At 37.8% G+C, this 72,089-nt stretch overlaps 3 protein-coding genes and 1 pseudogene across 4 annotated transcripts; 3 read left to right on the top strand and 1 right to left on the bottom strand.

The window, feature by feature from the left end:
* The first annotated feature begins 44,720 nt into the window (after positions 1–44,720).
* On the top strand, positions 44,721–46,161 carry LOC113353261. Its single transcript, XM_026596919.1, has 2 exons — positions 44,721–45,154; positions 45,744–46,161. Exons 1-2 carry the CDS (start codon positions 44,721–44,723, stop codon positions 46,159–46,161), a joined length of 852 nt encoding a protein of 283 aa, XP_026452704.1.
* Positions 46,162–48,875: 2,714 nt separating this feature from the next.
* Positions 48,876–52,412, top strand: LOC113353251 (annotated as a pseudogene).
* Positions 52,413–55,540: 3,128 nt separating this feature from the next.
* On the top strand, positions 55,541–57,564 carry LOC113306355 (monooxygenase 2-like). Its single transcript, XM_026555305.1, has 6 exons — positions 55,541–55,701; positions 55,947–56,093; positions 56,183–56,254; positions 56,339–56,507; positions 56,597–56,834; positions 56,921–57,564. The coding sequence occupies exons 1-6, from the start codon at positions 55,598–55,600 to the stop codon at positions 57,439–57,441; spliced, it is 1,251 nt and encodes a 416-aa protein (XP_026411090.1). The 5' UTR covers positions 55,541–55,597; the 3' UTR covers positions 57,442–57,564.
* Positions 57,459–59,866, bottom strand: LOC113306364 (probable ribosome biogenesis protein RLP24). Of its 2 annotated transcripts, none has more exons than XM_026555312.1 (5): positions 59,713–59,866; positions 58,827–58,939; positions 58,279–58,392; positions 58,032–58,168; positions 57,459–57,893 (listed from the first exon to the last, which is right to left on the bottom strand). In XM_026555312.1, exons 2-5 carry the CDS (start codon positions 58,905–58,907, stop codon positions 57,737–57,739), a joined length of 489 nt encoding a protein of 162 aa, XP_026411097.1. In that variant the 5' UTR covers positions 58,908–58,939; positions 59,713–59,866; the 3' UTR covers positions 57,459–57,736. The 2 variants fall into 2 exon arrangements, with proteins under 2 accessions (XP_026411097.1, XP_026411101.1); XM_026555316.1 differs by lacking the exon at positions 59,713–59,866 and adding an exon at positions 59,557–59,686.
* Between the last annotated feature and the right edge of the window lie 12,223 nt (positions 59,867–72,089).

The following is a 72,089-nucleotide window of genomic DNA, read 5'->3' as shown; positions in this document are numbered from 1 at the left end:
AGATTTATCAATTGGAAAAAACGGTTATTCAAGTCTAATCGAATGCCTTGACAAGAAAATCTAGTTAACTAACCTAGTGTTTGTATTGTCTAAAGGGAAAGGTCTAAGTTATTGTCTGAATAATTAGACCATGATGAGAAAAATAAAGTTAATTCTGATCTTTCTTTTGGTCTTACCAAAACAAGCGACTGTACTTACACAATCGGTTCAACAATAAAATTAGGTATCTTAGTCGATTTGTTGGACTGTAAGGGAAAATTTCTTCTGGCAATTGTTTCCTTAATAACATATTGAAACTAAATTATTTTTGTAATTTAGGTTTTAATATTGGTTATCTAAAATGGTATGTGAAACCTTCGTGCTTACTCTTATAGGCTGTACAAGTCTTATAGATTTGTAAGATGCTTTCAGTTTGTCCTTTATTTGCTCGAACCTTTGTCATTTTGTGACAAAAAAGAGGGAGAAATATAGGGACTAAACAAGTGGTTTTTAATCATTAGGAAAGGACAATTGTGCTTAAATATTATATCTAGCGAAAGAGTAATGCATTGACTAAGGGGGAGAAACATATCTTACTGTTGTGTAGTATTTCATACTATAAAAGCGGAATAACAAAGATGTTCGGATTGAATATTCACCTAACTTTCCTTTAGGGGGAGTAAAAGCTTTTGTTATTCAAATGTCAACAACCTCATTTATTGATTGAATATATGCATGTTATTCTGCTGTTGAAACTTGGAATCAAGCGCATGAAGAATGAGTTATTTTGTAATTCGTTTAGCTTCATATGTAAATAGAGTTTTGTCACTAAAATTGAAAAAGGGGAAGATTGTTAGATCCTAGCTCGGTTGAACTCGCCAGGCATTGGTATTTCAAGTTTGGTTGCAATATTTTAGTATCAAAACTCATCTAGAGTCGCTTGATTAAATGTTATAGTCAACGTCGTTTAGGTTAGACTAGAAAGTCTAGGAATGTTGAGACATACAAGTATTACGCCAAAGACCTGAAGAATGAGAATAAGTAACGATTACAACGATGACATCATCCTCCCACTTGAGGTTAGTAATATTGACTGGAACTTGTTTCAATTCATGACGTATCTTTCAAGTCGTGCTATATTGAAAACATAACATGCGAACCTGTATATATTGTATATAATACTCTATTGATGAGACATGATCATAATAGTATAGTCATAATATTAATTAAGGAATTATATTACGAAGTATAACGCTTATATTTTGAACTTTGTAGATATGACATCGACATAATCTTGTATATAGTTTTATGATTATGTGTATGGGTTAATGGTGAAGATTTCATCATAGGAAACAATGTTTTATATTTGTTTAAAGGAAGTAAGTTCGTGAACTTGTTTCATGAATTGAAAGGGAGATCAATAGGTATATTGGTCCGGATATTTATTGCATATTCTTTGGATGACGAATATGTGTGAGTTGGTAGAACCGATATTAACTCAGGTTATGTATCTTGGTATAACTGATCACAATACATACACTTATGATTTGGTATGACCAGTTCTGGTAATTGGTGTAACCGATCCTAAGTAATCACCATGAGATGGTATGATCGATCCTTGTAATTAGTGTGACCGATTCTGGAAATTGGTGTGACCGATCATAAGTGGTTGTGTGACCAATCCTTGTAATTGTTATGACCGATCACAAGTAGGTACCATGTTTAGGTAGAACCGATTCATGTGATTGGTATAACCGATCCGAACCCATGTATGTGACTTGGTAGGACCGATCACAACTAACCATTGTGACTTGGTATGACCGATCACATAGTAGTCTTTGAATTCTGGTAGAACCAATTCTAAACTTGTTTGGAAGTGTGGTAGAACCGATTCCAAGATGCAAATCCGGTTTTCCATGAATTACATATTTTCTTCATGAACTTGTGTAGTTTCAGAATTAGGATTTGCTGAGTAAAGATGTCAACATACTTTGAACATGAGCATTAAATCATATCATTTATTGTTCAAAGATATTCCTTGGTACTCAACGCGATCGTGTACCGAAATAAATTAAGAATCTTTTAATAAAGGTTTTGGTTTTATATGCTTTAATTACCAGCTATTAATGCATATCTCTAGTGAATAAAAATTAGTAATGTGCATTTACTAATTGAAGATTTTCTATGAGATATTTCAAAAAATATTGGACTGCATTTATTGGAATTAGGAAAACCGAATTTAAGCATTCATTATCTTAAGAATATTTACAGTTTTGGAAATTCCTTGGTGTCCAAACAATCTTGGTCTATAAATACCTAAGTTTGCATTTCTAGCAAACAATCCTAAGAGCCAGGAAAACTTCATTACTTGTTGTTTCTGGTGGAGCCGTCTATCGGAGAGAAAAATATCTTAATTAGGTGAGATCTCTTACGACCGCTCGTTTAAAGACTTCTGTGGGATCAAGAAGCTCTACGAGTACCGTTGGTGGGAAAGTAGATAATTGTAGTGTTATTAGTTTTCAATTATTGATTTGATTGACTAACGGTTGTTGAAACTTTGATTGCAGTAGTTTATTTATTCTTGAGAATCTTCTCTTCTGATATAAGATTCACTCCGACTAGATCAAAGTATCGACGGGGTCTTTAGAACTGTTGTTAGATCTAAAGATATCTTGTGATAATCCATCGTTAACAGACTCCATTCTGTGTGTGATTGATCACATGAGGATTCAAGTGTTGTTGTGCAGGCATTTGAAGGCAATAGAAGATTTGAAGACGAAGAAGAATTCTTATTAGTTTTTGTATCTTGCGGATTTAGTGCACAAACCTTGATCAGCCGGGATCCAACTAGAATCAGTTTATCTTTGATAGATATGATTGATTAGTTGCGTGAGATCGACATTTTCTATAGTTTCTCTTTGAGATATCGATTGCGTGTGAATCTAAACTTGACTATTTCGGTAGTTATTGGATAGATTGATCTAACCAGACAAAGGAGTTTATTATATTAAACATAAGAGCCTCGACTCACATATCTTCTATCAAGATTGATTAGAGTGGTTACCAAAAAGATTCTTCCTTTGTTGTTTGGAATACGATCCAAAGGACTTGTTATTCACGTGCGTGACTTTAGAAGTGGAAAGTGCATGGATACTGAGGGAACTAAGTAGCTAGGGGGAATCTGCTTGGTCTCAACTATACGAAGTTGGTATTTGATTTTGTATATCGTCTTAATTCTGAGAGTATTCATAACTGGACTAGGTCCCAGGTTTTTCTGCATTTGCGGTTTCCTCGTTAACAAAATCTTGCTGTGTCTTTTACTTTGTTTTACGCATTATAATTGTTATTATTGTTAGAGCATTGCTCGGTCGAACTCGCAAGCGTTGCCATCTCAAGCTTGTTTGTCAAGTTTAGTTTCCAAAACTATAAGTCTTGATTTCTAGTATACTTATAGCTAAGTCTCGGATTAAGATAGTAAGTGTAGTTGAACTTTAGACTCCACGACGTTCATCAATTGAAGACGAAGAACTACTCAAGGAACTTGTGGAACTTCATCGATAAAAGGTATGTGGAGACTTGAACTTATCTATCACTCAAAAGTCTATCTATTTTATCTCCTATCTTGAGACAAAATTCGTAGTGCTATATAGACTTCGATTATACACATTTGCTATTTCGAGCCGAGTTTATCTCGCTTATATGTTTCCCGAAATATGTGTTGGTAAGCTTTCGCTTTGGCCAAGTTCATCTTTACTCGTGACAAAGTAATGTTGATTCGATTCTCTTTTAACCTTAGGTTTTTCACGAAACCCTGTAGGTTAACGACTTAAAGACTTCATTGGGATTGTGAAGCCAGACCCAACTATTTTCTCTGTAGTTGCGTGATCTGATCTTGCTGTTTTTTATCGTGATTGAGTGCAATAGTAAGATTGGCTTGAGATTTATATCTCCGATAGGCAAGATAGGAAAGTAGTCACAAACACCTTCGTCTCATCTTTTGTGATTCCACAATATCTTGTTTCGTTAATCGATTAAGATTATTGTGAGGTGATTGATAATACTAGGCCGTTCTTCGGGAATATAAGTACGGGTTATCAATTGGTTCATGTTCACCTTGATTTATCAAAAGACGGAACAAAAACTCGTAGTTATATTTGTGGGAGACAAATTTATCCATTCAATAGACTTTTCTGTGTGATACAAATTTGTTTATCAAGTCTTCGACTTTGGGTCGTAGCAACTCTTAGTTGTGGGTGAGATAAGCTAAGGGAATCAAGTGCGTAGTATCTTGCTGAGATCAGAGACGTAAGGAGCACGACTGTACCTTGAATCAGTGTGAGATTGATTAGGGTTCAACTACATTCCATACCGAAGTTAGCTTTGTAGCAGGATAGTGTCTGTAGCGGCTTAATACAGTGTGGTGTTCAAATCTGGACTAGGTCCCGGGGTTTTTCTGCATTTGCGGTTTCCTCGTTAACAAAACTTCTGGTGTCTGTGTTATATCTTTTTGTATTATATTTTTTTATATAATTGAAATATCATAGGTTGTGCGTTGAATCGATCAATTGGTATATCTAACCTTTGGTTTTGATTGAAATTGAATGATCCTTGAACATTTTTCTTTGGTACCGTTCAAGTTATTTCTCTTATATTCAATCAGGCTCGCAAATCCTTATTTGTTTGATTGAGGATTGAATTGAGATATAACTCTTTGATATACTTTTTGTTAAGATTGAGTCTAACTGTCTAGTTGATTCTCTTGAAAATATATTGGAGTTAGTCCATACAGATTGCTAAGTGAAATATTGGGTGTGGTTGTTAGACCCCCGCTTTTTCAATTATAATTAAGTAAAATACACAAGTACGTTAACTCCGTAATACTTGATATTGATCTTATAGAGTTTCAGTTATTTTCGAACCTATTATCAAGTACACACTTTGTTGCCGTATCGTCTCGATCTTGTGTCCACAGTCAATCACACAAGTGACCTTGTTGTTGTATTGTCTTGATCTCGTATCCATAGACGATCACACGAAGTGTGAACCAAATTGTCGTATTGTATCGACTCTTTCCATAGACGATCATATTTGGTAGAGGACTTATAGGTGGATAAATAAAATATTGTGGTGTATTTGGGAACCCTTGTCTTTTCAGAAGTTCTGATGGATGAAGCATGTAGTACTTGCTGGAACAATCATGCTTTATGGATCATAGACGTTGAATCACGTCATTGATGACTGTGACATATCATTATGCTAGCTGAATCAGTAATGATAGTTTAATGCCTTGGATTGATAAGCCTAGGTTAATGAGATTGCTGGATCGATCATAAGCCATTATACAGGCGCATTGAGCACTTGACAGGAAGTCGTATGAAAATAATCATTGTTAAATGATCATAGAAGGTTCATGAAAACGCCGGGGTACCAAAATACACCACCACTTTTTTCTTAGGCAATCTGTATGGACAAACTCAGTATACAACTACGATCAAGGAATGATATCTAGAGTTATATCTCTCTCTCTTGTGATGACAACGTTTACAAAAACAAATCCGTGAACCTAATCACAAAGAGATTACTTGGATGGTATCAAAGACCAACGTTTAAGAATCAATCAAGTCGTACCCAATAAACTAGGTCGGATGTATCTACTACGGTTGATCAACGTACAATCTGAGATATTTCAATTATAAATATAAATAGTATAATGCGGAAAAAAAATGACACGGACACCAGAAGTTTTGTTAACAAGGAAACCACAAATTCAGAAAACTCCAGGACCTAGTCCAGATTGAACACGAATCTATATTAAGCCGCTAGAGACACTAGCCTAGCTACTACCAATTAACTTCGGACTGGAATGTAGTCGATCCATAAAAGGTATCCCACCGATTAAGGTACAGTCGCGCTGCTTACGCCTCTTGAATCCCAACAGGATTCCACACAATTGATTCCCTTGGATGACGTCACACCAACTAAGAGTTGCTTCAACTCAATTTAATACTTTGAACCAATTTGCCTCCCACAGATTAATCCTATATATGATTTCCTTTTATAATCAAATAGTTTGATCAAAGGTGATGGAAATCGATATCAATAGACAAAGTCTAGCTAACCTTAAAATCCAGAATTATGCAACCTGAAGTGCAGTCTAGATTATTATTCACCTCACAAGTATAATACTTGTGGAATCAAAAAAATTTGAGACGAAGAGAACTTTGATGATTTTCATCTGTCTTGATCGATGGAGCAAGATCAACAATCAATCAAGATCAGGATACTCGATTTATCAAGGAAAGATAACTAGACATGGCTTCACGAATCCCTATGAAGACTTTATAGTCGCTAAACCCTAAAATGGTTAGGAATATGACGACTCTAGATACAACTAGGACACACCTAAAAGTAGTTTCGGGATTCAAAGATCCCAGTTGCTTGAAGTTCCCTTTTATAGACATTCAAAGCATATATTGCTTTAGGTTTAAGCTAAGATAGCTTCGGAACCAAGCAATCAATATCCACCGTTAGATGAATCTTTAAATTTGATTTACATAAGCAAGATATACACTCTGGTTAGGTGAAACCATAACCGATCCGTGTACAAAGACTATGTTCAAGATGGTTAGCCGAAACTAGCAGATTTGAACTTAAAAGCTTAATACTGATTTTCATGAACGCTGAAGACATTAATCATGTGATCAAATAAGTCTAGTATTTTTAGAGAACTAATCAAATGCTAATTATCTCATAGAAATAATTTAATCGCACTTGAAGATAATCGACATGGTTAGTAAAAGTACAAATACGTAGCCATTCGTGACTTAGGTCCGTCAGAGTACGTGTACCGGTTTGTAAACATTTAATCAAACCAAATTCCGGACTCAACAAAACTATTTTGGTCTGCGAACCAGTTTGGAAACCTTAAGACTACGACCGGTTCTGGAGTCCATATAAATGTTTTGGATTGCGTACTGGTTTGGGTACTTAAACCGAGTTCAGGAACACAAAACTATTTTGGTTCACGTACCAGTTTGTAAACTAACAGGTTTCGTAATCACAGTTCCTAAATGGTTCGCATACGAGTATGCATACCGATCTGGTTCAGGAGTTGAATAGATTTTCACATGATATACATAAGAATTTGTGTACCACAAATCTGCAAGTCGATATATAGCTACTCTGCTACGTGTACGAATACATGTAATACAGGTTCAGACTTATAATATTTTTCCCAGTTTGTAAGACTGATAACAGTGTCTTGTATCCGAATCTATAGTAGTTTTATATCTTTCTCTAAATCGATTCAAAACAATCCTGAATAACATCAATGACACATGTCAATGTTCTAGGATTTTTTCGAACGATAAAACTTAAAAATCATGATTTTGATTCTGAACAATAAATTATCCTTAATCAAAATTCATCAAGTATGAACAAATGTTCATTAGGCTTAGTCATTATACTTCGAGAACTAATTATCAAGATAAACTTGACTTGAAATTCTTGTTTATGCATAATAGTCTAATTAGTTATGCGACATCGTCTCAGTGATAGAAAAGTGAATATAACTTGAGAAATAGGTGGTTCAGTCTTCACTTAACTTTTGTTGATGAAGTTCTCCAAAATATTCGGTTGATCTTCGCCTTCAAATGGTAGAACGCAATGATGACTGCGGTGATCCACTGTTTCTAAACTACATTTCTATCATAGTCCGAGACTTAACTAATTGTAGACTAGAAATCAAGATATAGTTTTGACAATGAGATTGAGATAACAACACTTGTGAGTTTGAACGGGAAATGCTCTAACAATTCATATCGGTCCATGTGTCATGAGTCAGCCGAATGACAGGGGATGATTATAATATTAAAATATTGGTCGACTGACGAACCAAATATTGGTCGATGGACCAATTGAGTATATGTTGATTGAACCAATAAAATACTGATAGCTGAATCAATATAAAATAATGCTTCTCAAATATTGATAGTTTAATCAATATTGGCAGAATTGTCAGGGAAGGATCTGAACCTTGTTGTCCGAGCCAACACATAACTGGCTGAAGCAATTAGCGTATCATAGATGGAGCAATTGATAGTAAAAGTAAATATTGCTAGTCAGAGAAAATATTGCTTGATCAATGAATAATTGGCAATAGGAACAAATAAAATATTAATTAAAAACACTGGTAACTTGACCGAATATTATATAATTAATTAAATATTGATTGCTAGATCAATATTAAAATATTGGTGTTTGAACCTATTCAGAATTATGCCTGACAGAGCATTAGCTTGAAAACCCTAATTTTGATCAATGAATGATCAACTGAGAATCAATCAATAGATGAGAGAGGGACGACTACATGAGCTGATGGACCGACCATGTAGTGTCGAGGTGCTCGATTAAGCATTCACCAAAGCTCTTTGTAGAGCAGTTGGTGTGTAGATGAATTTACTGTTTAATCATTATTAAAATAGTGCTTGACTGAGCATTAAGTAGTAAAACCTAATTATGGAGAGAGGAGGGACCGACCAAGGAGTGTGAAAACGACTCTTGGTGGTCGTGGAACCATCTGATGGTGAAATGGATCATCTTCCTAATTACCGAAAGAGTTTGAACCATTTTAGTCATATTAGGTTTCTAGTTACGAAGTGGCCCCCGCCATATCACGTTTTAATGCTTGTCTGTCTTTTGATTGATCCAACCATTTGTTGTTGCTGCTGCAGTCATTTTCTTATCCGCCTCATAAAAATAGCCTCATCTTCTCATCTCAATATCTCATTTCTTTGATCCTTTCTTTGATTCTCTCTTTCTACCACTCCTGTTAATATATAAGTCACATGGGCCAGCTAATGCAAATGCCGAACAACCTAAGCTTAGGTAATTGTTAGTTCTTTACCATCACGTGCTTTATAAATCCATACCCATTATTGTATGAATTGTGAATGATTAATTAGGTTATTAATCATTGAAGGAGGTGTGAGTGGCTTCTGCAAGCTAAGGGGCCGACCATAACCGACCATGGTGGCATACCCTTATCACCATGCTTTCCGCGGACCTATCCTGAGAATTTTGATATTTTCTGATGGTCCATAGAACATTATTTCATCCTTTTATATGAAGAATTTGAGTTTGACTGAAACTCTTAATTTTGGTTGAAATAACAACTATTAAATATTAAAATACTAATACTTCAATATTTTTTATCGTAAAAAGTCATAGTGGTTGTAGGACTACTTGTTTTGCTAACCATATGATCCATGGAGAAATATTCGGAAAAATATAGAAACTAGGAGTTTTGATCAAATGAGAAAATCCTTGAAAGAGAAAAACGAGTAGCTAACTCAGCTGGTCATCCCCGTTCCTCAAAGGTTTCATATGCCCTAGGAGGTCCCAGGTTCGAGTCTCCGATGGTGCAATATTGCAGAATTTGACATGGAAGGTAGAGTTAGCTTGCCCCCTTTGCGACATAGTCAGCCCCTCTATCCGCTTGGACTCCCTTGGTTGGTTCTTCATGAGGCTCGCTGGTAGGCTAGCACGGCAACCTGTTCAAATAATGTAGTAGTACTCTGTTGGAGATTAGCTTGTTAGGCTTCCAACTAATTTCTTGTAATAATACTCTTTATCCAATAATAAATAAGAATAATAAAATAAAGGAAAATGAGGGGGAGCCGGCTAAAACCGGCGGCCTGGCTGGCCGGATAGCCGTGTGGGCCCACCCGTCACGGTTTTCCTATTTTATTATTATTTTATCTCTCTTCCTTTTCCTTCTTATATCAAACTTTCATATCTTTGTTCTTCCATGTTTTTGGATGCTCCTTTGAGCATTATTACTAAACACGCCTGTGCTTTTTAATTGGGGCTTACTCGGAGGTGCCCCATATGCCCCAAAGGTGAATATCCATTATTATTTCATGGAATTCAACTGAAAAAAGCTATGAATCTGAGTAAGTAAATATTTTTTTTAGGAATTCAACCGATGAATATTGCACTAGATTTAATTAATTAGTCGCTCTATACTAGCATGCAACATGTCTAGGAGCATTTAATTGATTCAGATATGATGTGATCAACATCATATTTGTTCTGAATATTATTTTGGGTAAGTTCAGACGCCAGACATGAATTCTGAATTTGAAAGAGATGCTGAGTCTTTCAGCTTAATCATAAAATATATGGAATATTAAAAACTATGTTTCAAAAACCCTAATATCGCCGACATATATTATTACTTTCATGAGGTTACAGAAGTGCAATTTAGTTCTCCTGCGGAAGGTGAAGATATAAATTTCTTGCGATTCTGATGCTAATCAGAGATACATAATTTCAAATGTAATTTTACGAATATGACATTCGTCAAAAATCCACCATAAATATTAAGTCCCATGCTTAGTGTGTGACAGTCATGTTCCGCAGTATGCATATGTATGGTGATTTTACTTACATAAGAAAGATGAATGAACAAGCTTAGTTGTTAGTATTACTAGGAATTCTGATTCGATAATGCTCCAATGATGTTGAATGATCGTAGAAGGAGCAATAGTTGACGTAGAAGTGCTTGTTGAATGACTGAGCATCGTCTGGAGAGCATAAATTTGTGAGGCTCCGCTGATTTGGATGAAATAAGGACCATGTTGACTCGTATATAGCGCATGCATTGTTCGAAAGAGGAGATCCTAGTACGACCAAGAGGTTGGTCTTTGGAGCATTAATAGTGTATCACCAACCGCTGTGAATTTGCTTCATCGGTTGTTGTTGCTCTAACTCCCCAAATGGTTTATGGATGAACCAAACAAATCATCATCTTGTATCATATTCATAGTAACATGAATTGGTCACTTGATGGTTGCATGGATGAAATCCATGTGAATGAATGAGAAATTTCTTAATGATTTGGATCAAGAAGCTTATATGTGGATATTTGTGAAGATGTTGATTGGTGTAAAATATGTGTCCCAAGAATATGAAAACTTCATTAGTTCATGCCAGAACATTTTAAGTTTAATAATATCAATTGTATGGTTGAAATTTTTCTAAGAGCATACTGAGAATATTAGCTAGTGAAGTAAAAAATCTCACGGATACTATTTTTGTCTCTTTCTTAGGAGTCTAGATAGGCAGGGAGAATTTTACATTGAGAGCAAAAGATTAATTGATTCTCGCATCGAGTCATTACATTTTGGACTCACTGTTTGTGATGTGGTGGCATAAAGTCAGAGACTTATATCTGATGAACAAGGAATAATTTGACATTTCAGTTAATGTGATTGGGTTAATAACCAGTCAAGGTTCGTGACCTCTATCCTGGAATCATCTTAATGAAGAGAGGCTCAACAATTAGATATCAAGGATCATTATTCCCTTTTTAGTAGAAGCTACAACTGACAAATAATGTCATAAAACTAGAGCCAAACATTATTACACAAATTAGACATCAATAAAGATGAAATTTCAAGAAATAATATTCAAGTCACAAACTAGAATAATTTGACCCAAATCCCTTGGCGTGCACAGTTCTTGTCTCTTTGATGGGCACCTGAGACAAGATGCACTTATCAACACAATCAAATTGTATTCGGGTGAACATTAGTAGGGTCACCACTAGATTCTTGTACGGTTTGTTAACATCTATTTTACTTGATATTTTTGAATTATTTTTCTTCTTTCCTTTAGGTTTATCCTTTCCCTTATAATCGCTCAAACTTTAGGAGAAGAAGGTGCAACCTTACATACCTTGTATAGATTTGATTTTTCGAAGAGTTGAAGCACATTTGTCAAGTGACGAGCCCTTCGTTGTTGTTTGTTGACATACCTTACATTTTATTTGTACTTGAAGCACTGTTTGAGATTGTGTTCTTCAGTGGTACAATAAGGACATACAGTGTAGTTGCAGGAAATCCTACACTACACCCCTCATAAGATTTCATTAACATTCAACTCATTTTTGGATTAACAATCTTAATTTTATTGATGAATCTTTGAACAATCTTACAAGAAAAGATAAAGGAATCAAGAATAACCACTGCTCTAGATTTTCTCTCTCCTATTTACTTGCTTCTCACTCAGAAAATATCTCTCTCTTTCCTTTACAACTGAACGACTATTTATAGGGAATTACATAGTGGATGACAGCTAATATGTCCTTTATTTTCGGATATGACTTGCGACATTCTCGCAACCTTATAAATATCAATCTCGCAAACTTCCTTATTTTCGCAGAATCGTCACACTTTTCTCATGATTTGGCTGATGTCGTTTATTATGTCGTTTCTGAAGTTGTTCTGCGACACTGTCGTGTTGTGTTGTTAATAATTTCGCTGAGACATTATTGCTGCGAGATTCTGATCCTACATCTTGCCTCTTCTCATATCTTCTCTGCGAAGCAGATAACGATGTGAGAAATGCCGCAGTTATCCATCACTTCATATTCTGTATTTATCACACGTATCCTTTCTCCCATCTGTTTCTTGACACGTCTTCTGTAACCGCTGCTTTTAAACCGCTCACTTCTTTTCGCATTAATTGTGCTTATCTTCTCGAAAATCTCCTCTACATATACTCTTCTTACTCTCCCTTTTCTTCTTTTTTACTCTCTTTTTCATCTTCTCTGCAACTTCATCAGTTTCTCCGTAAATTCCTCTGCTGTAATTTTTCTTCTATCTTCCTTCTTCAATCTTCTTAATTCTTCATCCATTCCCATACTCTTCCCTCTGTAGATCTTCACTGTTCGTAATTTTCTTCTTTTTTAATTTTTACGAATTAATCTTCCTGCTGGTGTATTCCATGGATTCATCGAGGTTAGTTTTTCTTTTTTCTTTCTTATGGGTTTTGCTGAAATTGATCTTGCTTACTGCCTTATTTGATGCTGTTTATGTGATTCCCATACTGTTGTTATTTCAACAAAAACGCCTCTAACACCAAATTTACGGTTCAGAACCCTAATATTTCCAAATCGCAGCATAAGGTTGTTGTAAACAAAAGAAAGTCTGCGGATCATAAGGTAGTAAGAAACATTATTCTTTTCTAATAACAATATTGTTGCCTCTGTTTCTTATCTGGATTGTGATTCGTAGGGTGATAAGGATGCCAACAAACCTCTCAATAAATCTCGTCACCTCAAAATCGTTGAAACCTCTGTTCCATTTCACTTACTTATCCCTTCAAAATCTCCTGCGATATCTTCACAAGTTAAACCATTATCTCCAATTCGCGAAAAGGTTGCCTCAGATTTCATCCCTTCAACTAACCTTTCAATGATTGAAACCCCCCTTATTAATCCTTCTGTGAATGAAACTTCTTCTCGTCCTATTGATAATGTTTCCCAATCTTCTATTATTGCCAGTTCTCTACCTGAGCCTCTTCCTTTAAATATTGCTTTCAAAGTTTTGTCTGAGGTTCTGGATGATGTTAAGAAGTCTCCCATTGATCCTGTCAAGTCTGGTGTTTGCGAAATTCTGAGTAAGTATTTTGGCTCTGACAGAGCTGCTTCGCAAACAACTTTTGAAAAAGAGGTTGAAACCTTGAATAAGAATCTCCAAATGATGACTTTAGAGTGTAATGCTCTTCGACTCGAAAATCAAAAGCTCCAGAATGTTTCGCTGGATCGCGACAATCTTCGCAAGAAAAATGATGAACTGAGAGGTATGATTTCCTTATCTGTGTCCTTAATTTAACTTTTTAATGATTTTATCCTTTCCATATTTAATTGTCCTTGAAATCCTTTTTTCGCATGTTAAGCCTTAAACCAGAAACGAATAATGGAGAGATATCAATTTGAATTTGCTGTTGAAGAAGCCCGTGTTGATAAAGAGATTTTGACGGATCAATATAACCAATTAGATAACCTCTATTCATATTATGTTGATCATATAAATAATCTTACCAATGAAAATACCCAATTAGTTCAGAGGCAAAATTTATTAAGTAATGAAATATCTCGCCTCTCTTATTCTTTAACTATAGCTAATCTAGGGATGGAAAATTTATCAGATGAGAATAAAATTCTATCTCAAGAGAAGCGAACTTGTTTAAACAAGATGGCGATATCTTCGCAACAACTTAGCATCCTTCAGAAAGTATGTGATGACCAAGAACAATCTCTCCGCTCTTTGAGAAATGAACTTAAAGAAGTAACATAGTCATGTATCACTGAAAGAGATACACTCATTCAAGGTAGAATAGCTTTAACTGTAAAGGCGAACCAACTTAAAGAACAATATTCCAAATTAGAAGAATCTTATTCTTCACTTGCGAAGAAAAATGCCTTTCTTATTTCTAAAGAGAAAAATCTTCAGTCTCGACTTAAAGGTTTAGTTGGAGATAAATTTGATGATGCGATGGACCGTTGGGAGAATAGTTGTCTGACCTTGATTAAACACGGTAGTCATAATAGTTTGACTGCCTTAACTATCCTTTCTTTGTCATACCTTTTTGAGTTCTTCATCTTATTGAAATTTTGTATTCTACTTTTTGCAGAGTCTGAGAAAAATCTTCATTCCTCCATTTCTGTTTTGGGGGCTAAATATGCCAAAATTCGCAAAGAAAATGCACTACTCGTATCTGTCCTTACTGGTTCTCGCGACCGAGCAGAAAAAAGACTTGATTACCTTGCTTACTTTAAGGATATTCAAGATAGGAATCATCAGAGAGCACTTTTTCGTCAAGTTCATCTCCGGCCTGAAGTTCTTGTGAATGATATTTATTGTCCAAATCTCTTCCTCCTACATCAATCGAACCTTTGGAAATAGATGATGATGAAATTCCTCGTCTTGCTGACAGTGATTATGATTATGAAAGTGGTGAAGAAAATAATCTTTTAGAAGATGAAGAAGAGATCCCTTCTAAGGAAGTAACTGCTGGTGCTAATCAAGATGGAAGCGAAAAATAAATCCCTTCTAAAGAAGTAATTGCTGGCGATAATCAAGATGACGGCGAAAAAGAAGCCCCTCTCGAAGAAATTATTGCTGGTGAAGATCAGAATCGAAATGAAGAAAAGGCTGGCGATAATGAGAACATTGGCGAATATTTTCTTATCTAGTTCTATCTTCTTGAACGGTTTCATCCTTATTATTTCTTGCGAATAATATTCTTCAATCAACTTTGGAATTAATTTTCTCTTTTAGTATTTTGCTGGCAAGAAAGATAATGCCTCTTGTTTACTGATTCCCATACTTGCCTCTCATTATCTTTCTTGCGAGAAATGATCTGTTATGAATACTTATAAATATTTTGTTTTGTCATGTGGTCTTATTTTTCCTTCCTAATTAAAGGTCTTATTATGCCACCTCTTATCATTGCGACAAAATCGCAGGACGTCTTTGCATTTTCATGCAAAAACCCATTGATTTTGCCTTAACTTTTTCTTTTGTATTATTGCCTCTTCAGGATTGTTGCAATAATATGACAGGCCTAAATATTCTTGCGAAAATAAAGCCCCATGACATTGTCGTCGTGCGACGAAATCGCAGGACGTCTTCGCACTTTCATGCAAAAACCCATGGATCTCGTCTTATCTTTATCTTTAGTATTATTGCCTCTTCAGGATTGTCGCACAAATATGATAAGCCTTAATACCCTTGCGAGTAAAAAGCCTCATGACATTTGCGTCTTAAGACAGTTATCACCTCCCTAATGGAGGGTGCCGCCCTTATCTCCCCCTGGTTGCCCCTTCAAGGAGGCGTACCTCTACCATACAAGGTTGTCTCCTCCCATCCGGTCTTAACAACAACCAGTTGTTTTCGCAGCCTCTTATACCTTTTACCTATAGGGTTTATGGTTACGAGACTGCACCCTAAGTGGGGTTTTCTTCGGGCCGAGTGCAGTATAAGCCAAGACTTGTCAAGAATGGCAAGGTACGCTCCGGACGCCCCTGGCACTCTTGACTCAACCGTGTACCTCGGCGCCTTGGTCAGAATATGTACTCCTTGGGAGAGTCCTTATTACCTTAGTCGCCCAACCTAAGTCATATGCTTAAGCTGAGAATCCAAGGTGCCTCTACAGGATGGGCTTTATTGACCCCAAATCTCCATGACTCAGGTTCCGGTGGCGGTGTAGCCTTTCCCTGAGCCATGCAACATGTACCCCCTTATATGACGTACTTTAGGTCTTACATTTTCCTCTTGCGAAATTTTATTCACGAACTAGGGTGTATGATGAGTGCTAAAAAGTGCATATTTCTATATATTTTTCTTGGCAATTAACTCATCTTTTATGTTCTAATTCTCCATTTTAACCCATATTCTGTATTTTCATTGTTTTCAAGAATAAATAATTTTCTTAATTAATTCTGCATTTTTAGGTACTAAATAAAGCCTGGTTAACTCACGGGGTGAAAAGAGCAAAGAAACGACAAAGACTCCCGCAGATAGGCAGCGAAGAATGATGTTTGCAAGAGCCGGACCAACTAGAAGTGGGCTTGGAAGGAAGAATTTGTTCTTAAAGAAGAAGCGGGATCATAATTGTCTAAGCCCAAACTCTAACCTAAGTCCAAGCCCAAGCCCAAAGCCTGCCTAAGCTCGTAGCCGTCAGATTGGATCCACATATGCATCCAACGGTCGCTTCATCACAGTGCATCAAATTCTGAAGCTCCTGTCAAACACTTCAGCACCTAACTCCATCTTGAGCCGTCAGTTTCGTTGTATCAGGCATCCGACGGTCGCTCCAAGCTTCCTTCCATCTCGCCGTCAGATTGATCTATCAATTCCCAATCCAACGCTTATCCTCGCTGTTAATCAACATTTGCTACACCCGCCTAACACTACAACACCAACCCCACCCTCACCTAATCGAACCAAACACACCCCTTCTCTTTTCCATCGATTTCTTCTTCCTCCTCCTTCTCTATACAGCGAAACCACCACCACCAACTCTCTGCCCCGTCGCTGCCACCACCATATCTCCCACCAAAAGCCATCATGGGTTCTAACAACCACAACCCATCATCACTATCACTTCCTACATCTTCCTCAACAACTAATTTCATCTATTTTCACACCACTGAACCCTAGGTGTGAAGTTGGTGAGATAGGTTGATGAGCTAGAAGTAATTGGAGCAGGACATGGAGCGGGAAGAGAAATAGAAGCATGGGTCAACGTATTGGAGTGGATATCAGAGATTAGGTAAGGGTCAATTTCACTTTTTGGTGAAACCCTAATTTTCTGATAATTTGGGGATTTTTGGGTTTTTGCTTGCTTGTATAAATAGAAGGTGTTGGGTGTGAAATTGAGGCATGCCTGGATTAGCCAGAGCATCAGTAGAATAGTTTAGTTTTGTTATTGCCATGAACTGTTAGCTTTGAGGGTTTATCAATCTTTTTAATTCCATGATTCTCAATTCAAATGCATTGTTAATATCAGCTGTTCAGAACTCCAACATGTATTGAATTTGAGTGTGTGATTGTTACAATTTACATCAAGCTCATGTTCATGTTTATGTTATGTTATGTTCTTATGTTAGCATCAGTAGGATAGTTTTGTATATTGTTGTCTGACAAACAACATGTTTAAGAACTTCATCATGTTTTAATTCTACTACTAAGGCAGAGATGAAACTCTAGATAAATATAACCCTATTGTATGAGCACTTCTTTTCCATGACAGTTTGATGACAAGCATGTTTTAATTTCCAAAAAGGCTATATGAACTGAATGTAGTATAATCTTAGATTGCTTGTACCTTAGAAAGACAAGTAATGCTAGTGGATTGACATATGATAGCTGAGATTAAGGCATCGCTGTGATATGAGAAGACTAGTATATCATCTTAGAGAATTATATGCAGCTAGGGGTGGAATTGCAGCCTTAGTTCTCACCTTATCCCTTATATTCCATCACTGCCCTTGGCTCACAGCCTTGGTTTGTGGCCTTGGTTTGCATCTGTTTTGTTTATTTTGCAACTATCACTGCCCTGTAAATACCATTGTATATGCCATTGTTGTTCCATTGTAAATTCACTGCCTTGCCTTGCAAATGTCACCATCTTCTTTGTAACACTATCTTTGTATCTCTTTCTTTGTTTCATTGTCTCTCATTCTCTTTGTATGCCCCTGTCACTCTTATTGTTACACTATGCTTTGTAAATATGCACTGTTACTGCCCTGTAAAGCCTATGTCTACCTCTGTTTCATTATCTTTGTTTCCCTCACTGCCTTGGCTTGCTTTGCCTTTGCCACTGCCTAAATACCATTGTATATGCCACTGCCTAAATACCATTGTATATGCCACTGTCACCTTTAACTCACCTTGTATAGGCCCTGTTTTGCTCTCTTTGCGTCATTGTGTCATTGTCACTCATTGCATTTAGATTAACTAGCTTAGGAATGCTTCAATACACCCCAAGTCCCTGTGGAATGACCCTGTCTTGCACACATTACTACAATTTGACCCTGTGCACTTGCAGGTTATCACTGTAGGCATCCATTTATTCTTATTTCTTACATCCTTAAAAGCCTACCAAGTTTTTGGCGCCGCTGCCGGGGACGTGGTTGTGTTGTGTTGAATTTTTCTTGGCTGTTTTTGCATGTTAGTTCATTTGCATCATTGCATACTCTTTTGCATATTGTTTCATTCTAGCATACTCATCATGCATTGCATTCTTGCATTTTAGTGTAACTTGCTGTTTTAGTAGCTGCTGTGTAGTGCAGCTGAACTTCTTAGCTTCTAGAAAGAAACTAATCTTCTCCTTGAGCTGTCCAGGTACCTTGCTGTGCTGCTGTTCAAAGGCTGCTGTGCTGTGCAACTTGCCTTGAGCTGCTACAGCTGCTGTTGTTGAGCTGAGCCTGTGTTGCTGGTCCCCTGCTGCTGCTGCTGTCTTTCCTTCCCTTGCTGTCCTGTTGCCGCTGCTGTGAGCCAGGCCAAGCTTGTTGATGCTGAGAACCAAGCCCAACTGGGCTGTGCAACTGAAATTTCTGAGCAGTTGGGCTGTGCTAAGAGTGTACATGAGGTGTTGCTGATCAAGCTTGTGGTGCTGCTGCCTCTTTCTGCTGTTGTGCTGCTGTGAAGCCCAAATGGTGCTGCTGTTGTTACCTGTGGTGCTGCAGCAGAGCTGCTGTTGCTGAAGCTGTTGCCCCTGCTGTTGTTGCTGTGACCTTGCCACAAACTGACCTGGTGCTGCTGCTGTTTCCTGCCAGGCCAAGCCTATTGCTGTTGCTGAGTTGATCTTGTGTTGTTGTCTGCTGCTGCTGTAACTAGACCAAAACACAACTGGGCTACACAAGCTTAGGATGATCCAAAGCCCAACTGGGCTTTTGCAACCAAACTGAACAGCTGGGCTGTGCTTAAGCAAGTAAGCCTAAACCCATTAAGAGAACCCAGACTGTGGGCTTCCATTTTTCTTGTGGGCTTGTAATATTAAACCCAACATTTGGGCTTATATTTTCTGTTGGGTTTGTAATTAATTTCTTGTGGGCTTGTTTGTTTAATTTCTTGTGGGCTTGTGGTTTTAGATTGATTTGGTCCTGTTGTTTTAATTAAAGAAAACTGAACTTTTGAAAGCCCAGTTGGGCCTCATATTTTAGTTAGTAGCTAGCCAAAGCCCAACTAAATTTCTGGGACTGTGGGCTTAACATCCATTTGAAAACTAAACATTTACACCGTGGGCTTGACCCAAAAACAGAAAACGTTTTCAAAGCCCAGTTGGGCCTCGACCTTTGGCTATTTAAGAGCCCAAATTTCAAATTGTTACCTGGGCTTGTTTCTGAACTGTGGGCCTGAACCAAAGTTCGAGTGGGCCAAAACTTCAAAATTCCAAAAACTAACAGTGAGCTTTACTCACCAGCAGTGGGCCTGTTTTTCAAAAACGTAGCTGGGCTTCGCAAAACCCAACAGTGGGCTTGGTCTCCTTATCCCATTAAAAACCAAATGTTTTTCTCCCATAAAAACCAAAGTTTTCCGAATGTTTCCCTAAAAACCAAAAATTTTCTTTTTCCCATCAAAACCAAATGTCTCCCGATAAAAACCAAATTTTTCCCAAAAAGTCCAATCCCATTAAAAACCAAATTTTCTTGTATAGAGTCTAGTAGATAGTTTCTTAGTTAAATCTTTTGTTTCTTCTGTACATATTTTGCTAATCCAATGTGACTCTTAACTGAAATATGTTGGATTTTTTTTCCTTGAATAACGGAGTTCTAATTTTGCTTTCGCCGTCAATTCGGGTATTCTCTTTCCTTTCTCTCTACTCAGCATAATCCTCTTCGTATGTTACAATTCTTTCATATTTTGGAACATTGAGGACAATGTTTAGTTTAGGTTTGGGGGTATGGTATAGATACCACGATCACATGCTATAATTGAAAACTGAACTCTTTCTTTTTGTTAAAAAAAAAAAAAAAAAATGAAAAAAATGAAAAAATCAAAATGAAAAAAATCATAAAAATGGAGCTCATTTACCTTGAAATGTTGACTCTTGTGCATGTATGTAAACATAAGGATTCTTAGTATAGATATTTAGACACCCTGATTCTAGCACAATTCACATAGTGATAAGAAACTTGCACGCGCACGATCTACCAATACATGTATAGCCTCGATCTTCAAGGTGTTTGTAGGAAGTTAGATTGCCAATCACTTTAGAATACTGAATGAGACTTGACTAGCTTGTTCTTTGGTTGGCTGGGATAGAAGTTGGAGGATACGTTAAGAAAAGCAACCATAGAATTTGACCGGATGCATTCGATAAGGGCCACCTCTTGCTAAGAGTCATGTAATTATGTTTTTCTTTTTGTTCATGTATCAAAAGTGTCACTATGTTGTAAAGATCAAAGTTTTTTCTTCAAAGAAAAAAAAAAAAAAAAGATTCAGAAAAATCAAAAAAAAAAAAAAAAGAAAAAAAAAAAAAAAAAAAAAAAAAAAAAAAAAAAAAAATTCAATCAAGTATTTATTTATTCCATGTTTTGTCATGTTAAAGAAAATATTCTCTCTTGTTCCAAAAATAAAAGAGAGTAATCAATGTAAATAAAAGTCATGTAAAGAGTCATCTTTTTGTTGTAAATATTCTTGTATTAAGCAAGGAGGGTGCAGCCATCGATGTATAACGCGGGTAAACTGAAATATCACCAACTCATTGGGTGAACATTCACAATTCTCGTAAAGCCGGACAGCTAGCTTGGCTTAGAATTCGGTTCTTAGCCTAAAAACTATCTCTTGGTGATTAGTAGTCATAACTTCAGGTCATTCTAGAAACATGTGTAGATACACTTTACACTCTTATCACGTGTCTTTATTTGTTATCAGTGCTAGGATTGTGCCTTTGATAGCTAGATTGACATCTCCATTTTGCTGTGAGCTTAAACTGTCTTGCACATGTCACATTTGATGGAATATGAGCTTATATTTTGGCCTAGAACTTTGTAGGTACGTTCTAAGCAAACCTTCACGAGACTTCACTCGTCCACTAGGGACACTTAGTGGTTTAAAAGGCTTAGTGCATACGCTAAATGCATTCGAGAGACCAGCGACAGTGGTATAGGTAGGATTTCCTTAGTTTTGTTTTACTTGAGGACAAGTAAAATTCAGGTTTGGGGGTATTTGATGAGTGCTAAAAAGTGCATATTTCTATATATTTTTCTTGGCAATTAACTCATATTTTATGTTCTAATTCTCCATTTTAACCCATATTCTGTATTTTCATTGTTTTCAAGAATAAATACTTTTCTTAATTAATTCTGCATTTTTAGGTACTAAATAAAGCCTGGTTAACTCACGGGGTGAAAAGAGCAAAGAAACGACAAAGACTCCCGCAGATAGGCAGCGAAGAATGATGTTTGCAAGAGCCGGACCAACTAGAAGTGGGCTTGGAAGGAAGAATTTGTTCTTAAAGAAGAAGCGGGCTCAGAATTGTCTAAGCCCAAACTCTAACCTAAGTCCAAGCCCAAGCCCAAAGCCTGCCTAAGCTCGTAGCCGTCAGATTGGATCCACATATGCATCCAACGGTCGCTTCATCACAGTGCATCAAATTCTGAAGCTCCTGTCAAACACTTCAGCACCTAACTCCATCTTGAGCCGTCAGTTTCGTTGTATCAGGCATCCGATGGTCGCTCCAAGCTTTCTTCCATCTCGCCGTCAGATTGATCTATCAATTCCCAATCCAACGCTTATCCTCGCTGTTCATCAACATTTGCTACATCCGCCTAACACTACAACACCAACCCCACCCTCACCTAATCGAACCAAACACACCCCTTCTCTTTTCCATCGATTTCTTCTTCCTCCTCCTTCTCTACACAGCGACACCACCACCACCAACTCTCTGCCCCGTCGCTGCCACCACCATATCTTCCACCAAAAGCCATCATGGGTTCTAACAACCACAACCCATCATCACTATCACGTCCTACATCTTCCTCAACAACTAATTTCATCTATTTTCACACCACTGAACCCTAGGTGTGAAGTTGGTGAGATAGGTTGATGAGCTAGAAGTAATTGGAGCAGGACATGGAGCGGGAAGAGAAATAGAAGCATGGGTCAACGTATTGGAGTGGATATCAGAGATTAGGTAAGGGTCAATTTCACTTTTTGGTGAAACCCTAATTTTCTGATAATTTGGGGATTTTTGGGTTTTTGCTTGCTTGTATAAATAGAAGGTGTTGGGTGTGAAATTGAGGCATGCCTGGATTAGCCAGAGCATCAGTAGAATAGTTTAGTTTTGTTATTGCCATGAACTGTTAGCTTTGAGGGTTTATCAATCTTTTCAATTCCATGATTCTCAATTCAAATGCATTGTTAATATCAGCTGTTCAGAACTCCAACATGTATTGAATTTGAGTGTGTGATTGTTACAATTTACATCAAGCTCATGTTCATGTTTATGTTATGTTATGTTCTTATGTTAGCATCAGTATGATAGTTTTGTACATTGTTGTCTGACAAACAACATGTTTAAGAACTTCATCATGTTTTAATTCTACTACTAAGGCAGAGATGAAACTCTAGATAAATATAACCCTATTGTATGAGCACTTCTTTTCCATGACAGTTTGATGACAAGCATGTTTTAATTTCCAAAAAGGCTATATGAACTGAATGTAGTATAATCTTAGATTGCTTGTACCTTAGAAAGACAAGTAATGCTAGTGGATTGACATATGATAGCTGAGATTAAGGCATCGCTGTGATAGGAGAAGACTAGTATATCATCTTAGAGAATTATATGCAGCTAGGGGTGGAATTGCAGCCTTAGTTCTCACCTTATCCCTTATCTTCCATCACTTCCCTTGGCTCACAGCCTTGGTTTGCATCTGTTTTGTTTATTTTGTAACTATCACTGCCCTGTAAATACCATTGTATATGCCATTGTTGTTCCATTGTAAATTCACTGCCTTGCCTTGCAAATGTCACCATCTTCTTTGTAACACTATCTTTGTATCTCTTTCTTTGTTTCATTGTCTCTCATTCTCTTTGTATGCCCCTGTCACTCTTATTGTTACACTATGCTTTGTAAATATGCACTGTCACTGCCCTGTAAAGCCTATGTCTACCTCTGTTTCATTATCTTTGTTTCCCTCACTGACTTGGCTTGCTTTGCCTTTGCCACTGCCTAAATACCATTGTATATGCCACTGCCTAAATACCATTGTATATGCCACTGTCACCTTTAACTCACCTTGTATAGGCCCTGTTTTGCTCTCTTTGCGTCATTGTGTCATTGTCACTCATTGCATTTAGATTAACTATCTTAGGAATGCTTCAATACACCCCAAGTCCCTGTGGAATGACCCTGTCTTGCACACATTACTACAATTTGACCCTGTGCACTTGCAGGTTATCACTGTAGGCATCCATTTATTCTTATTTCTTACATCCTTAAAAGCCTACCAGTGTACGCCATAAAGGTTCACCCCTTTCTCTTTTGTCATTGTTCTCTGATTATTTCTGCGAAAGTTTCGCATATCATGATCTTGTTTTGATATGAATAATCTCGCAACTATTCTTTCATCGAATGTTTATTCGCGATCGTTTTGTTGCGTCATACGTAACTTCTCAAAGCTTCTTATGGATAATATCTCTTTAAGTACAATCTGTTCCATGGTCTGTCAAGTCTATGACCAACATTTCTACCTTCTGGATCCATTAATTTATAAGCTCCTGTCCTAACTATCTCCTTAATGATGTAAGGTCCATCCCATTTTTTCGTTAACTTTACACCATTTTCTCACTGATATATTGGTGTCTCTCGCAGAACTAAATCTCCTGGTTGAAATTCGCGTACTTTGACACGTTTATTATATTCTCGGGCTAATCTTCGCTGATAACTCTCCATATGTTGTAAAGCTCTTTCTCTTTTTTCTTCTAACTCATCAAGTTTGCTTAAGATCAAACCCGCACTAAGATTTTTCTCCCAAGCTTCTCTCTTTGTCGTTGGAATAACAACTTCTGTTGGTAGCACCGCTTCAACTCCGTATGTTAAACAAAAAGGTGACATTCCAGTAGCTTCTCTCCTAGTTGTGTTATAAGCCCATATTGCATTATGTACTTGTTCGCACCATGCTCTATGACGTCCTTCTAATTTTTTCTTTAATATATCTGTAATTGTTTTGTTTGTTGCTTCTGCCTGTCCATTAGCTTGTGGATACAAAGGAGTAGACTTTGCACATTTTATCTTAAATGCATTAAGTAACATTTCTATGTTCTGTCCTTCAAACTGTTTCCCATTATCATATACCAACTGCGCGGGAATTCCGAATCTGCAAATGATATTTTCGAATATGAATATAAAGATATCTTTGTCGCGAATATGCTGTACTGCCTTTACTTCTGTCCATTTTGTGAAATAATCTGTTGCGACTATTAAGTATCTTCTTTGTCCAGATCCTGGTAAAAATGGCCCCACAATATCTAAGCCCCACTTTCCAAAAGGCCATACACTGGTTGAAGATGACAATGGTGCTCCAGGTGCGTGTATTTTCTTTCCGTGCCTCTGACAATCTTCGCAACGTCTTGATATTTGTTTTGCATCTTCGTGCATGTATGGCCAGTAATAGCCTTGCATTTTTGCTCTATGTGCCAAAGATCTTCCCCCGCTATGATTGCCAGCATCCCCACTATGTAACATTTTTAGCACCTTTTCTCCTTCTTCTCGTGTCAAACATCTGAGTGATGGTCCATTAAAGGATTTTCGGTATAACAACCCATCTCTTAATTCATATTTGTTGCGCGACTTTTTAATTTGTGTGTTTCCAATCTGTTTCTTGGTGTTTCTCCTTTCGCCAAATATGCATGAAGTTCTATTCTCCAATCTGCGATATTGTTCGTTTGTTCATCTTCTCCACCTTCTATCATCATTACGTTCACTTCTTCTTCTTCTTCTTCTTTATTGATTGATGGTGACAGAAGTGTCTGTATTTTTATGCATCTCGCAGTTGGATCTTTCATCAGGCTTGAGATGAAAGCAAAAGCGTCTGCGAGTCTGTTATCTTTCCTTGAAATGTGCCTCCATTTTATCTTTGGGATTTTCGCTGACAATTCTTCAACGAGCTTCTTGTATTTCTTCAAGGATGGTTCATTGTAGTGAACTCTCCCTTTATTTGGCGAATAACTAGCTGCGAATCACTAGTGATCCTGGCATTTTCTAGTTTCATTTCTATTGCGAACTTTAAGGCATGTACCACAACTTCATATTCCATTTCATTATTAGTGGATGCGAATTCCAATCTGAATGAAAAAGCCATCTTCGCTCCTTCTGGTGAAATAAAAACAATTCCAACCCCATCGCCTTCCCCATTTGATGATCCATCTACCAATATCTCCCATCTATTTGGTTCTGTTAATAAGTCTTTTGGATCTCCATGTTCTTCTTCTATATCCATCATCTCCTCCACCGCTTCATCATCTTCTAAAGGAAATTCTGCTAAGAAATCTGCGACAACTTGTGATTTTGGTGAAGATAATATTTCATACTTGATTTCGAAATGTCCTATTTGTGCATTCCATCTCTCCACCCTACCTGATCTTTTTGAATTCTTCATCACTGATTAAATTGGTATTTTTGTTAGCACCCTTATTTTGTGTGCTTGAAAATATATGCGAAGTTTAAATGTGGTGTACACTAATGCTAAAATTAGCTTCTCAATCTTTGAATAATTCCTCTCTGCAGCATTAAATGTTTTGCTGATGTAATAAATGGGTTTTCCACTCCTGTGTCCGTTCGCAATAACACATCGCTTAAAGCATGTGATGTTGTCGCAAGATAGATCAATAGTTCTTCTCCTGGTTCTGCCTTTTGTAAAATAGATGTATTCATAAGGTGTTCTTTGATCCTTGAAAAGCCTTTTCACATTCATCAGTCCATTTGAATTTCGCACCCTTCTTGAGTATATTGAAAAATGTTTACATTTGTCTGATGATCGCGAAGTGAATCTTCCTAGCGAAGCTAAAAGTCCGTTCAATTTTTGTACATCCTTTATCGTTGCTGGTGTTGGCATGTCACGAACTGCTTGTACCTTTTCTGGATCAACTTGTATTCCTTCTTTTGATACAATGTAGCCTAAATTTTTTCCCGATGCAACCCCAAAAATGCATTTTTCATGGTTCAGTTTAATGTTATGATGCTGCATCTGTTCAAAAATCTCCCTCAAATCTTATACATGATCTTTGGCTTCTTTACTATTCACCAACATGTCATCCACGTACACCTCTAATGTTTTGTGTATCCATTTCGCGAACACCTTCTTTACCATTCTTTGATACGTTGCTCCTGCATTTCACAAACCAAACGACATTTTTGTATAACAGTATAAACCTCTTGGAGCGAAAAAAGTAGTATGCTCTTGATCTTCTTCAGCGAGGGGGATTTGGTTATAACCTTTGTACCCATCTAAAGAAGACACTCTATCATTTCCCGATGCTGATTCAACCATTTGAGGAATATCCAGCAATGGAAAACTATCTTTAGGGAAAGCCTTGTTTAAATCAGTGAAATCTATGCAAATTCTTATCCCTTTATTTTTCTTTGGAACAACAACCGTGTTTGCTATCCACTCTGGGTATTTAGCTTCTCTTATAATTCCCGCCTCAAGCATTTTCTGTAATTCTTCTTCTATTTGAGGATGGTAGGTCGTTGCGATTTTTCTTATTCTCTGTTTAAATGGTCTCACATTCTTTTTAATCTCCAACTTATGACATGCAATTGATGGATCTATTCCAGGTATCTCATCCATGCTCACCGCGAAAATAACTTTATATTCCCGCAAAGATTGATAGTTCTTTCTTCCTCTTCTGCACCCATCTTGGTTCCAATCCTCAGTATTAGGGGTTCTTCCATAGTCCCAACATTTACTTCTTTTGTTGGTTCTGCCGCAGTGTAACTTGCCTTGGGTTCTCCCATTGGTGTTGGCTCTTTTATCATCTTCGCAGGTCCATCTCCTTCCTCCGAGATTTCGCTGGGTATTCCTTTACATTCTTTTGCTCTTATTATGTACACTCTAAATTCTTCCTCTTTCTTTGCCTCCTTTGCTATTTTTCTGCGAAATTGTCGCTTTTTTCCTCGTCCTTCATAATGCTTTACTTCAATTTGATAACATAATTTCGCATTGTCAATATCTCCTCTAATTTCACCTACTCCATTTGGCATGGGGAACCTGATGCACTGATGCAACGTTGATGCTACAACTTTAATTGCGTGTATCCATGGCCTCCCCAACAACATGTTATATGGTGATTCCATATCCACTACGCATAATGTTACTTGTGTTTCGATCTCTCCTAGTGGAGTTCGCACCACTATTTCTCCTTTAGGTTTTGTTGTGGATTTTCCAAAGCCATGAACAAGATATGTTGAACAAGACATTTCTTCATCTTTGAATCCCATTCCTTTGAACGCATGATAGAATATTATATCCATTGAACTTCCTGTATCGACTAAAGTTCTGTTCAATATCCATTCTTCTGTGGATTTTGTTGTTCTCCCCTTCTCTTTTCGTGTAATATGTACTGTAATAACCAATGGATATGCGTGGCTCAAATTTTCTTTTGGTATTTCTGCTGCCATGAATGTGATTTTTTGCTTTTCCCGATCTTTCAAGGGTGATGTTTTTTCATCCGCCATAACCTTCCTTCCTTCAAAATCTCGTTTATGTATCCTTCCTTTGATGTTTTCATGGAATTCATTAACCATTGTTTTTGTTATCATATTACACTCCAATCTTTTGTCATCTTCATTGACTCTAATCGTTTTTCTTTTAACTGGTTCACTGATTTGTTAAATCACTTTCTTGATTTGAACAATCTTAACAACAATCTTCAATTTTCAATCTTCAGTCCCTGTTTCTAGCGCCATTATGTAGTTGCAGGAAATCCTACACTACACCCCTCATAAGATTTCATTAACATTCAACTCATTTTTGGATTAACAATCTTAATTTTATTGATGAATCTTTGAACAATCTTACAAGAAAAGATAAAGGAATCAAGAATAACCACTGCTCTAGATTTTCTCTCTCCTATTTACTTGCTTCTCACTCAGAAAAGATCTCTCTCTTTCCTTTACAACTGAACGACTATTTATAGGGAATTACATAGTGGATGACAGCTAATCTGTCCTTTATTTTCGGATATGAATTACGACATTCTCGCAACCTTATAAATATCAATCTCGCAAACTTCCTTATTTTCGCAGGATCGTCACACTTTTCTCATGATTTGGCTGATGTCGTTTCTGAAGTTAATCTGCGACACTGCCGTGTTGTGTTGTTAATAATTTCGCTGAGACATTATTGCTGCGAGATTCTGATCCTACATACAGGTTGGAGAGAGATTTGGGAACACTGCTTATTCCCGCAGACAGACACATTCGTGATTGTTTCGAAATATTAACAACAAAATTTTTAGTAGTAAATGAAAAGTATATCATATCCTCCAAAATATTTAATGAAAAATCATCAAGGAAGTTGTCAAGATTGATGAGAGTATTGCTGCATTCATCAAAATTCACATTTTCAGCAGAGAGAGCAACATTGAAAATTTTTACCCTTTCTGAGTCATAAATATTAGATGTCTCATCAAAAGTTGCAGCAAGATCCTTATTGCTATTGTATTTTCTGCGATTTGGACACTCATTAGCAAAGTGAATGAACCCTCTATACTTGAAACACTGAGGTGTATCCTCATCATCGCTATCGTTAGATCTGGAGTCCCCGTTTTTAAGGTGAAATGATTATGTGGCTTGTTTGATGATGATGGAGGATCTTTAGAGAAACTTTTATTCCTCTTCAGTAGAAGATTTATAAATGTCTTGTAATAAGAGATATAGCTATCAAGATCTTCATCTGACAATTCGTAGTCATCAGCATGATGTTTCTCAGAAGCACTAACACTTTCTATTTTATCAAGTACTTCAGTGTTTTCCAAGGCTTTGAAAGCAACATCCTTCCGGCCTTAATGTGATGCTCATATCTTTAACTTTCCAACGAGGTTGCTTTTGTGAATTGTTGAAAGATCGTTTCCTTTAGTGGTAACATGTTTGTTCAACTCATATCGAGCTGGCAGAGATCTCAGAATTTTCATCACAATATTCCTTATGGAAACGGTCCTACCTAGCTGTTTTGGGGTAAAAACTGATTCTGCTGGAAATGGTAAATTTGGGTGTGCCGCCGAGAAACGAATTTAAACCCTAAACAAATACACTGCATGGGAGTACTTTAGATTCGAGAGATCAATCTGTATAATTCTAGCCTAAACCAAGAAATGGTCGTTCCAGCCTTGCTTCAGTCACAAAGTGAAGGAGAAGGGTTGATCTTAGGGAGGGAAGCGAAGAAGGTGTTGAGATCAGAATGGTTAAATCTGAAGGTGTGGTTGTTTTTATGACTTGTATCAGAGTGTGGAACTCGCCTGCGGAATGCAAGCTATGAGTTCTTTGGTGTTTTTCTGGATACTGTGTTGATAACTGTTGTTGGTTGAAATAGGTTGAAAACCTATTTATATAGTCATAGTTGCACGCACCCTGATCTCATAGGAAGTGGGAGTAGTTGAGTGATGGAGAAGTGGGATCGTGTGAAAATGTTGAAAACCACGTCTTACTATGAGGGAGTAGTTCAGTTTATACCCACTACTTCTCTGCTGCCACTAAATGTCCGCCTTTCCTGACACTTTCTGGTAATGGGAGTATTGCACGCCGCACGCTGTAAACCGCCAGACCAATACCCTGATGAGCATCCCCCAGTTTGTGACATGTTTGATGTCTCGAGTATTTTCGTGGAAAACATGCAGCAGATTGCTGAGTGGGTCTTGTTTGCAAGACTTGGTTATGGTTATTTTGACCAATCACGCGCAAGCTAGGCGACAGATGATCATGTGTGACGAGTCAAGTCACGAGACTTGCCGCAAAGAATAACGTGTAATATTATTAGGTTAAATAACTAAGTTATTTGTGAAGCCGATATTCATAAAATGTCGTATGTATTCAACACATGTAAATCATCGCTGTATAAAGCTCGCTTAAATCAGTCGCGGAGCTTAATGTCTTAAAAGGAGCATGACCGACCATTTTCGGGAAGCTGTCAGGAGACATTCACGCGCTTTAAAGGCAAGTCGGTCAGTCCTTATAGGAGAGTGACGGCTGGCGATCACGGCGACATCTTATTGGTCGCTTAAAATTATATCTAGGTCGGTCAATTCGGCTAGCGAAGTTGGACGGCCGAGATGATTTGCGACAGTTAATGGTTGTTGTTGAATTTATTAAAATTCCTAAATGCAGCGCGACTAGCCACTTTCGTACGACTGTTTGGGCACCATATAAGTAAGCCGCGGATTGGCCGATTGCGGCTTATGGAAGAGGGGTGGCCGGTGATCATGGCCACATATTGTTGGTCTCTTGCAATTAGATCTAGGACGGGCAATTCGGATAGCGAAGTCGTACGACCGAGATGATTTGCGGCAGTTAACGACTGCCGTTGAATTAATTTAGGGTTTTTAATGGTCGTGTGGACAACCTACTTTGGGCTAAAGGTTTTGGTGTTAGCCACGTGCTGGGAGCTTGTTCGATTGGCCAACACAATAGCCAGGCCGCTGGTGAGCGTATCTGTACCTTGCCCATTAATTAAGACCGAATCTAGGCTGATCAATTTGGCCGGCGAAGTTGGATGGTCACAATCGATTTAAGACCGACCTGGGCAGCCTTAATTCGATTAAGGCTTCTTTTATTCGCGCGGTTGGCCTATTTTGTGCTAGCGTTTTTGGTTGTTTCTAGCAAGCTATGGAAATTCCGTTTGGTAGGAACGATGACGGGCCCGTCGGCGAGCATAGCCGCATCTTGCTGGTTGCTTAAAGTCAGATCTAGGCCGGTCGATTCGGCTAGCGAAGTTGGACGGCCGAGATCGTTTTGCGGCAGTAATGTACCGTCGCTAACCAAAATCAGGGTTTTGTAACTCGCACGACCAACTCTCTTTGAGAAATTGTTTAGTGGTTCCGCTTGCGAGTTGGAAGGACTCCAATTGGCCGAAGCATTAGTGGGCCCGTCGGTGTATATGATGGTGTTTGTCTGGTCGCGTCAAGAAGCGACCAAGCTTGACAAACCAGCCGGCCAAAACGTGCGGCTGTATGGTTTTGAGACTGACATGAGTAACCTATGTTTAATTCCCTAAGGAATTAGGTATGTCGACCATCCAACTTTCATTCTTAATTAAAAGTGCATGTGGCTCTTTTGAAGCGATCTGATTGGTCGGTGGGAAAAGGGCCCCGGAAAGTAGCAACATGGAGCGTGACCGGCCGACCACCGGCAACACCTGCTGAGGAAAATCGACCGTCCAAGTGGCGCGGCCACGCCTCCTTTTGCTGATGCTCTTACTTGCCGCAGTTCCTCTTTATTTATTGTTTTCTGATTTTTGGTAGGATCTTGCTCCTACTAGCTCCATGATGGATCAATTTCCTAGTTTGCCTAGGTTTAGTTTCGACCAATAGGGTTTGAATTATCGCGCAGGGCGCAAAAAACCTAATTTTTGCAAATTGATAAAATTAGGTTAAAGGACTGAATTTTGCGGGTTGCCGCAAAACCAATCAATTTTTTGGTGAATTTTGTGCGCTCATACAAAATCACTAATTATGTTGTAGAGGGCATCATAACTATGCGCTCCTTTAATTGAGTATTCCCACACATATCTTATTCCTGACACTTCGGGAAATTCATGCTACTCAGTTCCGAGCAAACATTAATTTTCATGTCATGTCAAAATTAAGAGTTCGACTGGGAACATAGCATACAATGAATACTCGGCAGGCTCCGGCATTAATGAGTAATGCAACTAGGAGTTTAAATACTCATTAGGCTCTATGCTAGTGAACAATTCATCTAGGATCTTAAGTTTCAATATAATATGAAGAGATACATAGGCACTCATCAGATTCCGATATATTCTTCAAATTCCTTGCATAATATAGACATATCAAGGTCTACTACTTCTGATGCTAGGTCAGGTAGGCAAAATTTTACAATTTTCTCCCTATACTAAAAACCACCATCAACATTAAATCTCCTGCTTAGCACGTAACAATGACATTGTTGCGGGGTAAGCATTAGATGGTGACAAACGAAATTAAAATTGAAAAGACGAAACAGGTAGATATTACCAGGAAAATTCTAATCGGCCTTCAGCAGCGGGATCACGCGTCCAGTGGCCTTCGTAGTAGCGTGTTTCTAGCTCAACTATGGGGTATGAGTGTGGTGCGCGCATCCATCTATTCCCGTTCATGGAGCAAGAAGGAATACTTCTTCTGTTCGAACTCTAGAAACTCTGTTCGTATAAAAAGGGGTATTGACCCTCTTCTGTTTTTTGTTGCTCGTCCGGCTCCGTGCTTTCGTCTGTAGCAACCGACTCCCCTTCGTCACTGTCATCATCTTCATCACAAGCGTGCTAATCGTCAGCGGCAAGGTAAGTTCATCTTGTCTTCGTATTTTAGCTGTGAGTGTAATATCCATGAGTAGTTGATCAAACTTGGACATTTAGCTCGGTGTGAATGACGTTCTTTGTTAGAAGTGGCAGAGCAAGCATCAATGGAAACAAAGCAATCTCCAATAGTTATAAATAGCAGCAAGGTGAGCCAGGAGAACTCGAGTTAGGTGCTCTTTTCTATTTTGCGCATGTAGCCAATAATACCATCGATCTTCTCCAGAATGTCTAATTAGGTTCTGTCTCCAGAAGAATGAGTATCTAACCTCTCTATTGGATTTCAAAATTTACCAAACTCCATTGTACTCCTTGGATGGATGAATGAAATATATGTTCTGTAATGATCATGTCAGGGCTAATCTTGGAGAGTATAGCTGCGCTGTTGATCTGTCATTGACTTTAAGTTATTTGGTGCCTGGACTGCTGAGCCGCAATTAAAATGTTCCTTAAACTCATGAGCATTGACCAGAATAAAATTGTGTTTATTCTGGCTCTTTAGCTTACAAGCTTATTCTTGCTCTTCTGATTGCGATGATGATATACCGTGGATACTTGTATGGTTAAAATCTTCCGGAGTCGTTAGGTGAAGTAAACGAGCTGAGAGGCGTTCCGTTGCCGACGTGCTGCTATCAAGTCTTCAAGGACTTCATTCCAAGCGACATCCTTTGAACCATCTTCTGAATCTTGGATTGTTGTACGGAATGGGAGGCGATGAGCAGTCCCCAGTTACACTTCTGTCTTGTCACTAGAGTAGATCCGATGGCGTGGCAGGATATGTGAATATATCTCTGCGGCGTTCTTTTGGAGGGCAAGAAATCCTCATCAAATTAGCGGTGCTCTGGTGAAGATGTTAAAGTGGCTTCCGAAGTGGATGTTGGTGCAGCTTCCAAGGGAGATGTTGAAGCGGCTTATGAAGAAGATGTTGAAACAGCTTCCAAAGAGGACTCCGGTGAAGGCATCGTTGCTCCCTGTGTTGATGTTGATAACTAGATTTCCAAATTTGTTATTTCCTTTTGTAGGTGAGCATATTTTCGTAGCTTGTGGATGCTCCTTTGTCATTTAGTAGTTTTCTGTTTCATGTGGCTGGAGCCAGGGATTCATCAAATATAATCTTTCATTCATGTTGCTTTGATGGTTTTATGTTTCCAGTTGGATGAATGAATGAAACCTCCCAACTAGGAAATCCAAATCCTTAGAAAATTTCGCAATATATTGTAGCATTCTTCGGTAGGGTTATGGTAGAGCCACGTTTGGTACCTTGATCACACAATCTGGGTCCTTCCCATTCTTCTGTTTGATAATCCCCGGTGCAGACTACATGCTTCTTGAATATTTGTGACGTGCCGGCTAGGTATGTAGAAGCATGGATGCATTTCCACAAACTAAGAAATCCAAAAGCCAGGTATGTAGAAGCATGGACGCATTGTCACGGACTAAGAAATCTAAAATCCATGCTTGTTACGTGAGGAGGCTTCATCTCCAATTAATGGCGCGTGTAATGTGATTCGACGCGCCGTTTCTGAAGAAGTAGTTGCAACTCGAGAGTATCATGTGTGCTAACTTCAAATTCACTGCTTCTGGGTTCCGTGAAGGGGATTTCCAAAATCCGGAAAATTGTAGACAACAAAACTTCTTCTAGGGATCTCGTCAGGCGAAGGTTGAAATAGGTTGCTCTTCGGAATGCGAAAGGTGCTTGCTCCAGAAAGAACATGCATGCTGTTTGATGATCTTTTGCTTTCTTTTCCTTTACATATTCCCCTCTTCGGTATTTTTGAATGATATGAGATATCTCTTACATGGTTTGATTTTTTCTGGTTTCGAATTAATGGGTAGTGATTTTGTGAGGGTTTGGGTTTACTCGAGACTTTTCCTTGAGATGATTCAGGATTAAAGAGATTTCTAAAAGGGAAATGATACTTGATTAACTGATAAGTCGAAACCCTAATTATGAACACAAGCAGTGCAATCATTTTGGAGGAATTACAAATATTGTATGAAAAGGGAAATTGCTAGAGGAAATACTAAAGAGAATGCTGGAGGAAAAGGGTAGCACGACATCTTAGGTATTGAAAGGATTGAGCCATCGTGAGTGCATTACCACGCCTTTTAATTTGTTGGCATTGATGAGCTTGCAGTAACCTACTAAGATAATTTCTGCCACTAGGTACGGATCATCTTTTCCTTCTGCGGAGTCGGGTGGAGGTTGAGCAGCAATCCTTACAACCATATCTCCAACTTGGAATGGGTTTAGTCGTTGCTTAGTGTTGATGTGGATTTTCAACAAAGGTCAAAACCGTAAAATAATGATGCATGTTTTTGACACGGCTTTCAGGCATGCGCCGATTCATAATTTACGAATCCATGATGAATATGTTTTCGAAAAGCCCCACTAGCTGAGCGATTCGATCCCTGGCATTTTATCATGCCCTCTATGTAGAATAACATAACTGGGAGGTTCTCCGTAGATTGAGAGCTTAACGCCTTCAGGACGTCGGTGACACTAAGTGTTCCCTGACTACGGGAGAGAGATCCTCCTTCACATAGAAGAACGATTAGGCGGTTCTCCGTAGATTGAGAGCATTAACGCCTTCAGGACGTCGGTGATACTCACTGTTACCTGACTATGTGGAGAGACCGTGTATAGACTCAGGCGGTTCTCCGTAGATTGAGATCATTAACGCCTCCAGGTCGTAAACAACACCGTGACTCCCTGATTATGCACCATTCAGGATGGATCTGACGCTTTAAATTTCTAATATCCTTTCTGCAATAGATTAATTCTGTCGTGACATTCACCACTGAATTCCCAGAATGATCTATTTTTTGCTCCTATCCCATGGTCGAATCCACGGCCTGATCCCATGGAATGGCAATAAACAATTATCTTTTGCTCTGATTCCATGATCGAATCCACAACTTGATCTCATAGAATGGAAATAAACAACTATATTATCTCATTACTCCGATTTCATGAACGAATCCACGGTTGGTCTCATGGAATGGTAATAGGTAATTTTATTACTCTGATTCTATGGTCGAATCCACGATCCCATGGAATGGTAATGCTTGTTTTATTGTTCCGAATTTATGGTCGAATCCACGGCTGATCCTATGAATTGATAATAAATAACTACTTACTTTTATTACTCAGTTTCATGAATTATTCTCCACTGAATTTCATAAATTAGTAATAAATACTCAACAACTGGGCATCTGGACCATCACTTAGTAAGCCCCACAAAAATGGTGCAAGTATATTCGACAATGATGCACGACTAAGCACCCGGATGCACAAACGAGCATTCAAAAATATGGACAGATGAGGAATCCTACACAAAACAGGAGAAAACAATAAATAATAATAAAATAATAAGAGGCGCCATGGGCCGGGCCCACCGGCTGGCCGTCCGTGCCCTAGCCGTGGCCGGTCCCATGCCTCTTACATTATTTTCCCCTTATTTTGTTATTTTCATGAACTTATGAAAACTCCTTGATTTTAGCAACTTTCCTTGTTTGAGCAAAACTCATGAATTCTCCATAACTTCACGGATTCTTGAAAAATAATATTATAAAATAAGGAAAGGTGACCGGGCAACCTAGACGGCGGCCATGCCCAAGCCGTGGCCAGTCCCACACCTTACAATCCTTAATCTTTTATAATTATTATTTCTCAATTTCATGAAACTCCTCTTTTTCAACAAAAACTCATGGATTCTCCATAATATCACGGTTTCATGAAAAATAATAATATAAAATTAGGGGAAGTGTTTTGGGATCGAGAAACATAGCCGGCCGGCCATGCCCTAGCCGTGGCCGGTCCCACACCTTGCAATCCCTAGTCTTTTATAATTATTATTTTCCTCAACTCATGAAACTCCTTGGTTTGAGCAAAAATCATGATTTCGTCATAATTTCTCAAATTTTGCTCAAATCATGAAAAACCAAAAGTCAACATGGTCACACGACCGGCTAGCATCTCACGAAAATTTTAAATATTAAAATATTCTTATTTTAATATTTACAAATATTGATCAATTGAGCATACATGCTCATTCCAACAAAAATCAAGAATTTCAGTCAAGATGAAACCCTTCTGAAAATTCACAATGGTGCTTGAGTGCACATCAGAAAATACTGAAACTCTCAATACGGAAACACGGACACATGGTAACACGTGCATGCCTGCTCGACCGACCAGGGTCATCCCTAGGGCTTTCACAAAGCCGGTCCCACATGTTTTCATAATTTTGACCTAATTTGCTCAATTGCTCATATTGGACCCAAATTCTCTCCAACCAAATAGGGGACTGCTCAAACGACCAACAGCTGGTCCTGTGACCACCAGGATCCGGTCTTATGCTCTCTTGGTCGGTCCCCATTTTTCATACCTAGGTTTTATCACCTAATGGTGAATCCAACAATATTTCAATAAATTATGAAATCGGCATTTAATCATCATTCTTTCACCAACCCTCCAACTGAGGACCCTGGTGCGTGCCTCACTCGAGCACTGGGAACCAAATGGATGCCCAACATTCCATGTGGCCGGTCCCTTTATCACTCATGACCTATTTTCACCGATTCATCAATTAACAGATTATTGATCTGAAATTAGGTTTTCGAATAAACGCTCCACGAATCATCATTCTGAGCAAGATTCAAACACTAATGAATTTATGTTGATTCAGCAACCAACATCTGAATTAATCATATAATATTGGTAATCTACCAATATTTTAATATTTTATTGGGCCACGTCACCAATAAATAATTCGTCGAATTGAGCAATACTTGCTCAGTTACTCAAATATTGCTCCAGCTATCAATATTTAGTAATTAATCATTAATTTTTCGAATTGAGCAATACTTGCTCAGTTGCTCGTTAAATTCTCAATATTCAGTAATTCGCCGAATTGAGCAATACTTGCTCAGTCGCTCAAATACTGGTCAGTAATTCATCACTGAATCTACAATATTGACATCATTTCAGAGAACTACATGTTCGATCCATGAATAGCTGAGCATTCATCACTCATGCGCGATTCAACAAAACCTAGACTCATTGTCTAATCAATCAACAACTGACTAATTAATACACATCTGTCATGCATACTCCATGATTCGTGAGACATCAATCATGTCAAATTGGGGGATATCAATTAGGATTTTGGTCTGGCGGCCTACAGAACGTGGATTCATCCACAACGATAAATGTGAGTAAGTCGTGTCAACGGTTGGAGGAGTTAGCAAAGTAGTGGGTGAATGATCAACCAAGTATCCGCATAATTTGGAACTGGTTTCACCACGATCTCCCACTTTCCCACTCTTTCACTCAAGAAACCCTCACACTTACATGGATCAAGGTGTTCATGACTCTGAAAATATAAATAAGTCTCTGAATCCATGATTGAGGACAACGAATAATCAGTAGCTATCAGCAATTGTCTACACAGAATTTCTCGAGTAACTACTCTCAAGAATTCATCAATCTACCAGAACTTATTCGAACTTACCAGTTCACCAAATTGCAGAAACCTTCAACACATCCACAATCCTTGATCATTATTGATCTCACACAAATCCCAGCTTCCCTCATACAGATCAACCCATCTCCCTCTTTGCGATTGAATTGACTCTGGAACGACCATTGACTTGGTTTAGGCCGGAGTCCTACAGATTGATCTCGAATCTAAGCACTCCCTTTGCAGTGCATCTATGTGAGGTTGAACAGTTTTCTCAGTTGAGGAGTCTCGACAACATGCTCGTCTCTTCACTTCCCCAAAAAACCAGCGACTCGTTTTCCCCCATCTACACTTAGTAACTTGGCTCTTATACTCATCATCCTTGACTGAAACAGCTTCTAAACATTTGATAAAATATTTGAAAGGACCAGCATCTCATTCACATCTCCTAGTGACATCTGGGTTGATAACCGGTTCGAGTTCCCAGGCTTTGACGAAGGGAGGAGTGACAGGTTGCAAAAAGGGTTGTTCAATGAGACTTACTTGTGTACGGAATCTTCGAAAAAATGTTGCCGAGATCCCTCCAGGAAATTGGGTCACATTGTCAAGTTGTTGATACGGCAACAAATAATCTTCAGGGTTGGATGGATTGTTGGAAATCCTTTCAGGTATAGACACTGGCAAATGACATACTCCTATCTTTGCTTTGTTGCTACGCACCCATGAGCGCCCAGAACCATATCATAATTTGTGCATTCTTTAACAATATGAAATTTTGCGTGCGTTAGAGCATCTCCTACCTTGATTTCGAGATTAATATACCCGTAAGCGTCTTTTGATTCTCCCTCTAAGTTTTTGATTGTAGTTGGGCAGTGGAAAACTTCTTGCTTTGAGATCCCTGCAGCTCTTAGAGTTTTGACGGTGACGATGTTGAAGTCAGAGGTCGCATCAATCAGTGTGCTTTCGAACTCTGCACCCTTTAAGTGAGCAGTGGTTAGGACCCCCAGTTGCATTTACCAGCGGCACCTTCTAGAAGAGGTTGGGATTTGGGAGCGGCTTCCCCAACTGAAAACAGCCGCTTGCCTGACACAACACGATTGAGGGCTGCAAATATGTCTTGACGCTGCACCTTGGAGAAATGGAGAACTACACATACGCGATCCATCATATGTTGCACAGTTTTGTGGGCAGAGTCCCCAAAAAGCATGCAACTTATGACTGGAAGAGGGTCGCTGTGAACTCCTTCAGTGCCTAGTTGGAGTTCCTCCGCATCCACTTTTTCTTTGAAAATGCGCTTCAATTTGTTGCATTCATTGGTTGGGTGATTGACGAACCTGTGGTAATGACAATAATTAGGATTTGCCATTTCTTCCTCAGTAGGCGGGCGCCTGATAGGAGGTAGTTTGATGGCATCATCTTGAATCCACGCTTCCAGGAGTTCAAATACTTCCTCGATCGGAAAAAGGAAGTTTAGAGCAGCCTCTCCAGTTTCTTGTTGTTGTGAAGGAGTCTTAATCGCAGCCTTCCGGGGTGGAGCTGTCTGATGCACTGGTGCCGCACGTTTGGGTTGTTATTCCGCTGCTGGAGATTTCCTTTTTCCTCCTTCACCCACTACGCTTAAAGAGGGACCAATGTTATATTTCTTGTTGATGAGACGCATGTTTCCTCGAGTCTCGCGTGCATCTTCACTCCTGGATGGTCTGGTTCTTTCTAAAAGTGCTGGTGTTGTTGTAGCCGACCGCTTAGCAGCCTCATAGAGTTCAGAGAATGTCTGGAAGTGCAGGTTCTCCAGTAAAGCGCGATAGATGGGAACCATACCATTAATACATGACTCCATCAACTGTTGTTCAGTCATATTTGGATCATGACAATCTAGTGCCTGAATCCTGAATCTATTGACATAATCATTTGGATGCTCATTGTTTCGTTGGAACATTCTTCCCAAGTATGATAGGTGATTTGCTCAGACACGAAGAAATATTTCTTGAAGAAAGCGATAACCATTGTTGGTTGAAATAGGTTGAAAACCTATTTATATAGTCATAGTTGCACGCACCCTGATCTCATAGGAAGTGGGAATAGTTGAGTGATGGAGAAGTGAGATCGTGTGAAAAATGTTGAAAACCACGTCTTACTATGAGGGAAGACGGGTCAGTTTACACCCACTATTTCTCTGCTGCCACTAATTGTCCGCCTTTCCTAACATTTTCTGGTAATGGGCGTGTGGAACGCCGCACACTGTAAACCGCCAGACCAATACCCTGATGAGCACCTGACATGTTTGATGTCTCGGGTATTTTCATGAAAAATATGCAGCAGATTGCTGAGTGGGTCTTTTTTGCAAGACCTGGTTATGGTTATTTTTACCAATCACGCGCAAGCTAGGAGGCGGATGATCATGTGTGACGAGTCAAGTCATGAAACTTGCCGCAAAGAATAGCGTGTAATGCTATTAGGTTAAATAACTAAGTTATTTGTGAAGTCGATATTCATAAAATATGGTATGTATTCAATGCATGTAAAGCATCGATGTATAAAGATCGCTTAAATCGGTCGCGGAGTTTAATGTCTTAAAAGGAACATGACCGACCATTTTCGAGGAGCTGCCAGGAGCCATTCACGTGCGCTAAAGGCAGGCCGGCCGGTCCTTATAGGAGAGTGACGGCTGGAGATCACGACGACATCTTATTGGTCGCCTAAAATTAGATCTAAGCCGGTCAATTCGGCTAGCGAAGTTGGACAGTTGAGATGATTTGCTACAGTTAATGGCTGCTGTTGAATTTATTAAAATTCCTAAGTGCAACGCGACTAGCCACTTTCGTGCGACCGTTTGGGGGCCATATAAGTAAGCCGCGGATTGTCCGATTACTGCTTATGGAAGGGGGGTGGCCGATCATGGCCACATATTGTTGGTCTGTCACAATTAGATCTAGGTCGGTCAATTCGGCTAGCGAAGTTGGACGTCCGAGATGATTTGCGGCAGTTAACGACTGTCGTTGAATTAATTTAGGTTTCTAATGGCCGTGTGGCCAACCTACTTTGGGATAACGGTTTTGGTGTTAGCCGCGTGCTGGGAGCTTGTCCGATCGGCTAACACAATAGCCGGGCCGTTGTTGAGCGTATATGTACCTTGTCCATTAATTAAGATCGAATCTAGGCCGATAAATTTGGCCGGCGAAGTTAGATGGTCACGATCGATTTAAGACCGACCTGAGCAGCCTTAAATCGATTAAGGCTTCTTTTATTCGCGCGACTGGCCTATTTTGTGCTAGCGTTTTTGGTTGTTGCTAGCAAGCTATGGAAATTATGTTTGGTAGGAACGATGGCGGGCCCATCGGTGAGCATAACCGCATCTTACTGGTTGCTTAAAGTCAGATCTAGGCTGGTCGATTCGGCTAGCAAAGTTGGACGACCGAGATCCTTGAATATACACTATATTCAAGGATTCTGGAACCGTGTACAATGATAATTCATGACAAATATGCCTTAAGAACTTATAAGCATAATCATGTTGATTGACACTCAAGACTTCAACAATGATTCATAAACACAAAGTGATTTAGTGAACAAAGTTTCCTTAGAAGTATATATGAGAGTTGTAGCAATGCTAAATGTATTTGTGAAAATAGTTTATGAGCATCTGCTTTAATTCATTCTAGGTAGGTATGTGTATGGATACACATACCTATAAACCGGTCTGTGAACTCGAGAATGCAAGGGTACGTGTACTGGGTATGCATATCTTTAACCATTTACGAACTCAGGACCTTGAGATACGCGTGTACTGGGCATGCGTACCTTACCCCATTTCACGAACTCAAAATCTTAGGGTATGCATACTGGGTATGCGTATATACCCTATTTTGGAACTCAGATGTTTAGGGTACGCGTAGTGGGTGTGCGTGCCTACCCCATGTACAGAATTTTAGTATGTTTAGAAAACTCTCTTTAAATAATTTGAAACATTCTCAATCGCCAGATATTAAATATCATTGCTTGGGTAGTTTTCAAATGATCAGTTTGCAACAAAAATAATTCATGAACAATAAATTGTTTTTAACCATGGTTGTTGAGGATCCACGAATATGTGATTCATATTTCGAATGATTTTTCAAGACAATCTGGCTCTAAATTTCCTCTTTGCATTATTAAAATTTCTAAAATCATACGACATAGTCTCATAAAGATGGAATGGTAAATGTCGTGAGTAATAGGATGGTTCAGTCTTCACATACCTCTTTGAAAATGAAATTCTCCAAATATATCTTTGTTTGTTCTTTAGTCTTCAATCTTCGAGGGTTATTCAGTGATGTCTGATACTCCGCTACCATATTCTAATCCTAGTCCGAGACTTGACTTTATTAGACTACAAATCAAAATATAGTTTTATGCAACTAATACTGACAACAAACTTGAGATACCAAAATGTGCGAGTTCGATCCAGCAGTGCTCTGACACAAGTCAACATGAATTCTTCTCAATAGAGATTGCAACGTCTAAGCTTAAGCATTTGATTAAGGTTCATATGTTCAATTCGATGGAAGAGTGTGTATACTCAGATTTTTCAAGATAGTAGGTAGAGAATATAAAGTGCCCAAAATCATCGAGGTTTGTAGGTAGCCACTGCTTTATGGTTGGTTCAAAATAAATGCTGATGGTTCCCTCTTTAGGGAATCCAGTCTAGCGGGGTGTAGCGTTTATTTTGAAATCATAACTCTTTGGTAGTTGGAAGTTTAACGCATTCCATTCGCACATATGGTTTGAATGCGACTTGATACATGTTATTAAAGCATTATGGTATCATTCTTTGGTGTCATGGAGATTAGCAGTGTAATGGGCTAAATATGCAAAATTCTTATCCACAGCTCAGTTTAGATATTCCCGCATATATAGATAGGGAAATGTAATAATGGATCTTTTGGCTGAATGAGGAACTTCTACAGGCTCCCAGTGGTTGACTGGGATGCCAAATTTTATTCGTTTTGCTATAAGCATTGACAGATCGATTTTTTTTATTCGTTTATTATTTTTTTTATTCGTTTATTATTTTTTTTATAGTTTGTATCATGTTTTTTAGCCTTATCCCTTTCATTTGCTTTCTCTCTTCTTTGTCTTTTGAGGTCCTGGCCTAATCCCCTCATTTTTTATTTCTTGCCTTTCTGAATAAATTGCTCCTCATGAGTTTCGTCGAAAAAAGAAGAAGAAGAGCAATGCGATAAAGTAGAGAAGTATGTAAAATATGCAAACAAGGAATTAAGACAATAAAACACTTCTTATGCGAATGCTCATTTTCTTAAGCAGTTTGGACCTCGATACCTGGAGCAAGAAGAAGTACGCACAGTGTTGATATTTCTGTACATCAAGACTGAATTGTGAATATGACCAATACATCACGGGAGATTTAGAAAGCCAAATGCAGATTCATTTTTCAAGACATCAAACCAAACCCTATCGAAGTGATTAGAATCATGCAACATCTAAACGATACAATAGGCAAAGGAAAAAAAAACAGAATCTAAATTTTGTAATTTACATATCATTGGGTCATAATTCAAACTAGCCGGTTTCCACCAGCAAATCCTTTTTATTTATTATGTTGTGATGCATCTTACAAAAAACCCAAATGTTCACCATTACAAAATTGTCTAACTTTTTGTGATTTACAGAAAATGAAAAAGACCGAGTGTGCTAGACTGCTGCAAGCTACAAAGTGGGTTGAAGAGCTTGGAATATAACATGCATGTTTTCAGCTGGATGCACAATTGGTAGCTGACACAATCACTGATTACTATTAAAAGTAGCATGGGAAAATTAATCCATCATTTTAGACACTAAAACTAAGTTTAGCAATCATCCATTATGCAATTGCATGTTATTGGGAGATTTTGCAATAAGCGGGCTCATAAACTAAATAGGCATTCTAGGAATTTCAAGTTTCTAAAGTTTGGGTCTCTCATCTCCAAGTTTTATTGATGGTGCAATATCGCAGGATAAAAACGATGCAACTCTTTCTTCTCGGTAATGAATTTATTCTTCATCATCGAAAACAAACAAACATTATCACTTTTTCTTATTAGGCCGACTGAGCGAAGGGGGGAGGACTCTATATATGGTGATTTTGTTTCAATGTGAAACATGATTTTTTTGGGTTATTTAACGTTTGGTAGCCAACAAATATCCAATACCTAGCTATGATACCTAATATTTGAAATATTAACGCTCGGTACCTTGACTTATCGTTGACCGTCTAGTTGAATCGTTGACTTAACAATGTTACTGTTTCCTTGACGGAATTTGTGTCTTACATAATTAGCCTCAACAATGATAACAATGGCTAGAATTATCCTTACTTCAAGTTAATGACATTGCACGTGTCCGAATCTGGCATAACACTCAAATAAATGACCATGATTAAAAACGATTCCAAACCAAATCCCAAGAAATTTTCATGTCATCTTATCGAGTACTCTACTGATGAAAAATTCTCAGTTAAAAGTTGTTACAAAATGCTATCTAACAACACCAGAGAAGATCTTGTCAATGGCAGAATTGTTTCATCCAAAATCTGGAAGGCTTTATGGCAAACTAAGGTGGTTCATCGAGTTAAAATGTTTGCCTGGAAGTGTATTCATGGAATCCATTCCACCAGAGTTAGGTTAGCTCTCTATAATAGTGACATGGACATTCAACGTGGAAGTTGTGGAATGTTAGCTGAGACTATGGAACATTTCTCATGGGCCTGTGAACATTCTAAAGCTGTCTGGAAGTTGTTGAACATCAATATTGAAGCAATAACAGCACATTATAATTCAGTTTCCAAATGGGTTGAAGATTGGTTTTCCAGCAGTATTAATACAGTTGGTACTGAGAACCCCTGCACACTGATGGTTGCTTCTTGGATTTTATGGAAAGACAGATGCGATTCTGTCTTTCAGGGAGTATCTCTAAACTCTGTTAATACATACTCCCTCCGTTTCCAAAAAACAGTCCGCTTTGACTTTGTCAAAATATTAAGGAGACCGTAGTAGTTTACATGCATACCCTTAGTCACTTGCCTAATTTATTTGGATAAAAATGTTAGTAATAAAACTACCAAAAATTGTTATGTGATTGTAAATAGAAAATAAAAAAAGAAAGCTAAAAGGAATGAAGGATATATTTGTTTCCTTAATTATACAAATCTCATTAATATTTTAGATTGGGCCATTAAGAAAGAATTTATGAATATAAAACATTAAGGGTATATTAGAGAGTTTATTGGAAAAATATGACCATAAACAGAAGCTGGACACAATTTTGAAACAAACCAAAATGGAATAGAGGACGGTCTTTCAGAAACAGAGGGAGTATCATAGAATCTGCTACCATTTGCTCTCTCATAATGATGTTAATGATATACATCCTACTCATTCTGATGTTTTAAGGGTCTCTAGATGGATTTCTCCTGCTCTTGACTATCTTAAAATTAATATTGACGCTTCATTTGATCGAGATACTAACCAAGCTGGCACGGGTATCGTTATCCGTGATCACACATGTACTTGCACTGGCATCGAAGGAAGCTATTCAGATGGAGTTTTAAGTGCTGAGCCGGCGGAATGCATGGCAGTTTTGGAAGCACTTCAATGGGCGAAAGAACTGCATCTCAATAAAGTTCACATTGAATCAGATGCGCGGCTTGTCATTCAGTCATTAGTTGAAGATAATCTCCTCATCCAATGGGAGAACAGAAGTACACTTAAAGCTATCGAACACTTAAGCTTAAGTTTTTCTGGTTGTCATTTTTCTTTTACCAATCGCAACAATAATAACGTTGCAGCCAGTATTGCTCGAACAGTTTGAGAGTCAGCTTTACCTATTCTTCTCACTAGTAACTTTCCAGAGCAAGTTTGTAGCCTTATGGCGAAGGATTTATTCAATCCTGTCACTTAAGCAATAAAATTTACTTTTATCAAAAAAAATCTTATCGAGTACTCTCTTCATCTCTCTGCAAGTCGGGCATGCCAACTTATACAAAATATTGAAAGAGACTAATCATAATCCTCAAATTGACGTATACCTCTTATCAAACCCTTTTATTTTCAATCTCATCTTCAATTATGCATTGCAGCAGTTACAAAAATCTATAAAGGATAGATCTTTGATTGAAAATCAGTTAAAGTGTGTAACAAAAAAGTTCGATGAGTATAATCGATTAGCTGATAAATTGAAGCAAACGACTCTTTGCTGAAAATGGTTCTTTACTAAGAGAAGAGTGAGTTGATGGTGATTTAAAGAGTTGGTGGTGACTAAATGAGATAAATATGAAACAGAAAATGCTTGAGAAGAAAATTGAATGTTGAAACTTCCGTTTGAAATTTTGGGTTTTCTTTATCGAGCGACTGGAAGCCTTGGATACTAAGGTGTTGACTGCTTCTTGGATATTTGCAATTCAAAGAAAACTCGAGAATGGAAAGTAATGGCTAAAGATGAATGTGGATATACTTACCCCTAGGATATTTCCAGGGACACTTAGTATTGGTATTCATAAGTCTCCAGGTTGAAGAATACGCAAAAAGGATTAAAATGTAGCAACACACTCAACTCTCTACCGGCAGAAAATCCCACACACAGAAGGTGTTCGATGAAAGTCCTGAACGAATAAAACAACACTAATATTCAAGGTCAAATTTTAGCCGTTAGATCAATCAAATTGTAACCGTAAGATCCCAATGAATAAGGTGACACGGTTTTTAGTGCTAACTGCGAGTTAACGGCGTCAAATAAATATAATAAAAAATAAAAAATTTAACTCAGGTTAGGTCAACAGTTTAACTTGACGGTCAACTGTAGGTCAAGGTACCAACCCTTAATATTTCAAATATTGGGTACCAAAGCTAGGTATTGAACATTTGCTGGGTACCAAACGCTAAATCTCCTTTTTTTTTTTCCAATTTGACACGAAAAGATTGGATTTGGTGTCCATGGTTAGTTTTTTTCACTTGACAAAATTGTCCCTTCCTTTTAATCCAATTGCTATAACTCTTTATGTGTCCTATTTTTTTACACAAAATTGGTTAAAGAGACCAAAATCAACGATTCCTGGGTGAAATGAACAGTTAGATTTTGATACTGTTTAAATGGACAAAAATGTAAAAATAGGCATGATGTAACCAGTTTCATCGTGCCCATTTTCAAATATTTTTTCTTATTTTTAATTTATAAGGATGTATCCAGTTTCATCCTTGCTATTTTTTAAATTTAAGCTAGGATGAAACCAGTTTCATCCTTACTATTCTTTTTTTGGCCATTTCACCCAAACTATTTTTTACTCGTCCATTTTAACCGTGATTTAAAAATATTTGGACAAATGACCCATTTTCTGATTTTTTAGGAGTATAATTGGCAACCAAACTTTAATGTGTAACATATCTAAAAATCCGTGCTTTGGAATTTTACAAAATTTTTTCATTGGAATGGTTTTAAAAAATCTACGCAATGAGTACAAACAACAATATCAAATTTAGAGTTTTTACGAAAAATCCGGAGATGATTACCATTTTAGGCACAATTCTCGAAAATTAAATGTATATCCATTATGCAAACCACCACAAAGGATACATAATACTTTATGTAGCCATATTTTGGTTTACGCATCAACTTATTTTCTGTTGCAACAAATAAAATGATGTACTCTTTACGTTTCAATAAAAATGATACTTTTATTTTGGGCACAATTTTCAAAAATTGAATGCATAGCCATTATGCAAACCACCACAAGGGATGCATAACACATTATGCGGCCATATTTTGGTTTATGCATCGGCTAATTTTCCATTTCAGGAAAAGTGATACTTTCACCCTGTGTTAGGAAAAATGATACTTTCACCCCGTGTCAGGAAAAATGATATTTTCACCCCGTGTCAGGAAAAACGATACTTTCACGCCACGTCAGGAAAATTGATACTTTCGCGTCGATTTCTCTGGTCGGCCACCCCACGTGACAACAGTCATCTAGTTTTTGTAATCCCCGCCTGTTAGCAAAAATTGGTCCATTATAGAAGTCATCTTAAATTCGTAAATGAGTAAAAAATACTAATTAGGCATGTTTTTCGTCTTCAGGGCGAAGTAATACAGTTGGGTTAAGTTAGTCACTATATGCCAATGCACTTTTCATGAGGTTGTTATTAAATCGCAACAATGAATCTGGGTAGCAGGACTAATTGTATAATGATGAATGAACTTCCATGAAAAATGAAATAAACAAAACAATGAACTCCTTATAGGGCGGCATTTACTTGCGCGGGGCATGCTTGATCTAATCATGCAGCAAAACGAAGGATAGGTTTAAACAAACTATTGGCTGATGACATATCACAAACTAGTTATATACATCATTGATGCTGATTGTATAATCTGCTAATAGAAAACAAATCCAAACTATCGGTGCGTATGTGTGATGTTGATGGCTTTCCCATTCCTATATATACATATATTGCTTCCTCAATCCTCTTCTTTTCATTATCAATTCCAGCTGCACCATTCTTTACTGAGTTGAAAAGTACAGATATCGTTAACATTTTTATTACTTCATTAGAAGCTCATTAATTAGAACATCATGAAAGACAGAGTTGAAAGTACAGATACCGTTATTGTTGGTGCTGGAATAGCAGGGCTCTCAACATCCTTAGGACTACACAGGTAACACCAAGTCGTATCGAAAACGAACAACTAGTCACGCTTTTATAAGTAGCGCGTCAATAGCAATTTCATGGTTCAAATTGATATATATTTCTTTTTCTGATTTTGATTGTAGACTGGGATTGGGAAGTCTGGTTTTGGAAACGTCGGATTGTTTGAGGGTGACAGGATTTGCATTTTTAACATGGGCTAATGGTTGGAAGGCCCTTGACGCTCTTGGAATTGCCGATACACTAAGGCAACAACACGAACTACTTCAAGGGTAAACTAAGTAAACTAACTACTGCTAACAAATGAATGACATTGTATATGAAAGTTCTAATGCTAAACTGTGCTGCGATGATTCATTTTACTGCAGATTAGTAGAAATCTCTACAATAACTGGTCGTCCTACATCAGAAATGTCGTTCACGGACGGGCAGGAGAATTTGTGAGTATGCAGAGCAGCACATGTGCACTGTCTAAGGCCTTATTAGGAACAAAGATGCATTTGCTTTAACTATTGCTCTCTCTTTTTTTTTGGGCGTTTTTGGTCAGAACTGGAGGAGGAAGACATGAAGTTCGTTCTGTAGGAAGAAAACTGTTGCTTGAAACCCTGGCAATGAACTTCCTCATGGCACCATTAGGTTTAACTCAAAGGTCGTATTAATTGAAGAAGATGGACACTCTAAGCTAATTCATTTAGCAGATGGATCCGTCATCAGGACTAAGGTTATTCATTAATTTTGTACAGTATATCTAACATATTAAAAGGAGATACAGAATCATTTGATACGGCTAAACTGAAGTGTTGGGATTTTGTTAAGGATCGAGCAAGAGAGAGGAGAGCATAAACGCGGAAGCGTAAAAAGACTACATTGATAATAATTCTTGGTATCTTAATTTTCATGGCTTAATAGCCTATTTATATTGTTCACAAACTTGACGACCACTCAAGGTACTTACCTAACTAAGATCAAACTCTAAACATAGACACTTTCCTAATATAACTCTCACAACTTAATGTGCATATCTCCTAAATATAGACTCTCATATATTATTTCCTAATACCCTCCCTCAAGATGGAGTATGTAGATCACGAATGCCCATCTTGGACCAAAGAAATTTAACTTCGGTTTTTTTTTTTTTTTTTTTTTTTCTTCCAACGCTTTTGCGAAAAAAAATCTTCAGATCATAGTTTAAGGACGTTTCGGTCCTCTTCGTAGTTTAAGGACATTTCGGTCCCCTTCGTAGTTTAAGGACATTACGGTCCCATCTTCGTAGTTTAAGGACATTTCGGTCCTCTTCGTAGTTTAAGGACGTTTCGGTCCCCTTCGTAGTTTAAGGACATTACAGTCCCATCTTCGTAGTTTAAGGACATTTCGGTCCTCTTCGTAATTTAAGGACATTTCGGTCCCAATGCAAGTTTAAGGACATTGCGGTCCCATCTTCGTAGTTTTAGAACATTTCGGTTCCATCTTCGTAGTTTAAGGACGTTTCGGTCCTCTCTTCGTAGTTTAAGGACATTGCGGTCCCATCTTCGTAGTTTTAGAACATTTCGGTTCCCTTCGTAGAATACTTCTTGTACTCTTGGTTTCTTGGTTTCTTCGATAGAATACTTTTTGTACTCTCTCGACAACTCATAGGATTTCAACCTATTATTGTTGTTCTTTTTCTCATCACCTCTTGGTGATTGTTTTCTTCCTTCTTTTTTTTTTCTTTCTTCACAACATGAATGTTGTTTCTTCTTCTCTTATTCCAGTCACGCTATTTTTGCGAAACCTTCACACTTCTTTGTTCTTCAAGATTCTCTCACAATCTTGTCGTCTTTACAAAGTCTGCCACACTTTGTAGGATCTCTAAGTTTCTGCCACAAACTCTTCAACCACACTTCACTTCTTCCAACTGTTATTACACACACTACTGTCACCAGCTTTCTTCTGTTACGCTTCTGTAACAATTCTTCAGTAACACTTAACTGTTAATCTGTAACAGTTCTTCTGCAACTGTAACACTAACTTTTGTAACACTCACACTGTTACTAACTTCCAATAACACTTGCCTCTTTTTTTTTCTTTTTTTTTTTTTTTTTTTTTTTTTTTTTACTCGGACCCTGATGAACACCAACACAGCAAAACAATTCTCGAACTTCTTTCTCCCTTCGACTTTGCAATCTCTTTACCAAAACATGTCACTTTTCTTCCTCTCCTCTCTCCCTCTCACCTTGCTCTGATACCATGTTAAGGATCGAGCAAGAGAGAGGAGAGCATAAACGCGGAAGCGTAAAAAGACTACATTGATAATAATTCTTGGTATCTTAATTTTCATGGCTTAATAGCCTATTTATATTGTTCACAAACTTGACGACCACTCAAGGTACTTACCTAACTAAGATCAAACTCTAAACATAGACACTTTCCTAATATAACTCTCACAACTTAATGTGCATATCTCCTAAATATAGACTCTCATATATTATTTCCTAATAGATTTGGATTTGTAGGTGTTGATCGGATGTGATGGGGTGAATTCGGTAGTTGCGAAATGGCTAGGCCTTCAAGAGGCAACCTTCATTGGAAGAGCGATAATTCGAGGACTTGCCTCATTCGAAGAGGGTGAGGATCACCACTTCGGGTCAAGCTTCTTGCAATTGTTCGGGAAAGGTTGTCGCTCAGGGTTTGTTCCTTGTAACAAAAAGACCGTTCATTGGTTTTTCCAGTATAACTCTGCCACACTACCGGGTAACTTCTTAACAATGGGGCTCTTAACCTGAACATTTGATATTTTAAAGCTGCCAATCGGTATGAGAATGTCATATCTGTAAAATACTGGTATAGGTTTATTTCTGATTCAATTGTTGTTGTTTTTGTAGAGGAAGAGGAACCATCGAAATTGAAGCAGTATGTGTTGGACAATCTTGGAGAAAAAGCACCTAAAAAAGTGATGGATGTCGTGGAGAAGACCAACTTAGGAAGCATCATTAGCTCTCCCTTGAGAACAAGAATTCCCTGGAAAGCTACTTCGGAAACATCTATAGAAACAACGTGTGCGTAGCTGGGGATGCTCTTCATCCAATGACCCCCGATATCGGCCAAGGTGCGTGTGCTGCTTTGGAGGACGGTATCATTCTCTCTAGGTGCCTTGGTCATGATCTTTTATCATTGTCCGGAAATCTAACATCAAAATCAGTATTCAAAGATGAAGTCATCGGTGATTCCGAAGAAGAAGAATTATATTTTCGGGTTGGGGAGGGGTTGGATAAGTTTGCGAGAGAGAGATGGAGAAGCTTGGATCTCATTACTACTGCTTATTATATGGGTTCCATACAACAAGGAAGTGGAAGATTGATCAATTATGTGAGGGACAATTTCCTGTCATCTTACCTGACTAGAGTTCTGCTTAGGAGGACAGAATTTGACTGCCGGAAGCTCTAGGCTTTTATATTAGGAAGCAGCCATCAAAATGAAATGTTTCAACTTTTCTGTTTCTGGATAAAAATGAAAGTAATATCACGAAGTTCGAAAGTCGTTAGAGCATCGACAAGAACTCAAGTGCAAGAAATGAAACGTTAGTGTGAATGTTGCATGTGTGTTTTGGGCAATGAATGTTGTTACTTGAATAATAACGGTTTGGCTGGTCTTTTTTCTTGGTGTAGCAAACGATTTGTACTCTACAAGTTTTTTCTTACACAGCATGAATTGATTCCAATGTCTAAAAGGTGAATGCACAGACCATAGCCAATGAATTAACAAGGAGAACATATAACCTGCTTAAATCAGCTTGACACGATTTGACATTGTCTAAGCCTCTTGTATGCTGTATCTGATGGAGGAAAAATTGTATAATCAGGAATTTTAGTTGATCCACTCCATAACATTCTTTTTAATTTAAGGAAAAGACGCAATACCGGAGGAACAGTCACTAGGAGGCCCAATGTGCAATAAAGATAAAGAATCAGAGGCACTAATCATGCAAGGATTAAAAGAAGAACGATTTTTTGGGGGCCATGGTTTTTTTGGGACCATAATTTTATTAGGCTACCTTCCCTGTAGTGATAAGGGGTGTCCTAAAACGTTGAAATGACTAACCTACCCTTAACCTAATTTAATTTAAAACCAACCTAATAACCACCTATATATATATAACCACCACCTCCTCCCACCACCACCGTCGATTACCACCACTACCACCTCCGATTATCACCACCACCAACCACCACCGCCGATTACCACCACCACCACCTCCGATTATCACCACCACCAACCACCGATTACCACCACCACCTCCTCCCACCACCATCACTACCGCCTATTTAAGAAATGTAACAACATCAATCCAATCACAATTAAGTTTTGTTACATGATAATTTTATCGAGTATAAAAGACGCCAGCCGCAGCCTGTTTCTGCCATGGGACCACTCCGGAGGTATTTTCCAACAAACTCTTCACTTTAATTTGATTTTGATTGCTTCAATCGAATATAAATCATCAAAATAGGGTTTTAGTAGGAGTTACAGAGCCATGTTCGGTTAGGCCGATTTTCCAAAAATAGGGTTTTACTAACCGAACTTCTTGAAAATGAAGAACACGAAGAACAGTTCGGTGCTATTGGATTTAAAACTAAGTCACCGAACTCTCTGTTCGGTTGTTTCGCAAAAAAATTTAAAACTACAAAGTAACCGACTCCACCCTTAGAACCGAAAAAAACAAATCCAGTCTAACCGAACTGTGTTGTTGTGGCCACTATCTTGAGTTCCAAAATAACCGAACTTAGCCAATAGAGTTCGGTTTTTCGCAAAAAATTTTAAAACTACAAAGTAACCGAACTTAGCCAATAGAGTTCGGTTGATTCGCAAAAAATACTTTTAACCGAACTCCTTGTATTAGAACAACAGAAGTCCATAAGTTCGGTTCCTTCGCAAAATAAGGATATCACCGAACTTTCGTAGTAACCGAACGTTTGCCTAATTGCATATATGCATATATAAGCCCAGTTCGGTTGATTCGCAAAATATGTTGAAGTTTGCGAACCAACCGAACTTCTAACACTAGGTTACTTTTAACCTGCAGTTCGGTTGGAAACTTGGTTGCGTTGAAGTTTGCGAACTAACCGAACACACAAGATGTACCCAAATAAATTGTTAAGTTCAAAGTTCGGTTACCTACCATTTTATCCTAGGTAACCGAACATTACACTGTACGACCAAAACCTCCATTAACGAGCGAGTTCGGTAACCTGCGTGTTTGGAAAACGTAACCGAACTACACTTTCAGGTGTGTTCGGTTACATGTTCTTGACATATGGTAACCGAACTGATCCAAATCTACATAAAAATTTTCATTTTTTTTGAAAGTTTGGAGCAATTCAACCAACATTATCTAAGTTTGAAGCACACCTGGGTACCCAAATACCCTTCCTCCGGTTGTGGTTGGTAAAATCCATCGTTTTTCATGTTTTCCTTCTTCATCTTCTCTAACTTTACTCTCTCAATAATTCTACTTCTTTAAAAAAAAAACCATCTGATTTTTTAATCTCACTAATTATCTTTAACTTAATCATCTCACTAATCATTACACTAACTATTATTAACACTAACTAATCATCACTCAAAATTAATCAGGAGGGTAATTTAGGTATTAATATAAATATCCAGATAAGGGGTGACCTAGATTTACTTCTAATGTCTTTACCCAAAATAAAACCATGGTCCCTAAAAAATCGTTCTAAAAGAAGTATTTTGGGCGATTCACAGAACAGTCATACTTTTTGTAATTGGGTCACAAAATGGTCACACTTTTTAATTCGTTCACAGAACAGTCATACTTCCATCCGATTTAACACTTTTGAATAAAACGGTGTTATCTTTTCCTAAAATGCCCTCATTCAAAATACCCTTTCCATTTAACTAATTAGTTGAAGTGGCGGTGGTGAAGCGGTGGTGGTGGAAACTTAAGAATCTCCACTAAACCTCAGAGGGGAAGCGGTGAACCCTTTGGGTGAATGCGGTGAAACGAACCTGAATGCGGTGTAACGATCTTGAATGCGGTGTAACGGTGTGTAAGTGGCGGCAGCACCACTTACAAATAGCACCACCGTCAAGATAATTACAATGAAAGCAAAATTTAAAATTGTGTACGGAGGGATAAGTATGGAGGACACATAGGTAATTTGGTTAATATATTTAACTGTGAGTCATCACTTAACTCTCTTTTTAACGGAAGTGTGACCATTTTGTTAATAGTTTGTAACAATATGATGGTTTTGTGAATCGAGTCCTAATACTAGGACTGTTTTGTACATTTTCCAAATATTTTTTATTATTTTGATTCTTCGACGAAGAAGAAAAATTAAAGAACTATTTGTTGAGTCAATTACGCATGATTTATAAGGGCTGATACCAGTCCTAATAAGGGGATACCATTTTATATAAGACAAAATGAAGCGTTCTGTTGGATCGACCGAATGGTATCCCCTTAGTAAGACTGGTATGAGCCCTTATAAATCATCCAATTACGTGTTACTTTTTTCTTCTTCAATTTATTTACCTGTTTATAACTTTATTGCATTTCTGTTGTTTCATAGTGAGAAAAAGAAAAGAAAACATACTTGAAATTTTTAATGGATTATCAGATGATCAATAATAACAACAATATGATTGAAGAAGATATCGTAATCGTTGGCGCAGGAATCGCGGGGCTTGCTACATCTTTAGGACTACACAGGTAACAATAATTATCTAAAGAAAACCAAATTACAGCAGTTTTACCACAATGTTTTACATTTCGTAAGGGATTTGATTCATTCTAAACGAGTTTAAAAACAGTTCCTTATAGTTAAGAACAGTCTTGTGTTACTAATTGAAAATTTTGTATGAAGATTGACTTTTTTTTGTTTCTTTCCTCTTCTTGTTAATCCATGATATCAAACATGAATTCTAATTTCTTGTGTATGTTGCTGTATTTTTAAGGATGGGTTTCAAAAGTTTGGTGTTGGAATCATGGGAGAATTTGAGGGTAACAGGGTTTGCATTCACAACATTCACTAACGCTTGGAAGGCTTTGGATGCTCTTGGTATTGGTGATACCCTAAGAGAACAACATATCCTACTTCAAGGGTGTGCGAGTTGACTTTGCTTTTTGTATAGGTTTTGTTTTGTGACACCTCTCAATGTGACTAATTATCAAAGCAATTCTATTATGGCAGACTAGTGGCTACTTCTACAATTTCCGGAATTCCTACCTCACACACGTCATTTACAGACCCTCGAGGAAATTCGTGAGTGAACTTCTTGATCTTTGGCACCAAAGGAATGTCACAAATCAGAAATTTTACCATCTTTTTGTTGAATGTGTGATGTAGACCACAAGGACATGAAATTCGGTGCGTTGGGAGGAAAGTACTGCTCGAAACACTAGCAAATGAACTTCCACAAGGCACCATTAGATTCTGTTCTAAGGTTGTGTCAATTGAAGAACAGGGGAGTGCTAAACTGATTCACCTAGCAGATGGATCTGTCATCAAGACTAAGGTATTATTATTAGGACAACTACTGTGTGTGTGTGCGCTTTATCTGAAGAAATGTATGCGTTTAATCAACACTGAATTCCATTTTTTTAGGTCTTAATTGGGTGTGATGGAGTGAATTCAGTGGTAGCAAAATGGCTAGGACTTCAAGAGCCAGTTTTCGCTGGGCGGACATCAATTCGGGGCCATGCTGTTTTCAAAGAGAACGAGGGCCACTTCTTTGGCCCCACATTTTTGCAATTCTTTGGTGATGGCTGTCGCTCAGGTTTCCAGCCAGTCAACCAAAACACAATATATTGGTTTTTCACACATGCTCAGTCAATATTACCTCGTGAGTCATTGATTGTTCATACCAAAATCTGACAGTTTAAATAGATATTTTTTGCACTGAGATTTTCTTTTCCTGGATTGAAACAGAGGAAGCAGACTCTATGAATACGAAACAGTATATGGTGAAGAAGCTTGGTAAAGCACCAAAAGAAGTGATGGATATAATCGAAAAGACTGACCCGAAAAGCATTGTCATCTCACCATTAAGGTTTAGATGGCCCTCAAATATTTTATTCGGCAGCATCAGCAAAGCAAATGTTTGCGTAGCTGGAGATGCTCTCCATCCTATGACACCAGACATAGGTCAAGGTGCAAATGCCGCACTAGAAGATGGTGTTGTTCTAGCTAGATGCCTCAGTCGAGCCTTGTTACTAAAAGCAACAGATGAGACAGCAGAATATAACAATATTAACACAGGTTTAGCCAAGTATGCTAAAGAGAGAAGATGGAGAAGCTTTGAACTTGCCAGTACATCTTACATTGTTGGCGTTTTACAACAGGGTAGCGGAATGTTCATCAAATTTATTAGAGACAAATTCCTGTCCCCATACCTGGCTGGCATGCTTCTTAAGAGGGCGGAATTTGATTGCGGGAAACTCGACACTTGAATGAAACAAAATTTATAGAACTTGGTCATCCAGTGGTTTCTTTAAAGCCGAACTGCAGGCTACATGAATGTTATAAATGACAAACAGAATCTTTGAATAAAAACTGAAAATTTACGAGCAAAAGACACTAGTATTATACGATCCAAATGCCAAAAGTACAAACAAAATCTCTTGCATCACATAAATGTTTGATATTTCTGAACTCTCCGCCATATGGAGTTTGAACCATGAAACTTTACATCAGAAGACAATTAGATTGATGGTCACACTACCAGGAGTGGACAGCTGAAGTTTCTCATTCTTCCATGGCATGAATCTGGTCTTTTTGTGATTGGGAAACTGGAACTTTAACCTTTGAAAGAGGTTCGGATACCTTCACACCAAGCAATCCTGAATTCTGTTCTATCTCCTTCTTTGCCTCTTTGTAGTCCTTAGATTTCTTACCCTTCATCCTGTCAAATATGGTGGCAAGTTAAGAGTGTTAATAATTGTAATTTAATCAACAAGGAAATACTGTTTTGCTGATAGAAGGGTACAACAGTGACTCTTTAGACTTTAACCCATAAGCTAAGAGTAGTCAGAAAATGAACCTGTCTTTATGGTGAGCAGCCTCTCTCTCCACTCTGATTTTACTGATCTTCTTTATAGCCTTGAGAGTTTCCTCCGTAGTATTCCTGTCATATCTCTCAGGCCTGTTCCTCTTCCTTTCAAATTCAAAGGTCAAATCCTAGTAGAAAAAGAAACAAAATTCAAAAATATTACTAACTGCTCTGTCGGTCAGTATCTTGTATACAGGGTGCTGAGAAAGAACAAAGTGGTAAGGAAAGCTATATTCACCTTTGTCATATCCTTGCCATGCAAACGTCTATATGCCTTGGTCCATTTTACCTTTCGAGGGTTCCTCTTCATCTTGAAATTCTTGTGGCATTTGGATCTGCAAAATCGAAATATCTGCCCATGGAATGCTTGTCAGCAATCTGACCCACTATGATCAAAGGAAATATGAGCTAATTGAACACCTTTAAGGCAGGTCTTTTGGGAAGACAAAGCAAATTAATCAGAAAATCTTAATTAACTTAACTGATTTTTTTTTTAACTCTATTCATCAATGAAGATAGGACATAACTACATTTCCCGCACAACCAACCAACACAGAGATCAAACAAAAAAAGAAAAGCGATTTGACAAATCAATGTTACCCAGTTAACTAGCATGTAGTTGAACAAGGGGAGATTCATGGCATAAGACTATTCAGGGTTATGGGTAATATCAGTGAGATAAAATAATAAGAAAATATCCCAACATTATATTTGAAGTTTTCACTATAAGAGTGTTAAAAGTTGGAGCCCAAAGGAAAATGGGAAAAGGAAAGAGAGAAAATCTACCGTAGCATCATTGCGTACAAACTGGATACCATGGCCTGGATAGATAGTAGAGGAACAAAACCAGCACTTCTCCAATCTCATTGTGTCGGCCTTTCAAAAGGAAAGATGATATTCTGCAAGTGAACAAGTATCGACAGGGGATAACTATGAGAAAATATACACGTAGAAAATTTAAAACTCCGTTCAATAAAAGCAAATTGAAATCTAAATCAATTGAGAAAGAAAGACAAAACCAGTTGCCAAATCCTGAGTTGTGTCAATAATATAAGCCCAAATGGTGAGCCTCTAATTACACGATACACTGAACCAGTAAACAAAACCTATTTCAATTCATCAGTAACATAAAAAAAAATCATGTCTGGATGTATTTTACTAGCACATTATGAATACTTATGACAGAGACCAAATCTTAGCCTAGCAGAATTTTCCAGAAACTAAGTATTCCTAAGAAAAGGTTCAAACTACTGTGTAAATTATCCTACACAGACTTAAGAAATCAAAAGTTATGACATATATAGAAGAGCAAAAATGAAAAAAAAAATCAAAATGGAATACAAGACTAATTAACAATAGAAAAAAACAATCGATATAGGCCTCAAAATTAATTCATGTTGCAGACACAGGTCACTTAACATAAAAGTCATAATACACAGTTTTACAAAAAGAGGAAACAAAATAAAATTGGAAATCAATTCATAAGGTTGAGGAGAAGAAGAGGCTAACAGCAAACCTAAATGAATGAACAAACTTGGAATCACCACTCAGAGAAGTATCAAACTAGAATTCACAAACGGCAACAACGACGAAATAACAACCCTAATAGTTTAACAAATCATTTCAGAAACACCCTAAAAATCTTAAGCAGCAGCTAAAAAACCAGACTCACCTTCTTTAGTTACGTTCCTCTGAAAATCAGACAAGAGCTTCTCTTCTATGAAGCCGACGTCTTTCAAAGGAGCGAAACCCTACTAGGGTTTTGGATGGAAAGAGAGAGAACTAGGGGTGTGCAACGGACGGACGGTTGCGGATTAGGGATCACCCGTAACCAAACCGTCAAAACTGCGGATTTGAAAAATCAAACCGTGACCGGCCCAATCACCCGCGGATTTTACATCCGCGGATTGTGCGGTCCGGTTGCGGATTAACCGCGGATTAGGGATAAAAAAAAAAGAAGAGATCTGGGCCTATCTTTGGCATGAGGCTCAACTCTCTCTGACTCGCAAGTAAGTTGTTGGAAAGGTCCTGAATAAGCAAACAATTAGTTGGGCTTACTTGACATCAAAAAACGGGTCCTGAATAAGCTATTGCAATTAGCTGGGCTTAGTGATCATCACATTCAATTAGCTGGGTTTAGTGGCTTATAGCTAATGGAGCAGAGTCAGATGCGGTGCGGTTGAATCCACGGTTTTCAATATTCAACCGCACCCAAACCGCTAAAACGTGCGGATTTGAGAATTCCATCCGTGTCCGGCCCATACGTTTTACGGTTTGGGTGAGATCCACAATTTTGCGGAGGATACGGATCAAATCCGCGGTTCCGGTTTTTATGCTCACCCCTAAAGAGAACGAGAAAACAAGAGTAACTAAATAGTGGTACAATTTAGTTGTTGGGCTCGCCTGAACCTAGGCTTATTATCTTGTATAGCGTGTAGACGTGTAGTGCACAAAATGCGGTGCCCTTATCATTTGTCTTCGAAAAATATGAATGATTTTTGTAGGGATCATGTTTTTTCTGAGGGGACCATGATTTTATTAGGTCACCTTCCCTATAGTGATAAGGGGTGTCATAAAACGTTGAAATGACTAACCTACCTTTAATCTAATTTAATTTAAAACCAACCTAATAACCACCTATATATATATAACCACCACCTCCTCCCACGACCACCACCCATCACCGCCGATTACCATCACCACCACCTCCGATTATCACCACCACCAACCACCGATTACCACCACCACCAACCACCACCACCACTCCTCCCACCACCACCACCAACCACCACCGCCGATTACCACCACCACCAACCACCGATTACCACCACCACCACCTCCTCCCACCACCACCACCGCCGCCTATTTAAGAAATGTAACAACATCAATGCAATCACAATTAAGTTCGGTTACATAATAATTTTATCGAGTATAAAAGACGCCAGCCGCAACCTGATTCTGCCATGGGACCACTCCGGAGGTATTTTCCAACAATCCCTTCGCTTTAATTTGATTTTGATTGCTTCAATCAAATAGAAATCATCAAAATAGGGTTTTAATAGGAGTTACAGAGCCATGTTCGGTTAGGTCGACTTTCCAGAAAACCCTAGTTTACCAACCGAACTTCTTGAAAATGAAGAACACGAAGAACAATTCGGTTCTATTGGATTTAAAACTAAGTCACCGAACTCTCTGTTCGGTTGTTTCGCAAAAAAATTTAAAATTACAAAGTAACCGAACTCCACCCTTAGAACCGAAAAAAACAAATCCAGTCTAACCGAACTGTGTTGTTGTGGCCACTATGTTGAGTTCCAAAATAACCGAACTTAGCCAATAGAGTTCGGTTTGTTCGCAAAAAATTTTAAAACTACAAAGTACCCGAACTTAGCCAATAGATGCTGGAACTTCACATTTTTTTGTTTGTTAAGTTCGGTAACTTCACAATTTTATCGCAGAACCCGAACTCAGAGTTCGGTTGGTTAGTTGTTAGGTTCAAGTTTGTGAAAGAACCGAACTTTGTAAACTTATATAATCTTATATTACGTAAAGTTCGGTTAGATCAATAGTGCATGCAGTTTGCGAACCAACCAATCTTTGTACACCAAAGTTCGGTTAGTTGAGAACCAACCGAACATAACGCTGTAACTCCTAAAATTAATTAAGAGGGTAGATTAGGTATTAAATAAATAACTAGATATGGGGTGACCTAGAATTACTTCTAATGCCTTTACCCAAAAAAAACCATGGTCCCCCAAAAAAAACCATGGTCCCCAAAAAATCGTTCAAAAATATAGTATGAAGTGCATATGAAAGACACATGGGAAAATTAGGCTAAGGCCCAACCCATGGATAACCCATAATATGAGGTCCCTAGTTAAAAGAGTTTTAAAACCATGCCCCGAATTAAAAATAATTTTAACGGAGGTCGAAATGACCAGAATAACCTTCACTATATAACTATCTAACCTAGGTTTTCTATCAAACAAACACATTCATTTTCATTTTAGGAGAGAGAAAATATCTCACCTGAGAAACTCTGGAAGAATTGCAGAGAATTTTTTTTGCAGATCGAACAAACGAAAACCAAAAACAGGTAGGTTTTCGATCAATCTTCTTCTTCCTGTTTAATCTTTTCTTCTTCTTCCTTTTACTAATTTTCGATGAAATTGTTTATTGGGATTTAATCTTTTCTTCTTCTTCTTCTTGTTTAAATCTTTCAGCCAAAAAACAAGAACCAAAAAACCTAGGAAGATATAATAGTTTATCGATCTGTTTGCTGAGAAGAAAGAAGGAAGAAAGGTCAGTTTTCTCTCTTCTGTTATCGATCTGTTACTCTCTGGTTTTAGGTTTCGGTTTCTGCTTTCACATGTTTCGATTCATCATGATTGATGTTTTGATTTCAAAAATCTCTTGATTTTGTGATTATTTTTGAAAATTAGGGTTTCGCAACTAAGTTTGACTGATTTAGGTTTCATGATTTGAAATCAACTGATTTATATTCTTACAAATCGCACTGTAGATTTAGATTCAGGCGATAATCAACTAATTTATATTCAAATGCCGAGAGGAAGAAGGAATCCCCCTGAAGAAGATCCTGCATTAACGGGTATTATGATTCTTTCCCTTTAAGATGCCATTTACTATTGGGGTGTATGTTTTGTGATGATACAATGTTAGTGAAAACATTCTTTTGTGATATAGCCTGTGTAACTATAAGTTACACATTCAAAATCTAACCGCTGACTGTATTGTGGTTTGTATATTGAGTGTGTAACTTGGAGTTACACATACAAATGAGCCTATATAACTATAAGTTACAAATTCAAAATCTCACAACTGACTTGCCAAGGGGATGTGTAACTATAATTTACACATTTAGAATCTCATGTTTTGATCATATGTAATGCCTATGAATTTGTAAATTTACAAAAAGGTGCATGTGTAACTGTAAGTTACACATTGAAAATCTCACCAGTAACTTGCCAATTGACTGTGTAACTTCAAAAACTCACCACTGATTTGCCAATTGCCTATGTAACTAAAAGTTACACATGCAAAATATCACCTATGACTGTATTGTGTTTAAATAATAGTTACACATCAAAAATGACGTCTGTAAACCTTCATATGCATGTGTAAGTTAAGGTTACACAACACATAATAGAATGATTCAGTTTGTGTACTTGGCAAATACACATAGTTTGTAACATGATTTTGATTTTGCAGTTAAAAGGGAGTGTATTTGATAAGCACACAACATACTGACTCATGTTATTTTTGTGTGTGATGTGTACAGGAAAATTAAGGCAATCGTTGAATGCAGTTAAGGATTTGGTAAAGGTGATAAAACCTATAGGACTGACTGCTAGGGATCAAACCTATCTTAGGAGAGTTGCTTACGGTAAACTCGTAATGATGTATTACAATGAATATAATGAAGCTGAACCAAGTACAACAAGACAAATCAGTACCAACAAACACGGCGTCTTGAAGCTTTTGAATTGCTTTGATATGGATTGTGAGACACCGTATTCGTTCAAGTTTGGTGATGATAAGTTTATAGAGTTCACCGACAAAGTTGTCCGGTATATTTTGCATGCAAAGAATTGAAAGTAGAAAGGGTCAAAATTTGTTAAAGTACTTTTCTCATCGTGATTTGATTGACAATGTTTTATACTGCAAGTTCTTCACTGATATCAAATCTACAACACATCAGACGACAGTGACTAAGAAAACATTATAGAGAAGATAAAAAAACTTATGACCAAAACCGGGAGAAGAAAGAAAGTTGTTGAGAAGAATCTAGTTTGTTTGATAGGTTTTTATCTTTGCTGTGTATTATTTTTTTGCGACCTAAATGCTAATGGAGTGAACGTGAAATATTTTAGTATCGTTGAAACTTATGAGACGGTGCTAAAGGTGTCGTGGCCTGATTTAATACACGAGCACTTGTTTGAAGAGATTCATACTAATGTTGATTGTATGTCAAATGTGAAGGCTTGTGTGCAATACCTACTGGTAAAGCTTGTGTATAATTTCTATTCTAGCAGTTTTACTGTTAGTTGTGGATATTTTAGTTCAATCGACTAATTAAATTTATATGTTGCAGATATTGTTTGCTGAACACACACCAGAAGGCTTAATCCAGAAAATTGCCTACCACGAACAAGATATCCCAAGGGTTGGAAGGTGGGATCTATACCAGATTTCAGATTACATTTCTAGAACAAAAATGACAGAGTTTTCGGTAAGTGTTATATGTTAGTTGGTTTATGTTTTGTAAATTTATGGTACTATAATATAATTTAGATATAAGTTGGATGTAATCAAAATTGTCGTGTGTAGCTATAAGTTACACACTTAAATGTGCTTGTGTAACTTATAGTTACACATGCAAATATAACACCAGTGAATTCAATTTTTTGTGTAACTATAGGTTACACATATAAATGTGCTTATGTAATTTTAAGTTACACATACAACTGAAAATTTGTATATTTAGATTGTTTAGCTGTTTTTGCTATCTCTTTTTAACCTCTCCATCTGTTAATTGCAGCCAACTCCTAGCTTTGTGAATGAGTTTTCACAGCTTGAAAAGCAGCTTGGTATATCAACCGCGGTACCAAGCAAGGACAACCTGCAAAGGTGGCTGAAAGAGCAAACCATTGAGAATGGAAAACTGAAAGAGCAACTGCAAGCAAAGCAAAAAATGTTTGATGCAGTGTATGGAATTGCCAGAGAAGGGATATCAGAAGGGGACCTTTCAGGAACACCAGAATACAAGATTCACACTTTTAGTTGCAAAATTATGAGAGCAATGGGTATTGAACCTTACAAAGTGACCCAGGAAGAGTTTATGCAACAAGAAGATGGTGGACAAGGACATGGAGGTACTGAGCATCATGAAGAGTTTATGCATCAAGGACATGGAGGTACTGAGCATGGAGCTACTGAGCATGAAGAAGAAGAGTCCGAGAAAGAGACTGAGCAAGAGAAAGATGACACGAATACTTCCTTCCAAGAAGAATGTAAGTAGTTGTTCATTTTTAATATGCTTTAACTTGATAGTGGTAATGATATATTAGTTGACATGTGTAGAAGTACCCAATTAGTTGACACTAAGGTCTTTGAACCTTTTTAGTTTCATACTTTGGTGAATTTTTTTTGTTAGAGGTACCAAATTAGACTTAGTAATTGTTGAGTACACAAATCATATGGATGTGTAATCCTAGTTACACATGCTATATGCATGTGTAACTTCTGGTTACACTAGTTAGATGCATGTGTAACATGGAGTTACACATGCTAGGTATCCAAGTCATATGCATTTGTAACATGGAGTTACAAATGCTAAAATGAACAAAATTTTCAACCAAAAAATTACACATGCTAGGTATCCAAGTCATATGCATGGTGATATTCCAAATGGTTTGTGCAGCAATTTTTTGTGAACAAGGATGGTGATTTCGAGAAATTCTGGATTCCCAAGCTGCATAAGGACTTCAATGAGTGTCGCAACCCAATAAGAATTTTCACACCAATGTGTAATGACAACACACACTACACGCTACTGGAGTTCGACTTGAGGCAAGGTCAATGTTGGTCCCACATGAACTCGTCAGACGATAAGGACAACAGGAAAAATCACTTCAGGCAAGCCAAGGAATATGCAGCTGAAATAACTGAACTACTGAAATTCCGCATTCCTGTTGGGTTGAAACCAACTGTGAAAAATGCCGGTTCGCCCAAACAAGGTTCATTTCCCGACTGTCTTCTATTTGTATGCTATTACATGAAGACAAGGATGAAGAATTGGACACTTGAAACAAGACTATCTAAACCAATGGTGACAATAATGATTAAGAAGGTGAACAAAATGAGGGCAAGCATGCTTTACAAGATTATTTCAGATCCTTTGAGAGTTATGTAAAGCAGTTCTTTGGATTAAAAAAACTTTTATACTTTTCTTATACTTGCAAATATGTTTTTAGACTTGCAAATATGTTGTTAAAACTTCTAAATTTCGTCAGTTACTAGATTTAAGCAGTTCTTTGATTTGCAAACTTCTATACTTTTGGATTGAAATTTCTTGAATTTATAACTTTTATACTTTTCCTACATACAAGTTGTTATTAGATTGCAAAAATATCTTGTTATAACTTCTTTGCTATTTGCAAAGGTTCATTAATTCTTGCTATAAATAGGTTGTGAATTTTATAGTGGAATGGGTAAGCTGAAGTTTCAGAAGTGTCCAAAAGGTTACAAGTAACCTGATGTAACTTGAAGTTACACATCAAGTTAAGATGTGTAAATCAAGTTACATATGCTATAAAATATAACAGTTTCAGGTCAACATGTAAGACAGGATAGTGGGATGTGTAACAGTGTCAAATGCTGAAAAAATAAGTTAAGTAAATCATAGTTACACCATGCTAAATTGTTAAAGAAAACAATGTGTAATTAAGAGTTACACATCCATATTTTATATGTGTAAAACCAGAGTTACACATGCATTTCCCCTGTGTTGAGAAGATACACACTTCACCTGTGAACTCACAAAATATTAAATCTGAGTAAATGATCCTTGCACATAATCAACGTTGCAGAAAAATAAAAACGTTTGGTCCATGCGAACCGAAATGAAGAAAACTAAAAAACAAATAATCCAAGAAAAATAAGAAACCACACATAAAATCAATACTTGCAGAAATGAACTTTGGTAGACTCAAGCTAGGGGGTGTGTACTTCGGAGGATTCTTGCAACCTGCCCTGTTGTGACCTGCTTCCTTGCAATTGTTGCAATGAACTTTCCTCTTTACCTTCTTCTCACCTTTACTTAGAATCCTTTTTCCTGGGGGTCTACCTGGTTGCTTCTTTACGATAGGCGGGTTGATGGTGTCATCTTCTTTAATTTCAACATGCCTGTTGTAGTTGGGAATTGGCTGGATGGCATGCAAATAAGTCTTCCTAAAATGGTCGCTCGTAAAATAAGGTGAAATGAAATCAATAGCCTCACGTTTAATCTTCCGTATGGCTGCAAGAGCATGAGTACAAGGGAAACAGTATACACGCCACCTTCAAAAAAACAAAAACAAGAATATAAACACTCGGCTAGTTACACAAGGAAATCATAAAACACAAAAAAATTAGCTAGCAACACATGCATATACAAGATGTGTATCTTCCAGTCACACATGCAAAATAAGATGTATAACTAGTAGTTACATATCCATATGTCTAGTGTAACTAGAAGTTACACATCCTGTAAACTTTCAAAAAAATGAACATACAAAAAGAAAAAAAGCATAAGAAACAAAACCTTTGACATGTGCAAATCTGGTGTTCGAGGTCCACCATGTGAGTCCTTTCGCTAAAAACTTGAAACACAGTAGGAATAGCAACCAATACTTCCCAAGCCAAACCTTCATCTTGAAGAGCCTCAAGCTTTTCCTCATACTCCGGGGTTAATGGAGTCATCATATTAGCGCCAATTTCACGACGGTCTGCCATCATTACCATTATTTTCCTCCTAATCTGAAAAGGAAAAATACTTATGAATATAAAAAGTGACAAAACAAGAAATAAAATACGACAACAACAAAAAATAAAAAAGCACTCTATTAACCTGATCAAGAAGAGCAGATGCAAACATCTTCTTGTGAACCAGAATCCAGTTATTGAGCGCTTATGCTAGAGTACTAGATGTGTGTCCATACCCACAACCTTTGAAATATCACATATGCTTCAAGTGGGATGGTCTCGATGTAATCAGCCACCCAATCGCAGTTCAAATCTCTAATTTTCTGTATGGCCTTGGCATGGTTTTCAGGTGAGAGTGCGTATGTCGCCTCTTGGAAAAGGTCCAGCACAAGCGTGTACCCAGGATCTGAGTCATTGATGGGCAGATTAGTCTTCAAATCATAGTAGCAGAATCTGTGGAACGAATCTGGATAGACAAGTGGAACACCCTGCAAGAGTCCTTGAAGATCCGAAAGGAAGGTGATTGGCCTCCCATCACCAACAACTTCAGTCAAATTCCTTAAAAACCACTCCCAGTTGTTGACATTCTCAGAATCGACTAGTGCCACAACAAGTGGGAAAAATCCTATAAAAAATGGTAAGCAGAATTGAAAAAATAATAAGTTTCACAAAAATAGAAAACAATGTGTAAATACAAGTTGCACATGCTAAAACAAATGTGTAACTTAAAGTTACAGATGCTATTCCCTTAGTTACACACTGAGTAAACCAATGTGTAACTGAGAGTTAAACATGTGTAACTCTCAGTTATTTGTCAACTGAAGTTGTTCAAAAAAAAAAAAAAAAAAAAAAAAAAAAAAAAAAAAAAAAAAAAAAAAACATACCTTTACCATCATTGATCCCAGTAGCTTCCATCAAGCAACCTCTGAATCTACCAGTAAGGATAGTAGCATCTAAGTATACCATTGGACGAAAAAACCGGTACCCTTTGATGCATACATCAAACACAATGAAAATCCGTTGGGACTGTTTCTTTGCAGGATCAAATTCAAACTTTATCACACTACCAGGGTTGGTTTCCCTTATAACATCAATATACCATACCAAGTGCGAGTAGGACTTCACATCGTCTCCATAAATGGTCTCATAAACCTTTTCCCTACCATTATAGGCCTGATAGTACTCCATGGTAATCCCATAGTTGGTCTGGAAATCAGCTGCAATTTGCTTAGGCTTCTTGTGAGGATTTTTCCAAACTTCTTCCTCAATCAAACTAGACGTGAATATGGTTGATAAGTGCATAATTCATATGATTTTAGTGTTCATTCCGTACTTGCTTTAGCTATTATTCTTACATGTATTCGTATTATTACTCTTGTTTTCTCTTATTTGCCTCTAATAGGTGAATCATCCAAAAAGGAGCTACAAAGTGCTGAAAAGAGCTAAGAAGATAAGTATCCCAAGTATCCAAGCGCCCAAGTCCAAGAGAAGTGGAAGAAATGCGACAAAAAGGAGCAAAACGCTCAAAATCAAGAGAAGGGCCAAAGACCGATCTTAACTCATTCAAATTAAGGATTTCTCGTCATCCTCTTGAATAGAATTGAAAGATAAAAAGAATGCAAAAAGAATGAGGTCATTCCGAGTTCGGATGAAGAAGTTGTGTCCAAAACAGGTTTTATTGAATACCGAATATAGTGAAGTCCGCGAACCGGGTTCGCAGACTTAATTCCGAAAATTTCTGCTGGATTTTGAAGTTTGCGGATCGGGTTCGCAAACTTAGGTAGTAGGAAACGTGTATTTACACTTTGGAAGTCCTAAGGGCACGTTTGGAGTCGTTAGGTCATATTTTTGGGTCGGGTTCCTAAACCTAACTAAATACTTGGAGACCAAGCAATGTAAACCTATAAAAAGGTATTAGGTTACGTAAAACTGAATCAATCATCGAATCTCATATCACAAGTTCTACATCAAAACCTAGGGTTTACCCCTTTTAGGGGGAAACCACCATTATCATCTTCTTTGTAATATGAGTAGCTAAATCCTTTGTTGATTAAGGATGAATTCAATGTTCCAAGAGTGAAGATTTATTAATAATACAAGTCTATTTGAGGTTTTAATCATCATTGTTTGTTTTCATTATATCTAGGGTTTATGATTGATTCTTAGATTGGTTTGGGTGCGCAATTTTTTTTTTTTTTAATATAAAAGAAGCTACCCATGGCAATGGCACACTGGGAGCAATTTTATTAAAATCAAATAAAAAGAAAGGAGGGGGACTAGGCCTTACCTCCAACAAGGGAAGAAGAAGAACAAGAAAAAGAAATCAAACTACATATTTCTAAAACGATACAACGGTAAAATAGATTTATCTGTAAGAAGCGCCCGTCTAATAAACTCTGGGGGATCGATCCACCAACGAGACTCAATCTGAGCACCATGTTTAACCAATAGATCTTCCACTGAATTACCTTCGCGGTACATATGAGTGCACATAAACTGGATAGAAGAAACAAACTTACTACAGTGAGTATGCAATGACCAAGGCACCAAACTGGGATTGTCAATGGCCTGCAAGACAAAGGTTGAGTCGCACTCTAGCCAAAGTCTTCGAATTCCTTTAGATTGGGATAATCTAAAAGCATGAATGGCACCCCAAAGCTCAGATATGATAGAGTTGGTGACGCCAAGATTCTGAGCCAAGCAGCCTCTAGCCATGCTCCAAGAATCGCGAAACACCACTCCACAACCCGAAGGTCCCGGATTACCAATGGAACAACCGTCAATATTAGCCTTAATCCATCCAGAAGATGGTGGTTGCTGCTTGACTAGAATAGCTTTCAGCATCTTTGGAGGAGCTCTCTGAATATGCAAATAATCAAGAATTGGTTTGTCAGTAGAAGTATAAAAAGAAAACCCACCGCTATTTTTTCCAGACTCAGCAATTAGACTTCTCAATCGAATAACAACTTGGTCTACAGGAATTAGACAATGATCAAACCTAAGTTTGTTACGGCAAAACCAAATAAGCCAAATGCAACTGATCACCGCAACCCAAAGAAGATTTTTGGTTTGAGAGCATCTCGTAAACAGTCTAACGGAAGCAAATAATGAGCTAATGGAATCACAGTCCAATTGATAATGGAACACCTGCATAATCCAGCTCCAAAGATGATTAGCAAACCTGCAATAGAAGAACAAGTGAGTTTGAGTTTCATTACAATTTGGAGAAGGACATAAATTATAGCAGTTTGTTGTATCCACTCCCCGAACCTTCACATTGTCGTATGTAGCAATCCTATTATGAAGCAACTTCCAAACAGTGCAAGCACGACTAGGAGGAATTTTAATAGTCCATAAATCCTTGAAAGCAGGAGTTTCAGAATTAGCCTATTGATCTATTACTAGTAGTGAGTTGAGCGATCCGTAATTGTCGTGCATCTCCTACACAAGTAGAGAACATGAAATCTTGCAGAGGGATTCTGTAAAGCAATCATGTGGGGAAACATCACCAGTAAGTGAATCGAGCGTACTGAGTTTAACTGCTGGAATCAAACCTAAATTCACAAACCCTAAAGCGTTCGGTGATTTACACCTTGTAAGCGTACCTCAAGGCGGCTCAATTGAATAGAATCTGGTGACTAAGCGTACATGTTATCCGGTGATACAAGGAGTTTTGGGGATAGATAAGCGTACCTGCTATTCTACGGTTGGTGATGAATGGTTCTAACGGAAGATAAATAAGTATTCTAATCCAATTATCGCTTGGTAACGGCGAAGGATTCCTTAATCATCCATTTCTTCTTAATTGTCTTTATAATTATCTTACAACCAAAATCCCCTTTGTTATTTACTTTATTTTGTTATTTCAAATAACCTATCAATTACACAGCTCTCTGTGGGAACGATCTCTTACTTCCGCTATATTACCAGTTAATTAGTGGGAAATATATTTATTAATTTTTTGTGCCTACGACAACCCATACAAATTTTGGCGCCGCTGGCGGGAGCAGTCGCTAATTGATTTGTTATTTGTTTAGCTTATTTTTATTTGTTAGGTTTTTGATAAGTATTCTCTTTTGTTCTTGTGAGTCGTCATGTTTCCTTACGGAAATAACATGTACGGAGCACAAGATTACACATACAACAGTGGTAATCAATATGGTTTTCAATCTCATTCATATGATGACTATCAACCATCCTATGGGTATAATCAAAACCAATCTTTTGTCTATGATCAATATTCCACGGAACCTTATGGATATTCACATAAATATCAACAACTTTATGACGGGTATGTATGTGGACAATCACAAGGATGGGAGGATAGTTACACTTCTAATAGCTTATCTCTTGAAATTGACCAGAAGTTTGATCAGATTATGCATTATTTAAAGGTCAGTATGTCCATACTGAAGTCACTCAATGAGCAACTAAGCGCGGATAACAATATGCCAACCGAATCTTACTTCAATATATCTAACCAAACTCCTGATCGTTTTTATGATCATTCACCTATTCAAAAAGGGGAGACTTGGTCTGGAAATAGTGTGGTAAGTGAAGGTGTCGGTT

Source organism: Papaver somniferum, chromosome 1 (assembly GCF_003573695.1).
Source record: "Papaver somniferum cultivar HN1 chromosome 1, ASM357369v1, whole genome shotgun sequence".
Lineage (NCBI taxonomy): Eukaryota > Viridiplantae > Streptophyta > Magnoliopsida > Ranunculales > Papaveraceae > Papaver > Papaver somniferum.
Note: the sequence above shows the minus strand (reverse complement) of the source record. Positions and strands in the feature narration are given on the sequence as shown.

What these genes read in the sequence shown, in the direction of transcription:
- LOC113306364 (XM_026555312.1), bottom strand. Translation starts at nt 58,907, where the DNA reads ATGAGATTGGAGAAGTGCTGGTTTTGTTCCTCTACTATCTATCCAGGC. An exon ending in TTGTACGCAATGATGCTACG is followed by an intron (nt 58,393 to 58,826) that starts GTAGATTTTCTC and finishes TTCCATGGGCAG; the next exon opens with ATATTTCGATTTTGCAGATC. An exon ending in GCTGCTCACCATAAAGACAG is followed by an intron (nt 57,894 to 58,031) that starts GTTCATTTTCTG and finishes CATATTTGACAG; the next exon opens with GATGAAGGGTAAGAAATCTA.
- LOC113306355 (XM_026555305.1), top strand. Translation starts at nt 55,598, where the DNA reads ATGGATTATCAGATGATCAATAATAACAACAATATGATTGAAGAAGAT. An exon ending in GATCTGTCATCAAGACTAAG is followed by an intron (nt 56,508 to 56,596) that starts GTATTATTATTA and finishes CCATTTTTTTAG; the next exon opens with GTCTTAATTGGGTGTGATGG. An exon ending in TGCTCAGTCAATATTACCTC is followed by an intron (nt 56,835 to 56,920) that starts GTGAGTCATTGA and finishes GGATTGAAACAG; the next exon opens with AGGAAGCAGACTCTATGAAT.
- LOC113353261 (XM_026596919.1), top strand. Translation starts at nt 44,721, where the DNA reads ATGACCATGATTAAAAACGATTCCAAACCAAATCCCAAGAAATTTTCA. An exon ending in TCCAAATGGGTTGAAGATTG is followed by an intron (nt 45,155 to 45,743) that starts GTTTTCCAGCAG and finishes TGATGTTTTAAG; the next exon opens with GGTCTCTAGATGGATTTCTC.